The sequence below is a fragment of the Jaculus jaculus genome, chromosome 2 (genome assembly GCF_020740685.1).
Source record: "Jaculus jaculus isolate mJacJac1 chromosome 2, mJacJac1.mat.Y.cur, whole genome shotgun sequence".
NCBI classification, from domain to species: Eukaryota; Metazoa; Chordata; class Mammalia; order Rodentia; family Dipodidae; genus Jaculus; species Jaculus jaculus.
In genome coordinates this window covers 90,934,503-91,006,591 of record NC_059103.1, presented here as the reverse complement: position 1 = coordinate 91,006,591, position 72,089 = coordinate 90,934,503, and the positions used below count along the sequence as shown (strand labels likewise).

Genomic DNA, 72,089 nt, shown 5'->3' with positions numbered 1-72,089 from the left:
AATAACTCTGCATCTCCTGTGGCATTGATAGTCATAAGCCAAACACACACATGTGCACACACAGACATGCACACAGACATACACTCAATGAGAACCCAAAAATATGTGCCTATACTGTGTTTGAGAGGCACTGAACTGAAATGGAACACTTTATCATAAGGAGTTTTGCTGCATGAATACTATAAAAAATGAAAAGAAAAAGAAAAGAAAGCAGCCTCTGAAGATAAAGCTTTTGTGGTTCAAAACCTCAACAAACTGGCATAGATGCTGCATAGATTTTTCCATTTACTTAAAGCATTCTGGGTTCCAAAGAGAGAATGTAACCATAAAACAGGCTGTGCCCCTAAATTCTATTTTCACCAGTTCTATGAGTCATCAGTTGGGAAAACCCATGCTTCAAAGGAATGTTTAGATTAAGATGCCAGCACTTTCACATTAAGTAAAATGTTTAATATATTAAACTTAGTGTCCTTGCACTGTCTGGGAGAGGACATTTATCTTTGTGCCTAGTGTCCTTGGCTTAGACATGATTCTTATATCCTACATTAAAATCTCTAGAACATATGAAGCAGGCAGAACTATGTCAGGACTCAAATAACACGCATCAAAACATAAGGTTATCACCACAGCTTTCACATATGGACATTCAAAAGAAGTGAGGTATTCTTTCCTAAAAAGAAGAATTGACTTTAAGATAAAGTAGATCTGAATTCAAGAACAAGCATATTTCTGCGATGGTGTTCTCTTTTTGAGGGTGAGGTCAGGCCATCTGACTATGGAGACGAGAATTCTATAGCTGTTACTCAGCCTTGTGCTTAGGGATCCCTGAAAGCTACATCCTCCCATCAAAATGTAGCTTACATGGTAGAGTGCTTGCTTAGCATGCATGAAGCCCTGGGTTCGGTAATATGATGGTTTGAATTAGATATCTCCCATAAACTCATTGTTTTGGATGCTTGGTCCCCAGGTGATAGTAATTTGGCAGGTGGAGACTTTCTAGAGGAGGTGTGTTGTTAGGGACAGGCTTAACATTTTATAGCTCAGCCCCCTCCTACCCGAAATCAGCTCACCCTCCTGCTACTGTTTTCCATCTGCTATGGCAGAGGCAATGTCCAACCTCTACTCTTACCATTCCTCTCCCTGCCATCATAAAGCTTTCCTTTGAGATTATAAGCCAAAACAAAAACTTTCCACCCATCAGCTGCTTTAGGTTAGGTGCTTTACCCAGCAATGAGAAGGTAACTACCACAAAAAAATTGATACTATGAGTGGGTTGGTGCTGCTTGAAATTTGAGTATGAAGCATCTTGAATTTGGTTTATGGGAAGAATGTGGAAGCATTTGAAATCTTGGCCTATGAGATGCCTTGCAATGCTATAAACAGTGTGTTAGACTATTCTGGTCACAGCTGAAAGACCCAGATGCAAAAAGAAACATGTAGACTTGGCTTATGAGAGAAAGAAAGCTTTTTCTGGACTGGGATCGAGAGTTTTTGTGTGAAGCTAGCTGTAGTCTTCCTGTGTACTGAGAACTTGAGCAGGCTTGAATTTAGAAGAAATGGGCTTCTCTGAGCAAATGGATATGGCACAAAAAGAATGAAAGGTTGGGGCTAAAGACAACATCTTGATTAAGCTGTAATTGTTTGAGAGATTACCACCATTGAGACTGGGCTAGCTATTCTGCACTAGGACAGCAGGAAGAATGTTGAGTCTTTGGAAAGTAGGGGTTGAGGATGCTCAAGTTTCCTGTTCTTCAAAGTCAGATTTATTCCCCCTGGATTAATAAATTTGGCAACCTACCTGGTACTATGGGAGTATAACAAATGCAGGAAAGAAAGAGCTATTGGATGTGCAACAAAGTTTTGTTGGAGTTGACCACTGGGCAATGTGAAGCAGGGTTGGTAGAATCCCTATGTGGAGACTCAACAGAACCATGTTGATGAACCATCAGTTGCAGTGAAGACACCAGGATTATTGAGATGCCTGGACTGTGGCATGGTTTCTAAGGAAAGCTGCCAGCTCAGGATGAATTGTTCACTGCCCTGTGAACAATCTAGCTGGAGGGACAAAATTATACCCCAGGGGCCTAGTTGTTTTAGGTGGAATGGACTTGGTGTAGGATTTGATGTCTTCCTTGTTTGATTTAGATTTTACATTGGATCAATCTTTTGTTGCTATTCTCAATGTTATCTTTTGCAATGTGAATGTTTACCCTGTGCCATTATGTGTTTTGTGGTTCTATAGACTCACAGTTAAGAGATGCTGGACTACGAGGATATTGGAACAACATTGTGATTGATAAAAAGCAAAACAGAATGCATTGCACTATAAGAGATCATCAGCTTATGGGGTCCAGGGGCATAATTTGGTGGTTTGAATCAGATGTTCACTATAAACTCACTTGTTTTGAATACTTGGTCCCCAGCTGATGACAATTTGGAAGGTGGAGCTTGCTGGAGGAGGTGTGGTGTTGAAGGCCGGCTTTAGGGTGTTATAGCCACTCCTGCTTCTTAGTTGAGTTCACTGTCCTGCTGCTGTTTTCCAACTGCCATGGCAGAAGCGAAGTCCAGCCTCTGCTGATGCCATGCTTTCCTCTGTCATCATGAATCTTCCCCTCAAGACTGCAAGCCAAAATAAAAATTTTCCTCCCATCAGCTCCTTTTGATTGGGTTCTTTGTCCCAACAATGAGAAGGTAACTACTACAGAGCCCCAGCATCATATAACCCCATGTGTGCTGGTGTATACCTGTAAACCCAAAACTCAGGAGGTGGAGGCAAGAGGATCAGAAAAAGTTCAAAGCCATTTTTGACTACATATCAAGTTCTATTCTAGGCTGCATGAGGCTCTGTGTCAAAAGAAAAAAAAAAGTGCTTCCACATATGTGAGTCAAAAAAATCTCTCTTCTGCTTGAGCTGGGTGGAGCTGTTGCTGACTCTCCATGTTAGTAATAAATAAAATTTATTGCTATTGCAGTTATCTAACATCAGCAACACACTGCAAAAATTACCAAACAATATTAAACATGCTTAGCATCACAGTTCTTGCCAAATATGAACTTCTTTAAACTAAGCTATGATGCCAGGTGTAGTGGTGCACGCCTTTAATCTCAGCCCTCAGGAGGCAGAGATAGAAGGATTGCTGTGAGTTCGAGGCCACCCTGAGACTACATAGTGAATTCCAGGAGAGCCTGAGCTAGAGTGAAACCCTACTTCGAAAAACCATGAAAAAAAAAAGGCTATGAATCTGAGAGACATTTTCATTTCCCAGGAAGGAGGGTGAGGTAAGTGGGGTGGAAGTGTGGTGATGGTCTGCTGATCTTCTTAAAGTGCTTTTCCTTATACCTTGTCCATATCCTTTCAGAGTACTGTGTGCAAAAATTTTGCTACATTACACAAAGTGTGAGAAGGTAGAATAATGTATAATAAAAAAAAAAGATTAACCAGGTTTCTGAATACTTATCAAACTAGAATTGTAACAGCAGTAAAAATGAATGACCAGGGCTGGAGAGATGGCTTAGTGGTTAAGGCATTTGCCTGTAAAGCCTAAAGACCCTGGTTTAATTCTCCAGGACCCATATAAGCCAGATGCACAACGGGGGTGTGTGCATGTATCTGGAGTTCATTTGCAGTGGCTGGAGGCCCTGGCATACCCATTCTCTCTCCCTCCCTCCCTCTTTCTCTCTCTCTCTCGCTCACTCGCTCAAATAAATAAATAAGACTGACCATCAACTTCACAGAATCACAAACATGGCTCTGAAAAACAGAGTCTTGACTGGTTCTGTACTTACCTTTTTATTACATGGACAAGGCACATGACCAAAAGCACCTGATAGGAGGGAAATATTTTGCTACTTAAACTTTTTTAAATTTATTTGTGTGAGAGAGAAAAAGAAGTTACAGTGAGAAAGAATGGGCACATCAGGGCATCCAGTGCTGCAAACTAACACCAGACATATGTGCTACCTTGTGCATCTGGCTTACATGGGTACTGGGTAGTCAAACCTGAGTCCTTAGGTTTTTCAGCCAAGTGCCTTAACCGCTAAGCCATCTCTCCAGCCTTGGAGGAAAGGTTTTATTTTGGCTTTCAGTCTTGAGGAGAAGCTTCGTGATGGTAGGGGAAGGCATGGAGAGAGCAGGAGTTGGACATCATCTCTTCCATATCAAGTGCACAACAGCAGCAGGAGACGGAGCCATGTTCTGGCAAGGGGGATCTTACTAGAACATGCATATGTCCACTCCTAGTAACACACCTCCTCCAGCAAAGCTCTGCCTCCTAAACTGCAGCCATCTGATAACCAGACATTCAGAGCACATCAGTTTATGGAGGAAATCTAATGCAACCCACTACAACTGGCAACACAGCATCTGAAAACTACAAAACATCAACATTTAACAAGGTAACATTTTTATATATAGTTAAACTATAGTGAAAATAAAGTAATGATAACACCAATATTCAGAATTCGGTTCATCTTGGTAGAACAAGAGAAGTGTGAAAACAGATGTTTTCACAAGCACAGTTAATGTTGATTACTTATACTGAGTTGGCTGAGTAAATGACAGTATTAGCTTCCATTACTGCCATAACAAATCAACACATAGTAGCTTAATATGACATTAATATACTATTTTACAGTTCTGAAGTTGAGAAGTCTGAAATGGATTATATGAGGCAAAAGTCAAAATGCAACTGAGCTGGTAGCCTATGGAATCTCTAGGGGAGAATCTATTCTTCACCTTTTCCAGCATCTAGAATGTTTTGGGCCATGGTATTCCAATCTCTGCTAACTGGTCATCCCTCTTTTTCTGACTTGCTACCTCTCTTTAAAAAAATACTTTTGTGATTACATCAAGTTCACACAGATAATCCATTTCAAGATTTTTTTTGTGGGGGGAGGTGTTGAGGTAGGGTCTCACTCTAACCCAGGTTGACCTGGAATTCACTATGTAATCTCAGGATGTCCTTGAGCTCATGGTGATCCTCCTACCTCTGCCTCCCAAGAGCTGGGATTAAAGACATGCACCACCATGCCCAGCTCCATTTCAAGATTTTTAATTTCATCATGTGCACAATGTCTGTCCCACTCTGTAAGGTCATTGGAATCAAGACATATATATCCTTGGGATGGGTCAGAATTCATTTTAACATAAATGGTGCTTGTTTTAGTCTATGTTTCTTATTTATATGCTACATATATTCATAATACATTCTATGCTATGCCACCCAACACCCCTGCAAGCTTAGGGTACTCAATACCCTGACTGCTTTTCCTAGGTAAGATCCTCTTTAGGAATTGCCTTTAGCCAAAGAATCACCTTGCTGAAGAGGATGCTCCTTCCCCAGGAGTTGTATTTATCTAATTGGTGTGGTGGTTTAAGTCACATGTCCCCCATAAACTCATGTGTACTAAATATTTTGTCCCCAGCTCTTTGCAATTTGGGAAGTGGAGGCTTGCTGGAGGAGATATGTTGTTGAAGGTGGGCTTAGGGATATTATAGGCAGCTCTCCCTTGCCAGAGTTCAGCTGACTTTTCCTATTGTGGCAGAGGTGATATCCAGTCTCTGCTCATGCCATGCTTTCCCCTACTATCATGAAGCTTCCCTATAAGCCAAAATAAAAACATTTCTCCCATAAATTGTTTTTTGCTGGGTGCTTAATCCCAGCAACCTGAAGGTAACTATGACAGAAAATCAGTACCAGGAGTGAAGTCATTTGCTGCTAAAAACTTGAGTATATGGCTTTTTGCATCTTAGAACTGATTTTGGAAGGAATACAGAAAGATTTAAAACCTTGTACTAAGAGACACCTTGAAGTGCTACAAGTAGAGCTTAATGGACCATTCTCTTGAAAGTTGAAAGATCTAAATGGGCAAAGAGCTATGGACTGTGTAGGCTTGGCTTATGAGGGGAAGAGAGAGCTTTGTCTGGCTGGGGAAAAGGCAGTTTGTGTGAGAGGCTAGCTGTGTTCTTCCTGTGTCTTGAAAACATGGGCAGGGTTAAATTTAAAAGAAATGGACTGGTGTGAGCAGAAGGATATGGCACAGAAAGAAATTAAAGTGTTGGGCTACAGACAATGGAACAATTCAATTGCAATTATTTGAGAGATTACCACCATTAAAACTGGGCCAGCTATTTTGCATTGGGACAGCAGGAAAAATGCTGTCTCTTTAGAAAGTAGAGGCACTGAATGTTGAAGTTTTCCACCTCTTCAAAGTCGCCTTTATGACCAGTAGGTTATCAAATTTGGTAACCTACCTGGATCTATGAGATTATAACAAATTAAAGAAAGAGAAGGTAATTGGATTTGTAATGCAGTTTGCTTTTTGGAAATGGACACTGGACTGTGTGAGGCAGGGTTGTTGGAGTCCCTGTGTCAGGGTTCTGTGGAGTCATGAGGATGAACTATTGCCTGTAGAGAGGACACTTGGATTATTGAGATGTCTGTATTGTGGGATTATGTCAAGGAGAGTTGCTGATTTGGGATGGATTATTCCCTGGGCTATAAGCACCTGAGTTGGAGGGACAAAATTAGAACCTCAGAGACTTCATTTTAGGTCTTAAGTGGACATGGAACTGCAAGACTTGATGTTTATCCCATTTGTTTCAGATATTGAATTGATTTAATCTTCCTGGTAATGCCATCTTGCCGGAGGAGGTGTCACTATGGTGGGGGGGGGGTATGCTTGCCGCATAACCATGAGAGACTGAGCCCACATGAGCTCAATTCCTACAGAGCCCCTATTAAAAACTGCATGTAGGGCTGAAAAGATGAATCAATCATTAAAGGCACCTACTTGCAAAGCCTGCTGGCCTGGGTTCAACTCCCCAACAGTTGTTAAAGCTGGATGCAGAGTAGTGCATGCATTTGTGATTCCAGTGCCTACAACAATGAGAGCCAGAGCCAGGAGACTCCAAAGCTCATGGGCCAGCTTATTCTCACATTTCTTTGAATTCTGGCACCCACAAAGACACACACACACACATACACGCACACACAGATAATTAATAAAATTTGAAAAAAATTCAAATGTGACCATGCATGTTTGTAAATCCACTCTGGGGATGTTGGCAGGGATAGAGAATAACTGGGGCTTGCTGAAAGGGAAAAAGAAAAGGCAAAAACAAACAAACAACAGCAACAACAACAAAATATCACCTCAAGTTGAGAGAGAGAAAAAGAGACCTTATCTCAAGGAAGTATGTGGGTATGTGGATGAACAATAGAGAAGGGCACCCGAAGCTCTTTGGCTTACACACACACTCACACAGTGCATACACAGTTGCACTCACACTTGCACATATTACACATAACACATAACATCACATATACTCTATGCACACACATGCATGCGCATAAAAAATATATTTTCTCTTGTATTCATCCTGTCATTTTTTTTGTTTTGTTTTTAACTTTTCTTTTATTGACAACTTCCATAATTGTAAAACTATCCCATAATTCCCTCCCTTCTCCATGACTGTCATATTTTAAACTGCATAAATTTGAGATATAGTAATTGAATGTATCTCTTTATCAATTACTCCATTTAAAATAGCAATATTGTTTTGTAGACCATGAATGCATGCATTTCTATCATACTCTATTTTAAAATGGTAACTTTTATGTCTGTCACTGGAAGTAGTAAGAAAAATATCCATATTATACCCAATTACCTTCTATCCCACAAAGATGAAATTTTTTTTTATGCCAAAGGAAAGTATGTAATGTGATCTTGTGAGCATAGATTCCTTGCAATCACAAAACCAGGTGATTTGGAGAACACCCCTGAGCTGCCACAGGTCACTAAACTGGAGAGAAGGCCTTTGTGCAATGCACACTAATTCATCAGCAAGTGTAAGCCGTGCAGGCTGTGACATACATTGTGCTTGATCTTGAAATCCAGGCCTGGCCTGAAAACCCAACTCAATTTTGGATCTTTCTCATCATCCTGAACTAAAAATAACCAACACAAAGTTAAAATCCAACCAAACAAGACACTGAAAAAGAACAGGAGATAGAAAATAGCTAGGCAACTGAAGGTAACAGGACCCCAAAAGTGAGCATTTTTTTTCTTTGTCTAGAAGTGAGAAATGTCCTTGAGCCTATAAAGGGATAAGGATGTTTTATTTTTCCTTACCTCTTTTTCCCTCAAGCCTGACAGGAGGATATGAATAAGACCACTAGATGCCAGAATATATGGCATACTATCTGGCCTTCCTTATCTCTTTTACCCCAAAGGAATTCTCTTGCCCTAAAAAGCCCCAGAGTCACCAGGTGGGTTCTTCTCCCCATCTGCAGGGGCTGCCTCCTGTCCTACAGCATTTCTGTTTTCTTTCCTTCTCTTAAGCTTTATAAAAAGTTTTCTAAACTTCATCCTCTCTGGTCTATGCATTTTATTTCTCAAAGTCACAAGACAAGAACGAGGAGCCACTGACTCAGTAATTTTGTCCAGCACACTAGCTCCTAAGTTACAGCCCAACCAAGAACCAAGAAAGGTTCCATGACTCTCAAAGATGCCCCAAATTTCTGCCTCACCCCTTCCCAAGGTCAGGAAACCCATGACTTCAGGCTTGTCCCTTAGTTTCCCAAATTGAACCTGAGGATAGCTTGTTAGAACCATAAAGAAAATGGGATTTTAGCATCAATTGATCCCCAAATATTTTGTTACATATTGATTTTATCAACTTGGAGGGTGCCTCTTTTCTCTTTAGTTTTCTCATCTAACTTCCCTCATTAAAAAGGAAACATGAGATGCACAGTATGAAACTACTGTAAGATTCCACAGGGCTCTACTGACGTGTTTTTGTTCACAGTGAGTTGGTACTGGTAGTGGCCATGACAGTATTACCATCTTATCCATAATCATTAGTCAAGTAATTAGAAGAAAAAGCAGGCAATAGAGCAATGGCATAGAAAGCAAGGTGAGAAGAACAAGCTTTCATTCCATTCAATGACTAGCAATAGGAACTACACTAGATACCATGTTAATATTGGGATGGATTTCCATATATCTGGCTTCTAGGCAGCCATCTCATCTCACAAGAAATGCTAACTTGGCTTCTCTGATATACAGTTCAAAAACATGTCAGTCCTATATGGAATAATTAATCAAGCTATCTTCCCATTCTCATTATACTACACAACAAAAACTCAAAATCATAATTTTTTTCTCTCAAGATTTATTTCTGAAAATTACAGAAAAATTCTAGGTATGAGGTCATCTCTTCACTTCTTGCTAATGATCTGGATGAAGCCATTACTTAATGATATAGCAGACTATGCAACAGGAGGAAATAACAGGCTAGCTAGGAATAGTATAAATAATACAAGGCTACATGTTAGTGATCTGAATTCACATACTAGCTCTTGTTCTTCTCCAAGTCACAAATGCATGCATTATTCATTAGTTTGTTTATTCCACGAATATTTCTTGATCATATGCTAAGAACCAGGCACTAAATTGGAGCTGAGGCTTTAGTTGTCAGAAACAATGGACACAGTCCCTACCCTAAAGAAAGTAACTAATTCTAAAACCTGTTTTACTGTATTATTGTGAGAATCTAAACAAAAACATGGACTTGAAAGTTATTTTTGTTATCATGGACTAAAGGTAGACTCCTAAAAGGCTCAGTGCCCAACACTCTTACTTGGTTACTTGGTTTGTGAAGCATTTGGAAAGGAGTAGAGAACCTGTCTCCCATCTGTAGCCAGTCTTATTTTCTCTCTATTTCTGAGTGTTGTCCTTTTTCCTTTCCTAGTCATAGCTATTGTCCTGAATGTTATGTTGTCATTTAATTCTGTGCATGTATTTTAACTGTCAAAGGTACATCAGTCTGGTAAACATGAGATTTTTTTTCTAAGGTTCTCTTTAAGAACTCCTATCTGACTTGGGTGTCTTTTAGTTTTCATACATTGTATCTAGATACAGATTTGTTTCTGTTTTCTTGGGAAATTGTATTTTATGAATCAGAGGGTTCTTATCTCATCAAGTATTGTAGGTACTTCAGATATTATCTCCATGAATATTCTGCAACCCCATTCCTTCCTGCCTTTCTTTGTAGAACCACCAGCATACACGGCCACTCTTATCCCCAGTCTATTAAACTCTCATATTTTCATCTGCATGTACTAACCCCTGGCTAACTTCCTTGGGATTTTTTTTTTTTTTGGTTTATTTTTATTTATTTATTTGAAAGTGACAGAGAGAAAGAGGCAGAGAGAAAGAAAGAGAGAGAATGGGCACTCCAGGGCTTCCAGCCACTGCAAATGAACTCCAGATGTGTGTGCCTCCTTGTGCATCTGGCTAACGTGAGTCCTGGGGAATTGAGCCTCGAACTGGGGTCCTTAGCCTTCACAGGCAAGCGCTTAACCACTAAGCCATATCTCCAGCCCTTCCTTGGGATTAAAAAACAATTTTTTTGTTATTATTTTTACTTACTTATTTGAGAGCAACAGACAGAAAGAGGCAGAGAGAGATAGAGAGAGAGAGAGACAATGGGCATGCCAGGGCCTCCAGCCACTGCAAATGAACTAAATTGCGCCTCCTTATGCATCAGGCTAACATGGTTGCTGGGGAATCAAGCCTTGAACCAGGGTCCTTAGGCTTCACAGGTAAGCGTTTAACTGCTAAGCCATCTCTCCAGCCCTTCCTTGGGATTTTTGATAGTACATAGTTTGTTGTTGTTTTTTTTTTACCTAAAAAATACATGTAAATAATTGTATTAAAGGGGCAGTTAATTGTTTTATTTTATTTATTTCTTTGCAAGCAGAGAGAGAGAGAAGAGAGACAGTCAGAGAGCAAATGGATGTGCCAAGGCCTCTAAACACTGCAAACAAACTCCAGATGCACATGTCCCTTGTGCATATGTCTTAACATGGGTCCTGGGGAATCAAACTTGGATCCTTTGGCTTCACAGGCAAATGCCTTAACTACTAAGCCATTTCTCCAACCCAGGGCAGTTAATTTTTAAAAGAAATATTTTATTTATTTGAGAGGGAGAAAGGGAAACAGAGAGAGAGAGAGAGAGAGAGAGAGAGAGAGAGAGAGAGAGAGAGAGAGGGAATGGGCATGCCAGGGAATCCACTGCAAACAAACTCCAGACACATGTGCAACCTCTCTGGCCCAGGGGCAGTTCACTTAATCTTTTATAGAATAAGGCTTTTTCTCAATTAACAAAGGAGTGGTTACTTATATTCTTCTTGTATTCATGTTAAAGAAACAAGTCATCTCTCTTTTAGCTTCAATTCATTGGCAATTAGCCTGGCTCTCCATACATTAACTCTGTGTCTTTGAGGTTGTTTTGTTTTGTAGTTTGTGAATTTTGTTTTGTTTTCAGATGAGAGAAAGTTGTGTTATAGCTTCAGATGTTTTTGACTCATTCTTTGGATCAACTTTGTCAGGTCCAAGAATCCAAGGGCTGTGAGAATATGGGGTAATATGAATTTCCTGTTTCCCAGCCTGCTCTCCACACACGCTTTCCTCCAGTCTTTGTGTGTAGCTGGTACATATGGAAGGTGAGTGCATGGATAGTTTTTCAAATCTGGAGCTTATTATTCTGATTATCTAATGCATTATCAGAGGTGAAGCCACATTCTTGACTTTGCCAGATAAAAGAATCTTAGAATGAGTCAGTATGAAAGAGAGTTGCAATTTACTAAGAGATTTTAACACAGATCTAAATATCATAGTTAAGAGAAAGGTGTGTATGGGGGGATTGTGAGAAGAAATGCTTAAACATTTTTATAGTAGCTATATATAATTTTGGTGGCTTCTGAAGTTACATTGAGTTGCTGAAGACCTTAAATCATAGGTGGTTTCTGAGGTGCTGACAAGGTAAAACCGTGGGTGACTAGAGTTGCGTGAGGGAACTAAGACTTTTTTTTTTTTAACTATTAGCAAAGTTTACAGTCTTGTTTGTGAGAAAAGATTAAGGCAATGCTTGATGGTCACACATGCTCAGGCCTTAAACATTGTTCATTGTTCACTTTAACTTATTTGAAAATATCTATATAAAACAAAATATTGTCTCTTTGTAGCCAACCTTCACAGCTAATGGTCATTGTACTGGAATTCAGCTGGCAAAAGGCTTCAAACTTGAGTGAGAGGTTCCTTCCCTCTACCATGTCTCATCCACAGTGCGAGTTGATGTCTATGGTAATCTGAGGCAGTGTAGAAGGAAGGTATGCCCACCCAGAATAAACTGGTTTTGCATTCCAGAAAACTTCAAGGACATCACTGCTTACAAAGCACTTTACATGCTAATTGCTTGGACCATTTCTCATTTTCTGAGCCAGGTAAATATAAATTCAGCTTCTTAAGTAGAAAGAAGTCAGGCTTTTTTTTTTTTTTTTTTTAATTAATTAATTTATTTATTTGAGAGTGACAGACACAGAGAGAAAGACAGATAGAGGGAGAGAGAGAGAGAATGGGCGCGCCAGGGCTTCCAGCCTCTGCAAACGAACTCCAGACGCTTGTGCCCCCTTGTGCATCTGGCTAACGTGGGACCTGGGGAACCAAGCCTCGAACTGGGGTCCTTAGGCTTCACAGGCAAGTGGTTAACCACTAAGCCATCTCTCCCAGGCTTTTTTTTTTTTAAAGCACATCACTATTAACAAACTCTCTTTCTGCCTACCATTGCAGTGGGTGACTTCTGATGCACTCTCCAATCATTTCCTTATGGTTGAGTGAAATCTTCCAAATGTTCAGCATTAGCCTGTCCTGAGTCTCAGCTCCTCCCCTTATGTTGGTTGGCCCAAGGCTGTCTCGTCTTCAGGAAGATGGTGAAACCTATAGCAATTATTTCCCAGACTTCTTTTCTTTAATGTTTGAAATTAGAACTGGACTGTGCAGACTGCCTTTCTTTAATAGATGGCTGTGTGTGAGGATCGTCTCATTCAGGATATTGCAGGGACTTTAGAAGAGTGGAAGTGACATCCCTTTCCACTGTTCTGTCCATACAGTGGCAAGTGGAGCAGAAAGAATTCTCACACACTTCCCACAGTGCTGAGTATCCCCAGCCTTCTGAGTGGGTTCTGAGTAAGCACCTTCTGTCTTCACCTTTCCCTGCAATCACAGTGACCACAGTGGCAGGTACCATGTTTCTACAGCATCCATATGCTTTGGCAGAAATTAATGTCTTCCTTGAAGGGCCCTCCCCTGAATTTCTAAATTCGTTCTGTGTTGTGTTCACTTTTCCTAGGTTTCAGGGGTGGAAGACTCCCTGCAATAGCCACATCTGCATGACTTTTGTTTCCTTATAGTGTTAACCACCACTGACCCACTTTACTTGTTAAATTTTCCCCGTTCCAATTACACGTGTAGCTTCTGACTTGGCATGACAGATTTGGGACAAATTCTGTATGCAGTGCATGCCAATTACATAGGGGCTACTGTGAATTCCTCTTTTTGTAAAATGTAAATGTTTGGTGAGCAAGAAGCAAATCACCTAGTGCGTGGATAATACTGAGCAACTGAGACAGCCCTATCGCACACACAAACACCAGAAAAATGAGTCGCTAATGATTGAGGTAAGTAATTATCCCCTTCTATATTTAAGCACATCCTTCTGGACTGACTTTCTTTGAAAATAGTACAGTTCATATAACTAACTACACAAATATAAAGTAAAAGACTATCATAAGAAATAAAGCAAAGTTTAAGTAGCTAGAACAGTGTGTGCAGTAATATAAAAAGTCGTCAGCATTATTTGAGATTCTTTGGGACTTTTTTTGAGGAGTGTTTATATTTAAAGTATGAATTTAAGTTATTATATTGTCCAAAGTGTTTCTTACTTTTCTGGACATCTTTCATTCATGCCAGTGTTGGGTGTTCAGGAGTTAAACCTAGATCCAGTCCTTTTCAATTCTACTATGTATCAGGAAATAAATATGTACAAACCAATCAGGCAATGCTGGGCCAGTTTAACTCTGCACTGGGTTATTGATCTTTCACATGGTATTATTTGAGGCTAATTAAACAATATTTTAGGAATGACAATAGTGCCAGATTCTTAGGTTGAGACTGTTTTGAGTTCTCAGGACAAGACATGGTAATTGGTAGCAGGCAAGGCATCTCCGTAACTCAGTCCTCCAGATAGAGGCAGATCATGAGACAAACGAGACCTGGGACTTAGGGAATATTTTTCTGTATCCAGGCCACATTGTCTTAAAGCCTGATTTCAAATGATAGTGTGAGTGGGCTTGAGGGTAAGCCTAAGAGATAGAATGTTTGAAAAGGAATAATTTCTTCACAGGATACCAGAGATAAAATTACAAAACAAAGTATCACTTACTGATGAAACTCCTCCAGTCTATGAGATAGTAGTAAAAAGTAACATTTATACTTGTGGTATATAAGTATATATAATTCATTTTAATTAGTACACTAGGAACTTGATAGATGCTTTATCCTCAATAACAAAGGCAAAATTTGTTATCTTGTCTCAATTTTATACTAGTCATATCTAGTACTAAGTGTAAGTTTTGGTAATCAAAACTGTGGAGTGAATGGAAGGGAAGAGCTATGTCCTTGTGCAGTAATAAAAAAATATAGACTTCTTCCCAAGAACTGCCTATCTACCAGGACATGATAGCCTAACTATCTCAAATGACAGAGTAGTAATGGCTAATAAGGCATTCTGAGTTGAGGAAAAGAAAACAACTCACATTTGGAAACACATGATTAGAAGACAGTTGGAGGTATACAACATCTTGACTGCAGAACAAATGTGAAAAGGAAAAAACCTGACTTCCTCATAGAAAACTAGAGCATTCTGAAGGGAGTAGGGAAGAAGATAGGTCACCTACCTGAAAGTAGGGATAAGTCTTTGTAGCATGTTGACATTAAAGGACCTTCACTACAGAGAATCTACGTGTGTCTTTTTGATAAATAAAATATTCTGTTTGGTCAACTGTCTCATAAATGAACTAATTGTTTTGAACTCTACATATATTAGAAGATCTTTGATTATGGGCTTTGCTGAAATTTATATTTCTGCTCAGATTTAAGGGTTGGGGAAGCAATACAATATCTTGGTAGGAACCCAAGTCTCATGTCAGGAGACTAGATTTTCTTCATGTGATACATTTAGTCCACTGTATGACCTTGGGCAAATTATTTAATAGCTCTAGGAACACTTTCTCATCTGTAAAACACAGGAGTTTGTCTACTTCACTCACACACAAAAACAACTTTTAATTATGGGTTTCCTTCTTGCCAATTCTTAACCAATCACAGATCATTACTTACCTGTTTACAAAATTTCAAAACTACAATGCAATAAAGATTGATGTCAAATTTGGTAACCAAATACAGGATGATAAATTCCTATAACCCCTTATTCTAGCAACTTAATATTTTCCTCAAAACAAAATGTTTGGACTGGATAGAAGGCTTAGCAGTTACAGTACTTGCCTATGAAGCCTAAGGACCCAGGTTCAATTCCCCAGTACTCATGTAAGCTAGATGCACAAGGTGGCACATACATCTGGAATTTGTAGTGGCTAGAGGCCTTGGTGTGTCCATTCTCTCTCTCTCTCTCTCTCTCTCTCACTTTCTCTCTCTTTCTAATAAATAAATAAAATGAAACATTTTTCAAGAGCAAAATGTTAAGTAACCCTCCTCAATTTACTTTCTTCCTCATGTAAATGCATCATGCTCTAAATGTCTCCATTTATTACCACACTTCAATTGAATTGGTTATTAAATAATCTTTTCTGATGATGGGACATATCAAAATATTTGTTATCATATAATCATTGCAGAAAAACAAGAAAATAGAAGTATAACAAAAATTCTCCCCAAATTCACAATCTTGACATAATTACTATTAATGTTTTGATATTTATCATCCAGCCTGTTTTCCCTAGAATATACATAAGAAAGAATGTATCTGCCTCCCTGAAGATGTATAGATAGTTAGTAGCTGCTGGAGAAGGAACAGATTTTTTTCTTCAGTGACATAGCCACTGGCAAGTTGCCCACATTCCTATAAATAGACCCTCATTATGCAATCCTAATTAAACTCACTGGGTCACAATAAACAAACCAAAACTAGACAAAAAAGTAGATTAGCTCATTGGAAAGAGGGAGGGTATTAGTAGGAGTGGGACAGGCAAGGGTTTAATGGGGTTGAGTATGATTAAAATTTTATATTACATTATATACATACACACACATACATGCCATAAGAAAAATGGCAATGGTACCATAAAATTCTGCATCCTAAAAGGCAGACCAAATGGTTGAACCTTCACCGGGCCCTTAGAGAGAACACCTGAGCCACAAGACACTGGATATGGTATGATGAAGACTGACCTTAATCTTCTACAGCTTCTCTCCCTCTCTCTTTCAGTCTCTCTTATCTCTAACTCTTTTATAGCAGTTATCACTGAAGCAGACCAAGTCTTTTCAATTTGCAATAATTGTGGTGTCACTTGCAGTTTTGAGAAATGATCTAGAGAGCTCACCATATGTACTTTGAGCTAGTTTGTCTCAATAGTAATATCTTGCCAAGTAACAGTTCAGTATCACAACCAGGATATTCATACTGATATTGATATAGCCAAGATATAGGCTCTCCATCACACAAATCCACTCCTCATTACCTTGCCCCAAACAACTTAATTTTGAACTGAACTGTCGCCAACAATCTTCATTTCTAGCATTTTTGTCTTCTCTAGAATGTCATTTAAGTAGAATTACACAATATGTAAGCCTTGTCAATTGGCTTTTTTCAATATTTATTTATTTAAGAAAGAGAGAGAGAGGAGCAGATATAGAGAAAGAAAGAGAGAGAATGGACACACCAGGGCCTCTAACCACTGGAAATGAACTCCAGAGGCATGTGCTATCCTGTGTATCTGACTTATGTGGGTACTGGGAAATCGAACCTGGGTCCTTAGGCTTCGCAGGCAAGCACCTTAACTGCTGAGCCATCCCTCTGGCCCTAACTGGCTTTTTTTAAAAAAAAAAAAACCTGCATTTTAATTTATTTATTTGCAAGCAGAGAAAGAGACAGACACAGAGAATGGGCATACCAGGGCCTCTAGCCACCGCAAACAAACTCCAGATACATGTACCTCCACGGTTGTTTTTTTGTTTGTTTTGTTTTGGTTTGGTTTGGTTTTTCGAGGTAGGGTCTTATTCTAGCTCAGGCTGACCTGGAGCTCATTATGTAGCCTCAGGGTGGCCTTAAACTCACAGTAATCCTCCTACCTCTGCCTCCCTAGTGCTGGGATTAAAGGCATGTGCCACTAAACCTGAATACATGTACCTCTTTTGTACATCTGGCTTTATGTGGGCACTAGGGAATCCAACTAGAGGTGTTAGGTTTTGCAGGCAAGCACCTTAACTGCTGAGCCATCTCTCCAGCTCTCAATTTGCTTTTTAAATCTGCATAATTTCCTGCAGATTCATTCAAGATGTGTTCATCAACAGTGTGTTCCTTTTTGTTGAAGGGCAATATTCCAAAGGATTGCATACACCAGTTTCCTTAAAAACTTAGTTTAAATTTAAAGACTGTTTATTAATATTGATTTCAGGGACTGGGGGAAGAGAAGGAAAATACAGTTACTATTTACAAAATCAGTTATTTTACCAACATTCACCAAAAGCAGAACATTGTACGAATATTATCTGCATTTGATTACAAAAAGTTGGCAAAGACCCAAATAAGTTATAATAAGTAAAATAAGTAGATACAAGGTATTGAAATCTCTGGTCTCAGTCTAGATCGCAAGAATCAATAAAGTAGTTGAAAGGGTATTATATCTTTAACAATTTTTTCTAAAATGTAACAATTTTACTAAAATACAAACAGGTTAAAACTGGAAAGGTCTGGTTAGTCAGTAAAGGTTCTCTTGTTCTGAGCTAGGTATTCACAGAGGAGGTTAATATTCAATTTTAAGACCACCTGGTGACAGAAACCTAATTTTTCTCATTTCAACTGTAACTTAATTAAATTGTTTTTATTTATTTGTTTCAGAGAGAGAAATAGAGAGAGAGGAAGAGAGAATGCGCATGCCAGGGCCTTCAGCCGCTGCAAACGAACTCCTGATGCATGGGCAACCATGTGCACCTGGCTTACATGTGTCCTGGGGAATCGAACCTGGGTCCTTTGGCTTTGCAGGCAAGCGTCTTAACTGCTAAGCCATCTCTCTAGCCCCATTTTAACTGTTTTATTCGTTTTTTTTAAACCTAATATATATATCTGGGTTATAAATAATAATAGGTTATAGTTATACTCTTTGTTTTATCCCCTCACTCCTGCTAGTTACCCTCGAGGCCCTCCTAAATGGAGTTATGGTACTCACTGTGGGGTCATGAAGGCCTCAGTCAGTTCTTGTGGGGTAAGAGGAGACCTGCCTCAGGGTATTCCCACTCCCACTCTATGGTTCTTACAATCATTATACCCGGGCTCTTTTGCAATGAAGAAACCTAACTTTGAAATAGCACTAATTTTCCCAGTCATCTTTGCCACTTCGGGGATTTGAACTGACAAGGATGATGCCTTTCCAGTCCTTTTGCCAATTCCTTTGGATGCCAACTTCTCCACCGGAATTATTTGAACCTTATTTTTTCTAATTTTTTTTAAAGTTTTATTTTCTTTCCCTTTCTTTTCTTTTTTTAAAGACAGGATCTCATATAGCTCGGGTTGGCCTAGAACTCACTCTATGCCCTTAACTTCAAATCTTGCCACCACCTCCCAAGAGCTGAGATTACAAGCGTGAGCCATCAAGTCTGCTTTATGCGGGCGCCCAGGAATTGAACGCATGCTTTTGCATCGTAAGCGCACTACCATTTGAAGCTACAGTCCAAAAGGCCCGAACTTTTCACTTAAGGAAAACAAGATCTAACTAGTAGTACACCATCGTTTAGAGATTACCAGTGGAAGAAAAAAAAATCTTGACGTGCTCAAATTTCAACTACTGACTCCATCTCCCCGAAAGGTGCAGCCCTTGCTGCGTTAAGTTGCATGCTTACTACTGGAAGACACCTGACCTGGGGCTCCAGGTGAGCCGCTCACAAGGTTTTGGCACAAAGTTCAAAGGCTGAGCTTTGACCATGACTCCGGGGCGCAATCGAGACCAAGACTCCCGGAAACGGCGAAGAGCGAAGGGAATTTTCCAACCATTGAGCACCGACCAAGGAGAAAGACAGCTACACCAACGCTAACGGAAGTGACGTAAAGTCAACGTGGAGAGGCGGGCCGTAAGTGGAAACCCGTCCAATGGGAACTCAGGAGCGTCCGGGGGGCGTGGCGGCGTCGGCGTGGGGCTCGGGCCTGGGCGCGCCTGGGGGTGTGGCCTGCGTGCGGCTCCTGGGGGTGGTCACCGAGCTTGGCCCGCGGCGGCGGCGGCGAGCAGGCCATGCGGACGGCGCGGCAGCCCGAAGCCCGCAGCCCGGCGCTCCTTCGCTCAGCGGCGATCCTGAGGCCGCGCCAGTAACGGCTTGCCTCTTTGTTCCGGGGTCTCCTCTGGCGGCCTCGGGCCGTGCTCGGTCCCCGAACCTTCCTTCGGCTCGCGCCGCGCGGATGCGGATGCTGCTGCCGGGCCTGGGCTTGCGCTTGGGGCTGGAGGAGGAGCGGCGGCGGGTCGGCATGCGATGGGGAACTGCTGCTGGACGCAGTGCTTCGGGCTGCTCCGCAAGGAAGCGGGCCGGCTGCAGCGAGCAGGAGGCGGCGGAGGGTAAGTCAGCCGGGAGAGGGCCGACCCGGCGGCTCCTTCCTGCCCGGACTCCGCGTAGCAGGCTTCCAGGGCGGAGATCATCGCGGAGGCCCTGCCCCGGGGATCGGGCTCCGGGCCTCCTCGCGCGGGGTGGTGCTCCTGCCGCTCCCAGCGAGGATGCTGTCGGGAGGCATCTGTTCCCCAGGAAGCTCGGGGTCCCTCGCGCTCCTGGGCGCAACCTGGACACACCCTGCTCGGAGTTCGGGTTTAATGCTAACGCTAGAATAGCTATGTTTGAACCTCTCGTAAAAGGTGGAAAATCTGTCTCCAAAGTTGATGCTTCAGAAGTATTTTAAGTGGAAGTCCCCTAGATGTTGGCGTGAGACAAGGTTCCCTGTACTCATGAACTCTGATGGGCGAAAAGTTAGTTGCCTGTTTTCAGACTTATTTTTGGCATTCAGGATTTTGGTGCTAATGACAAGAGGGGCGGTATATTATCATGCGACCCCCATCCCGCTTTCATATTTTGGAATCTGAGATTTGGAATTGCTGCTCACATGCTCTGTAACATAAGGTCAAAGTATTTCTGAACCTCACTTAAGTATAACTGGGGAATGCTAAGATTTTTCTGTTCACAGTGTCCACAGAATAGTTTTATGACTACTTCGTTTTTTCATTTTTACTTCCCAGAGTTCTGAACAAATAGATTTAGCATTGATTTTGTTGTTAGTGTTTCTCAGCCTCTTTGTGCAAAAAGGATACCTATTTTGTAGTTTCTTAATCATATTGCTAAGTTTTGGGCCAACAGCATTAGATAACAAGCATAAACAAACTGAAAAGTTGCGAATCTTTGAGTAATGGCGATCTCATAAAATACCAGTCGCTTATTCATTAGGCATTGTGGCACCTCTGAGACAAAGTACCTAAGGCTTTATACTATGTGTCCTTAGAATGGAAATGTCAGCACTTAGAAGATGTCTGCGTGGTTTAGGAGTTTGATTTACCAGATTACAAGCTGTTAGTTACAGAGAGGTATGACAGCTATTTGATGCTGCCATCCAGAATCATGTGTAATTTACTTCTGATTTTTGTGTGGATTCACCCATATCTGTAAAATACTTAAGTAGACTTGCCTAAGAGCTAGATGCACACAATCTTTGGTCATTTTCCTGGAAGGTATTAAATTCCAACTCTTATAAAAGGATAGGGAAAGTCTTAAATTGTGTTTGACTTTGTACCACATCATCTGGATTCTGTGGATTGTTTTTTGTTTTGTTGTATTTTCGCAATTATTTTACAAAGTGTATTTTTATTATATTATTACATTTGTAGATTGTACTCCTTGGGCACAAGTTTGGCAGCATAGAGAACTATCAGGAGGAAATTACTGAATCAATGTGTACGTTGTCTTTAGCTATGTCATAGAAAACAATGATACTTAGGTGTTTGTTTTTGTCAGACACCTGGAGTAAGAGTCTTTTGGTTGTGAATGCTGGCAAATAAAACCAAATGATCAATATCAGTCCTGTAAATCCATAAACTTGGGTTCTTTTTCTTGAATCTTTTGCTTTAACTTACTGCTTTGTATTGGTAATACTGTTTCTTAGCAGCTTCCCGTAAACATGTAGATACAGGTGCCTATAGTTAATCCACACAGTAATGTTAAAATACCTCTCAACTATTTTGTATATAATAGTTTTGGTTTTCTTTTATGCCTAGATCTGCATAACTAACTAGTAGTTCTTGTAAGGTTGAAAAAGTTGGGTAATAACAAAACCTTTGATTTTATTTGTCATGGTAGTTAAAAAAATAGTAAAAAATAGGGCATCCTGGCCTTTGTTGAGCTCATTTAGCCTGGGCTCCATGGGGGTGCTTTGTGATTCAAGGCCTGATTTCTTACCCTTGCTTATTTCCCAGGAGTACATCAAAATCAGATCACTTTAAATTGTACACTTTCAACACTAGAATTATCAAATATGCTAGAGCATTCACTAGTATTTCTATTATAGCATACCTATTGACTGGTCAAGCTATCAGTATCAGCATTAAGGCAAGTTGGAAACCTTACAGCTGTGGCAAAATTTTGAAGTTCTTCACTGTGAACTTCAGTCTGTCACACATTCTGGAGGGCTCCATCTGCTGGCCATTTCTTCTGCTTCTTTGAACAACCCTAGAAATTTTTTGTATAAACTTTTAGTGGGCTCCTTTCTAAGTTTCATTATTATTTTTTATTCTTTTGAGACAGAGTCTCACATAGCCAAGGCTAACCTTGAACTCACTGTGCCAGCAAGGATAACCTTAAACTTCTTACCTTCCTTTGGCTACCTCGCAAGTGGAAGAATTATAGGCTTGTGCCTCTACATCTAATTTATGTGGTGTTGGAAATAGAACCCAGGGTTTCTTACATGCTAGACAAACAGCCTACCATCCCCAGCCCTAAGTTTTATTTGTTCTTAGTTTTAAAAAGACCTAGTTCTGTTTTGATGTGTTGTGTTTCAATTTCCATCTTCACAGTGGTTCCAGTTAAAATGTACTATATAGTATCTAGAAAGGTGTGGTTGTTTTGTGTCCTCTGTACTGAATAGTTTGCCTCTTGGGTTCCAACAGCAGAGTTGCTTCTCAGCAATAGTTTTCAATGATTTGTTTTTCCTTTCCCAGTGAAAATTATTTTAATAACATCTGCCAGCATCCAGTTACTTCCTGTATGCCAGCAGTATTCTAAATACCATATGTTGTCTGTGACCATACCACCATGAACGTGTCTGATCTTGTCTAAATACTGTACGTCATCCCACTTACTGCTCCCCACACACCCATGAACCAGTAAGTGCTATTACAGGCACTTACAAATTCTAAGAATCAGAAGTGCTTCTAGTTTGGGCTTTTAAAAATGGATTTTTGGCATGTTTGTATATATTTGTATTTCATGTATATATATAAATGAAAAAAATATATATATGAATATATGTCCACATGACACATCTTAGAGATGGGGCCCAAGCTAAGGCAGGACACTCATTTATATTTCATATGCACTTGTACACTTAATATGAAGGTCATTTTATATAGCACTTTTATTGTATCTGTCATTTTGCTTTGTTTTGTTTTGAGATGGTCATACTGTGTTGCCCATGCTGGCCTTGAAATCTCCTGCATTTTGATTATGTCCTGTCACATGAAGTCAGGTGAGGAATTCCCCAGTTGTTGCTACCTTTCACAAAGATTCAGAATTTACAGCATTTTGGATTTTGAACTTTTAAATTAATGTCAGTCAACTTATAAATGTTTGATGGAATGAAAACTGAAGTTTGGAAAGTTAATTATTGCCCAAGATAACAGAGCGGGGGTGGGGATGGGGGGGTAGGGGGTTTGCAGTCAAGGATTCTCCGAATTCTAAGCCCTTATCCTTCACCAGTAATAGGTCATGGGTCATTATTTTGTAAATGTGTGGTTGGAGTCTGTCTTTCTCAGAATTGTCTTAGACTTTGTAGGGAGAAGATCTTCTGAAGATTCAACAACTTGATTCTGTATTTTGTGTGATGCTGTATAGTCTCCTTTCCTGGAACTGTACTTATCCCTGCAGCATTGCTTTTCTCCTCTATTCCTTTCTATTTTTACTCATTCTGGCCATCACGTATGGAGTTTTCTGGTGCCCTTTCTTTATTTAAATCCCTTCACATGTATACCTCCTATCCCAAAGAAACCCCACCACTTTCAGGTGTCTTCCTTCACACATCTCTTGTCAGACCATTGAAAAGATACTCTTGCTTATATTCAATCTCTCATTCATACTGAACCCATTTTGTACTTCTGTCTTAAACAGTGTGTTACCTAGTTCCTGTTACCTAGTTAATAGCCTCCCAATTGTTATTCTGTCTGTATCATCTCTCTTTCTGTTTGTGTACTGGCATGGAGGTGGGCTTCCTAAAACTCACACTGGCTCATACCATTCCCTTGATCATGGACTTCTTTCTGCTTACTATTTCCCTCTGGTAGCCTGTAGAATTATATGGCATTCAAATGTGCAACATAATATCTATTTGTATTATAATTGATAAATTACAAGCTGATAGTAGTGTCAACATTTTTTTTCCGAAGTAGTCAATTTCTTATCTTCTTACCTCCGACTCCCTGGTTCTGAGTTTACAGGCTTGTGCTGCCATGTCCAGTTTAGACAAGATCTCTATCAGCTGAGCTACATCTCCAACCTGATGTGTGGCTCTGTTGTTGGGTTTTTTGTTTTGTTTTGTTTTTCTGAGTCAGGGCCCCATGTAGCCCAGACTGGCCCCAAACTTGATATGTCACTCTGGCTGCCCTTAATTTCTGATCCTCTTGTCTCCATTTCCTATGTGGTGGGATATAGGTGTGATCCACAATACCTGGCTCCCCAATATCTTTTTAGTTTTTAATTTAATTTTTTTTTTTGAAGAATATCTTGTTTTAATGATTTTCAGAGAGGGAAATAAGCAAGCAGAGAGAGAATGAATGAATGAGGGTGTTCCAGGCCTCCCACCTTTGCAAATGAACTTGCATGTACCATCTTGTGCATCTGACTTACGTGGATGCTGGGGACTCAAACTTGGGTCCTTAGTCTTCACTGGCAAGCACCTTACCACTAAGCCATCTCTCCAGTCCCCTACTGTGGAAGCTTGAATATATGGCCCCATGAACTCAGGTGTATTATTAAAATGAGTTTACAGCTTCAATTCCTAGCAGGCAGACTCCTTCTACAGGGGGATGTCACTGGTGGTATTTCAGAGAGGTTTGAGCTCTGGCAGGGTTCCTGCTTGTTGCTTTTTTGGTGCTTTCTGGCTTCTGGTGGTGTGTGTCTGCTTAGATTAATGAATGGGAGCCAGCTTCTTCTGCCATTGATGGAACTTACTCTGGATCTGTAAGCCTGAAATAAAGACGTTCCTCTTATAAAACTGTATTTGGTTGGATGTTCGTCCCAGCAACATGAAAACTGACTACAACACCTACCCTCTATCTCCTCCCAAGTTCATTCATCTCATTGAGTACTTGCTTCCCAGTTAAATTCCTAGCACCAAGTAGGTGTTTTATAAATGCTTGCTGAATACAGTTTCTCTAGTATGTAATCTTATTTTCACTCTCCACTTGCTTTTGGTCCCTTCTGCTCCCTGGACCACCTCTTCCTCTATTTGGGGGCCAGGCTAAATTTTCCTTAAGGTGATTTATTTTTGGTGCCTGTGATAGTTAAGGTGTTGTCAACTTGATCTGTTTAGTAATCCACAGGCTGCTTCTAGGAAGGATCAACTAAAGGAGGAGGTCTTTCTCCCAGGTTGAGCCCTTCCCCCAGAGTGGGCGGTCCCGCTCAGAGAGGGACTTGATATAAGGAAGCTCTGGGTAGAAGAGTTCCCTTTTTTCCTTCCTTCCTTCCACTTGGCTGCCGGAGCTGCTCCCTACCTTCTAGCGTGGATTGAAGACCAGTGCGGACTAAAGACCAACATCAACTGAAGACCCACGTGGATCGAAACCCAGTGGCTCCTCAGGAAGCCTCCAGGCTTTCCGGCTCCTCAGGAGGCCTCCAGGTTTTCCAGCACCATCTGCAGTGCCGGTCGGGACTGCTGAGGCATCTGGCCACGTGGACTGAGCAGCTACCAGGTTCGGTGATTCTCAGGTCTGCAACTGCTATTGGACTACTGTAAGCTAATCCAATAAATTCCCTTTATAAAATAATTCATTCTAGTAATTCTGTTCCTCTAGAGAACCCTGACTAATACAGATTTTGGTACCAGGAGTGGTTCTAGAGAAACAGAATTGTAAGGATGGTCTGGGACTTGGAAGGAGCACAGTTGGAAAATTGGTGAAAAGGACATTTGGGGAAGGTGTATGTGGATAGACCTCTCTGAATGGGCAAAGGATATAAGGATACTTGTGTCCCATGTCAGTGCTCATCAGAAGGTGACCTCACTGGAGGATGACTTTAATAATCAAGTAGACAAGCTGACCCGTTCTGTGGATAGTGGTCAACCTCCTTCCTCAGCCACCTCTGTCATTGCCCAGTGGGCCCATGAACAAAGTGGCCATGGTGGCAGAGATGCAGGCTATGCATGGGCCCAACAACATGGACTTCCACTAACTAAGGCTGACCTGGCTACGGCTACTGCTGAGTGCCAAATTTGCCAACAGCAGAGGCCGACTCTGAGCCCCCGATATGGTAGTATTCCTCGGGGTGACCAGCCAGCAACCTGGTGGCAGGTTGACTACATTGGACCTCTTCCATCATGGAAAGGGCAGCGTTTCGTCCTTACTGGAATAGACACTTATTCTGGGTATGCATTTGCCTTTCCTGCACGTAGCGCTTCTGCCAAAACTACCATCCATGGGCTTACAGAATGCCTTATCCACCGTCACGGCATTCCACACAGCATTGCTTCTGACCAAGGAACTCACTTCACCGCCAAGGAAGTACGGCAGTGGGCTCATGATCATGGAATTCACTGGTCTTACCATGTGCCCCACCATCCTGAAGCAGCTGGCTTGATAGAACGGTGGAACGGCCTTTTGAAGAAACAGCTACAGCGCCAACTGGGTGGCAACAGCTTGGAGGGCTGGGGGAGTGTCCTCCAGCAGGCTGTATATGCTCTGAATCAGCGTCCTATATATGGTACTGTTTCTCCTATAGCCCGGATTCACGGGTCCAGGAATCAAGGGGTGGAAATGGGAATGGTCCCACTTGCCATCACCCCAAGTGACCCATTAGCTAGATTTTTGCTTCCTGTTCCCGCAACCTTACGCTCTGCTGGACTACAAGTCTTGGTCCCAGAGGGGGGAGTGCTTTTGCCAGGAGACACAAAGAACATTCTATTGAACTGGAAGCTAAGACTTCCCCCTGGTCACTTTGGGCTCCTAATGCCCTTGAGTGAACAGGCTGAGAAAGGAGTTACAGTGATTGCAGGGGTGATTGATCCAGATTACCAGGGGGAAATTGGGCTGCTCCTCCACAATGGCGGTAAGGAAGAGTATGCCTGGAGTGCAGGAGATCCTTTAGGGCGTCTGTTAGTGTTACCATGTCCTGTTGTCAAAGTCAATGGACGACTGCAACAACCCAATAGAAGTAGTGTGATAAATGGCCCAGATCCTTCAGGAATGAAGGTATGGGTTACCCCTCCAGGTAAAGAACCAAGACCTGCTGAGGTGCTTGCTGAAGGTGGAGGGAATACAGAATGGGTAGTAGAAGAAGGCAGTTACAAATATCAGCTAAGGCCACGTGATCAGTTACAGAAACGAGGACTGTGATTGCAATGTTTCTGTCCTGCCTTGATAACAGAGTGTTATATCTACACCAATATTAAGATTGTATCATTAGCTAAACTGTTGAATTTATATTAGACCCATTGTATTAGAGACTAAGCTTGTGTTGGGGGGAAGATTTTGCGGTTCCGGTTGTACGTGTGATAGTTATGCGATGTTAGGCGGAATTATGAGCTTGTTACTGTTTTCATTTGGAAATTAAGTATGATGTAAGGAGACATGATTTGATGCCAAGTTGACAAGGGGTGGACTTGTGATAGTTAAGGTGTTGTCAACTTGATCTGTTTAGTAATCCACAGGCTGCTTCTAGGAAGGATCAACTAAAGGAGGAGGTCTTTCTCCCAGGTTGAGCCCTTCCCCCAGAGTGGGCGGTCCCGCTCAGAGAGGGACTTGATATAAGGAAGCTCTGGGTAGAAGAGTTCCCTTTTTTCCTTCCTTCCTTCCACTTGGCTGCCGGAGCTGCTCCCTACCTTCTAGCGTGGATTGAAGACCAGTGCGGACTAAAGACCAACATCAACTGAAGACCCACGTGGATCGAAACCCAGCGGCTCCTCAGGAAGCCTCCAGGCTTTCCGGCTCCTCAGGAGGCCTCCAGGTTTTTGATTCAGGTGTCCCCCATAAACTTAGGTGTTGCGAATGCTAGCTCCCCAGCTGATGGATATTTGGGAATTAATGCCTCCTGGAGGGAGTGTATTGTTGGGGGCGGGCTTATGGGCTTTATAGCCAGTTTCCCCATGCCAGTGTTTGGCACACCCTCCTGTTGCTGTGTTCCACCTTATGTTGGCCAGGGAGTGATGTCCACCCTCTGCTCATGCCATCGTTTTCCCCTGCCATCATGAAGCTTCCCCTCGAGCCTGTAAGCCAAAATAAATCTCTTTTTCCCAGAAGTAGCTCTGGTTGGGGAGGAATGTGGGAGGATTTGAAACCTTGGCCTAAGAGATGCCTTGCAGTGCTGTAAGTACAGCTTGATGGACTATTCTGGTCTGAGCTGAAAGACCTGAAGGCAGTAAGAACTATGGACTGTGAGGTTTGGTTTATGAGGGTGAGAAAGAGCTGTGCCTGGACTGGGCTAGCAGTTTGTGTGAGAAGCTTGCTCTTGTGCCCATGTCCTGAGAAGTTGTGCAGGGTTGCTTAGCGTAGAAATGAACTGGTGTGTGCAGAGGGATATGGCACAGAAAGAAAAATCTTTGGGTAAACTGCTGCCCGTTCAGCTGCAACTGAGAGATAACAACCTTTGAGACTGGGCTAGCTGACCTGCGCTAGGGCAACAAGAAGAATGTCAACTCTTTTGAAGGGGTCTGAGTGCTCAAGGAGTGTCCTGTTCTTCAAAGTCTGCTTTATTCCCCCCTGGATTAACAAATTGGCACCCTACCTGGTATCGTGGAGTATAAGAAATGCTGGAAAGAGGGTCATTGAGTTTGCAACACGGTCTTGTGTTTTGGAAATGGCCATGGGCAGTGTGAAGTGGGTTTGCTGGTTGCCTGCATAGAGACCCCATGGGGCCATGAGGATGAACCGTGGCTTGCAGTGGAGACCCAGTGGAGATGCCGGGACCATGAGATGGCTGCCAAGGAGCTGCCAGCCCCGATGAAGTTTTCCAGGACTGTGAGTAGCCTAGCTGGAGGGGCGGAATTGGAATGCCAGAGACTTGTTGCTGGTTAGAATTATCAGACTTGAAGATTTGTCACTGGCTAGAGGTGCTGGACTTGAAGCTACAGAGTTTGATGTTTGCCCTGGTTGTTTTAAATCGTGTATTGGTTGAATGTTTCTTTGCTATGCCCAATGCCATCTATTGCAGTGTGAATATTTATTCTGTGCCATTCTGGGTTTTTTGAGGTTATATTTTGGTATTATGGCTCAGTTAAAAGATCTTGAACTATGGGGATGTATGAACATCATTGAGAATGGAATTAATGCCTCCTGGAGGGAGTGTATTGTTGGGGCGGGCTTATGGGCTTTATAGCCAGTTTCCCCATGCCAGTGTTTGGCACACCCTCCTGTTGCTGTGTTCCACCTTATGTTGGCCAGGGAGTGATGTCCACCCTCTGCTCATGCCATCGTTTTCCCCTGCCATCATGAAGCTTCCCCTCGAGCCTGTAAGCCAAAATAAATCTCTTTTTCCCAGAAGTAGCTCTTGGTTGGGTGATTTCTAACAGCAATGCGAACCGGACTGCAACAGTGCCCTTTATCTAAACTGTCCTCTCAAGCACACTAGTTTTAATTTACCTCTGAAGCTACCCTATTAATCTCTTGTGTAGATGGAATAATTTTTATTTACCTTTGTATTTCAAACACACAGCTATGCCTGTCATTCAGTAGCCTTAGAAGTAATAAAAAAAATAGAAAATTCTGCCACACATGCATAAATAAGTATGTGTCAGAAGATGAAGGATTTCAAATGCCTGCACCCATAAAAAGAGTAGGTCCCCTTTGTTACTAGTTTCCTCTAAATCACTCCTTTCTTAAAAGGCAATTGCTATTTTCTTTTACATTGCTGTTTTCTGTCTGCCATATTCAGAACAATTTGTCTCATTTTCTAAGGCAAAACATTAACTTTCTAAATACTCATTCCTCTGAAGTTTATTTTCACTAGGAAGGGACTATTAATCAGGAAATATTTTTACTTTACTTTTTACAATTATATTAGGATCTTCCATAGAAACAGAACCAATAGCAGATGCCTGTCGAAGATAACTGTATATCCACCAGTTGCTGTACCTCTGTCAAGATAGAATATGAGAATGGAAGAGCAGGGAAAATGATTATAGAATAGAAGTAACCTAAGAATTTTATCTTGAGTGTTTAGTAAATCCATATTCAAGATGGGGGGGGGGGAAAGGATGGTCTTGGGGGATAGCATAGCTGGTAAAGAGCAAACATAAGGTCCTGTGTGCAATCTCCAGCACCACATTATAATGCCAGGTGTGGCCCATGTCTGTAATCCCAGTGCTGTGAGGAGATGGGCGATCCTTAGGGCTTACTGGCCAGCCAATCTAGTCTTAATTGCTGAGCTCCAGGCCAATGAGAGAAAGTGGATGTTGTTCCTGAGAGACCTCTGGCCTCCACACACATGCACACCCACCTGTAGCACACATGAACACACACAGGCCTATTTTTTAAAAAGATAGAAAATGAGAATTCTTATAGGGTATTTGTTTGGGTGATGATAAATGCTAAGGCTTACTGTCTGCTGCTTCCAGCTGGAGAACCAGGAAAGCAGTGGTGGAAGTCCCAAAACATGGGCAGAAGATACCACTCTCTCATGAGTCAGGCAGGAAGGTGAAGAGGGAATTGAGCCTTGGTCCACTTGTTCATCCCCTTAGTGGGTGGATGAGGCCCATCCACAGTTCAGGTGGCTTTACTCATGTATACCAGTTCACATGCTCACTCTCTAGGAAATAAATGATCCAGAAGTAAGGCTTTATTTTTGAGACAGGGTCTCATAGCTTAGGCTGGCCTTAAACTTGTTCTCCTGCTTCCCCAGTGCTGGGACCATTGTAGGCATGTGCCATGACACCTTACCAGAAATCTGAGTGATTCTGTCAAGATGGTAAACATAGAATTAACTATTATAGGGGCTGGAAGGATGGCTTAGTGATTATGGTGCTTGCCTGGAAAACCCAAAGACCCAGCCAGGTTCAGTTCCCCAGGACCCAACGTTAGACAGATGAACAAGGGAACACACGCATCTGGAGTTTGTTTGCAGTGGCTGGAGGCCCTGGCGTGACCATATTCTCTCTCCCCTTCCCTCCCTTTCCCTCTTTCTCTGTCAAATAAATAAATAAATAAATTTTTTTTTTAATTAACCATTATATGTAACCTGTGTCAGTGTTGTCTCTGAAGAATCTGCTGGTTTTTATTCCTTCAGAATGGTTAAACCTCCACTGGAAGTATTTAAAGCCATTTGAAAACAATGTGTCCATCATCATTATAACAGTTTTTGCCAGGCACATGATTTATAACCTCTCCTCTCATCTTTTGTTCAGAGGGTAAAAACAGTCTTGGGAAGCTTTTAATTTTTAATAGGCTTTGGAACAGTTTGCCCTGGTTATTCATCATTTATATGATTGCTTATGCCCTCTATGCAGCACAACATAAAACCATGAAAAGTAATGTTGTCAGTATTACTTTTAACTATACAATTTTACTCTAATAAAAGATTAGCTTAATAGCTACCTTGATAACACTAACAAGGAAATATGTATGCAAGAATGTCTACTTCTGTTTCATATTATTTTCAAAATCTTTACAATGTCTTTATATGCCACAATCATTTCAGTCCCATCTAAAAAGTTTAATAGCTTTATGTCCCAGGCACTAACAATAGCTTGTCTTTTGTACTGCTTTAATACAATGAACGTGATTTTGAGTGTACTTTTGTATCCAATTGTAGTAGAATGAATATATAGAAACCTGTTTCTTTTAGAAGTAGCTCTCAGGAACTAAGGGCTGTGTATAAATGAATGTCCATGGGTAGCTGAGCTCTAGACCAAGAACAAGGACAAGTGTTTTCTGTTTATATCATTGCTTTTGAAGCACTCCCACCCACACTGCCATCCCTTTAATGAAATGGTCATTTTTTTTGTCCTTTTTTTTTTTTTTTTTTGCCTCTCCCTCTGTGGTAATTTGAATAAGTGGATGATCTACAGTATATTCAGGATTTTTAAGGTTTTTTTTTTCTTTATTAGCTATGTACATACTGAGTGTGTAAACTACCATGGTTAGCCTCCTCCCTGTCCTACCCTCTCTGCAGGGACACTCCTTGTTGGGGATTGTGGGTTATACATTGTGGGGGCAGCCATCAGTTATGGGAAAGAGACAATATCTCTCTGAATAATGTTCCAATTTGTGGCTCTAACAATCTTTCCACCCTCTCTTCTGCCAATTTTCCTGAGCCATTTTAGGTCTACTTCAGTAATGAGGTCTTAAGAGCCTCTGTGTCTCTGGATCTCTGGTTTGGTAGGAGTTGAGTGTTCTCTGTGTCTATGTCCTTCACATTGTGCTGGTACCAGGTTCACCAAGAAAGCAGCACTCTTGCTCATTTCCCTAATTCCTCTATAGTTTAGCTGGGGCCCTGGTGAGGTGCCATGGGCTGATTATCTCCTCAGGTTCTGCATCCATCTGAAAAAGAGGAGCAGATTCTCCAATGGAGAGTGAAGTTAGCTCTGGATAAGTGGGATAACCATTATTATTTTAGAGAGAACTTTATAGGTTTAGGCCCTCTTGTAGCCCAAGATGGGTAGGAGCTTGATATTGGAGAGCGGGCTCATTTTTTGGATATGGTTCCAACTTGTTTCCCAGTTTCAGCTATGGGTTCCATTCCACTGAGTGGATCCATTAGCCAATTTAAGAGCAGTTGGCTACCCATGATGGCTGTGTGCCACTATTGTATTTGGGTGAGCATCACGTCAGGTTGTTTGCTGCTGAGTAGCTTAGACCATGAGTTGCTTGGACAGATGTTGGCCATTTTCCCCCAGGCACTCATGTAACACCTTCTGGCACTGGACAAACTGTCTGAGGACTGACTTTCTTCCAGATTCTAGCCAGGTCTCCATATTCTGTACCAACAGCATATGGTGTCTTCATCATTAGAGTTTTACCACTAACCTTTGGTGGGTAATCAGGTGCTCTGATAGAAATCGGTGTCTTTTAGTAAACCTTGTAGGGCTCTCTGATCAACAGCTCATTGTGGATATTAACTGCATCCTGGTACTGGGACTTATAGGCCAGTGCCAAGGGAAAACAAGGCAGAAAAAGATAGGTAATGTACAAGAGAAAGAGAAGAGAGAGAGAAATAGGAGAAGATTAAGGTTAGTCTTCATCATACCCTCTCCAGGGCCCTTTGCTTCAGGTGTTCCCTCTAAGGACTTGATAAAGGTTAGTCTGTCTTTCAGGATATAGGATTGTATAGTACCAGTTCCATTTGAGTCCAGTTTTGTGTACCCCCCCCTTTACCCTCCCCTCTCACCCCATCCTTCCTATTGTCCAGTCCTTGAGATGCTTATTAAGTATGTAAGCATCTCAGGCAGATTCAAGTTAGGAGCCACAGATGAGTGAGACCATGTGATGATTGTCTTTTTGTGATTGGGTGAGTTCTCTGAGAATGATCTGTTCCAAGTTCGACATTTTTCTTCAAATTTCATTGTGTCATTTTTCCTTACTGCTGTGTAGAATTCCATAATACAGATATACTATATCTTGGTTGTCCATTCATCTAATGATGGACATCTGGGTTGATTCCAGTTCTTAGCTGTTATGAACTGAGCAGCTATATAAACATGGTTGAGTAAATCTCTCTGAACTGAGGCCTGGAGTTTTTAGGGCAGATTCCCAGTAAGGGAATAACTGAGTCTCTTGGTAATTCTTTAGTCAACCTTTTTAGGATTCTCCATTTTACCTTCCATAGTGGTTGTATCGTCTTACATTCATACTGCCAGTGAATGAGGGTTTCTATTTCTCCACATCCTCACCAGAACTTGTTTTCATTTGATTTTTTTAATGTTTGCTATCCTTACTGGGGTAAGGTGAAATCTCATAGTAGTTTTAATTTGCATTTACCTGATGGTTAGGGATGTTGAACATTTTCTTAAGTGTGTGTTTGCCATTTGTATTTCTTGCTCTGAGAACTCCCTATTCAGTTCTCTGCCCCATTTTGTGAGTGGGTTGCTTTACTTTTTATTGTTTAGGTTTTTGAGCTCTTTGTATATTCTAGAAATTAGGCCTCTGTCAGTTGTATAGCTGGCAAAAATTTTCTCCTATTATGTGGGTAATCTATTGACTCTGTTTATTGTATGTATGTGAAAAAACGTGTCAGCTTCATGAGATCCCAGTGGTTGAGTGATTGTTTTATTTCCTAAGCTACTGGAATTTTGTTCAGGCAGCCTTTTCCCATTCTGATATCATGGAAAGTTCCTCCTATTTTTTCTTCCAGTACTAGCAGAGTTTCTGGTCTTATGTTAGGCTCTTTGATCCATTTGGCCTTGATTTTTGTTCATGGTGAGATGTGTGGATCTAGTTTCATTTTCTGCATATGGTTATCCAGTTTGTCCAGCACACTTTGTTAAAGATGCTGCCTTTTTTTCCAGTCTACAGTTAAGACCTCAGTCAAATATCAAGTAGCTATAGTTACTTCACCCAAAGTCCAGGTCCTCGATTCTGTTCCATTCGTCTATAATCATGTTTTTATGCCATTACCATGTTTTTGTTATTATGGCTTTGTAATATAGCTTTAAATTAGGTATGGTGATGCCTCCAGAGGTATTTCTTTTGCTGAGGATGTGCTTGGATATCTGAGTCTTTATGACATTCTATATGAATTTTGAGATCATTTTTTCTGTCTGTGAAGAAAAATGTTAGGATTTCTATTAGTATTTCATTAAATCTGTGTATTGCTTTCATTAGGATTGCCATTTTCACAATGTTCTGCCTATCCAAGAGCATGGGAGGTCTTTCCATTTTCTCAAATCCTCAATTTCTTTCTTGAGTGTTTTTATGTTTTCATTATATCAGTCTTTCACAACCTTGGTTAATGTTATTCAAGGTATTTTATCATTTTTGTTGCTATTGAAAATGGGGCATTGTCGCTAATTTCTTTCTCTATGTCTTTGTCCTTTGCATATAGAAAGGCTACTGATTTTTGTGTGTTGATTTTGTATCCTGCTACTTTGCTGAAGGAATTAAGAACCTTTAAGAGTTTTGAGATGGAGGTTCTTGGGTCATTTATGTATAGAATCATGTCATCTGTGAATAGGGATAATTTAACTTCATCCTTTCCAATTTGTATCCCTTTTATTTTGTTCTCCTGTCTTGTTGCTGGACCTAGGACTTCCAATACTGTGTTGAAGAGCAGAGGTGAGAGTAGATACCCCTGTCTTGTTCCTGATCTCAATGGGAATTCCTTCAGTCTCTTCCCATTGAGTATTTGGGTTTTAGGAGCTTTATATATAGCCTTTATTATGTTGAGATATAAACTGTCCATGCCTGTTCTCCCCAATGTTTTGATCATGTGCTTTTGTGTTTTAAGTTATTTATGTGGTGTATCACATTGACAGATTTCTGTATGCTGAACCAACCCTGCGTTCCTGGGATAAGGGTGGATAATAGTTTTGATATGTTGTTGAATTTGGTTTGCAAGGATTTTGTTCAGGATCTCTGCATCTAAGTTCATCAGAGAAATAGGTCTGTAGTTTTCTTGTGGCATCTCTACTCTGGTTTTGGTATTAAGGTGATACTAGCTTTGTAAAAGGAGTTAGGGAGCTTTCCCTGTTCTCCAGTTGTGTGGCACAGCTTCAGAAAAATTGGTTTTAGTTCTTCTATAAAGGTTTGATAGGATTCAGCTAAGAAACCATTAAGTTCTGGACTCTTCTTTTTTGGGGAGATTTTGATTACCTTTTCAATCTTGATGGGTGTGATAGGTTTGTTTGGTAGATTAATCTGCTCTGAGATTAGTTTTGGTAGGTGGTATGTATCCAGGAATTCATCTGTTTCTTCCATATTATCCACTTCTGTGGAATAGAGGTTTTTGAAGTAAGTCCCTATGATTCTCCCAATTTCACTTATATCTGTTGTGATCTCTCCTTTTTCATTTCTAATTTTGTTAATTTGTAATGTTTCTCTTTTTTGCTTGATCAAATTGGCCAGGGGTTTATCAATATTGTTTATTTTTTCAAAGAAGCAGCTGTATGTTTCATCAATTTTCTTAATTGTTTTCTTAGTTTCATTAATTTCTGCTCTTATCTTAATAATTTCTTTCCATCTGGAGTTTCTTTGGGTTGGATTCTTCTTTTTTTCCAGTGTCTTTAGGTGGATGGTTATGTTATTGATTTGTATTTAGTCCTATGCGTTTTCCCATAAGGACTGCTTTTATTGTGTACCATAAGTTTTGGTATGATGTGTTCTCATTGTCATTCAATTCTAGAAATTTGCAGTTTCATTTTTTATTTCATCCACTACCCATTTATTGGTTAAAAATGTGTTGTTCAGTTTACAGGAGCTCGTGGGATTCCTGGTGCATCTTTTGCTATTAATTTCTAGCAATACAACACTGTGATCTGATATCATGTAGGAAATTATGTCAATCTTCCTAAATATATGGAGGAAGGCTTTATGACCCAGTACATGATCTATTTTAGAAAACGTTCCATGGGCTACTGAAAACAATGTGTAATCTGTGGATTTAGGGTAAAATGTTCTGTAGATGTCTGTTAGGTCTAATTGATCTGTGGTTTTGTTGATCTCTCTCACTTCCCTGTTAATTTTCTGCTTGGATGATCTATCTGTTGCTGATAGTGGAGTATTGAAGTCCTCGATTATTATGGTGTAGGTGGTTATTTCTGTTTTCTTGGCAAGTAGGTTTTGTTTTATGAATTGTGGTGCACCTGTGTTTGGTGCATAAAGATTGATGATTATGATATCCTCTTGTTGTATTGTTCCCTTGATAAGTAAGAAGTGGCCTTCTTTGTCTTTTTTGATTACTTTTGGCTTGAAGTCTGTTTTATCTCATATTATTATAGCTACACCTGCTTGTTTCTTACTTCCGTTTGCTTGGAATATATTCAGGATCTTACTAAAGTTTGTAATTTAGATATGCAGCCACCTGGCTGGAGGAGGTATCACTGTGGGTGGATTCTAGGGTCCAGCCCTAAGGAGTGGGGTGGATTGGAATTTCAGCGTAAAGATATGCAAAGTATGGAGGCTTTGAATGGAGTTTCAGAAGTGTGCTTGCTTGTAGTGGCTTGAGGCTTTTCTCTCCTTTCTGCCTGGGCCTGTGGAAGCGGGCCAGCTCTTCTGCCATTATGGAACTTCCCTTAGATCTGTCAGCTTCAAATAAATTTCCTTCCTCCCATTACTGTATCTGGTTTGGAAGTTCATCTTTGCTGCCTGAAGCTGTTTTTGTCCATGGTATTTTTCACCTCCCCCTTCTTCCAGGGTATGTGATGAGTTCATGAGAATGAAATACACATAGGATGTGATCCTAACCATTTCTTTACAGCTCAGCACTGCTGTATGACTACAGAGCAGTTCTAGTTTCTTAGCTCACTTGGTCTCTTCTTTATGCCTGGAAGTCTTCTGTCTTAAATCTATCACATTGATTGCTCTCTTGGACCCACTTTGGCTCTTGTTTCTTTCACGTTACCTGACAATATTTCCCATGATCTCATGTTCAGTCCATCCCCCAAACTAGGTGCTTGCTTCTAATATCTACTTACCCACTTCTCTCACTGGCACCACCCTTACCAAGCCATCATCATCATTGTCCTAGCCTCAGCTTTGATTGCATACATTATTCATCAGTCCACTCTAGATATATTTATTCCCACTCAGTTCCTTAGACTCTTGTGGTTCTTGGCTTTTGCAGTAGCAGCTTCTTAGGCCAGTTTCTTTTCCCCTGCTGTATGTCAGGAAAGAAGTATGTTCACATTCCTCTGTAATTACTTTAAATTTAAACACAGTAAATATTCCTTTTATCTGTTCAATATGTTAATCTTTGATCTAGAATAGTGATATTTTTCCAGGCAGTTTCACTTTAGGCCAGGCTGACCTCACTTTGTAGCCCAGCTCACCTTAGACTCATAGCCATCCACCTACCTCAGCCTCCCAAGTGCTGAGATTAACAGTGTGCATCACCACATGTAGCCTAGAATAGTGGTTCTTAATGAGTATTCATCAAAAATTCTCATTTTATACCAGATGCTTTAATTTGTTCACTCATTTCTATTCCTATATAGCATTTTCTTATGACTGACCATTGTTTATCCATTTTGTTGGTTGACATTTCATTATTTCCAGGGTGGTTCTGTTTGTTTTGGATTAGATTTTTGTTTTGCTATACCACTTGCACTAACATTCTGATAATGTTCCTTTCCATGGGTACATGAGATTGCACAGCATGGAATTGTAGGTTCAAAACTTATGCACAGCCTTAAATGGACTAGAAAACTTTTTCATACTATGCCAGCTCACATTTTTCCCAACAAGAAACTTTATCATTCCACTCCATAACATTTGATACTGTCAGGCATTGTTTTCCTAACTATTAGTGTGAAATTCTGGCTGGCACTTTGATGAAAATTTTATTTTGGTCCTGTATCCCTTCCACAAATAGATAATGCTTATATGTCAATGTTAGCAATGAAAAACAAAAGAAATTATGAATGAGTCAATAATAGACATAACAAACTAGAACAACTTAAAAACCTGCAAAACAGATGAAGGGCTCTGTCATATCCTTGAATGGAAAGACTTACTGTGTTAAGATCAGAAATTCAGTGCCATTCTAATTAAAAGCGTAATAATAGGATTTTTTTCTGGATCTTGACTAGCCAGTTCTACCAATTTTGAAAAAGGTAGCTTACCTTATCACTTAAGAAGCTTAAATAATCAAAACCTTGAGGTATTGGCACAAAGATAGATAAGTAGGTAAGCAGAATAGAAGTATTTATTTAGGCTCTGGCTCGACCAGAGGGTGAAACATCAGTAATCTTCATTTTAACAAGGTGAGTGTTTGATGCCAGGGTATGAGAATGACTGAAAGATCTGTTACTGGATTTGTTTTATGAATTGTGTCTATTTCAAACAAATCCTTCCCCCATTTCCCACCTCAGTTACCAGAGGTATACAGCAATTCCCTATTGGCATTAAAAACACTATTAATCAATTTTTGCTAATAGGTGGGAGACAGGTACCTTCCACTTAACTTGAAATTTAGTAGCTCCAGCATTGTTGTGATGTTGTAAATAAAATTAATTTGAAATTTAGTAGCTTCAGTCACATGTTACAAATATGACAGGCAGAGAAAAATGGCTGTTAGCTTCCTGTTTTCATTTGTAAGCAATTGTTGTGCATGATAAGAACATTTTAAATTGTTCCATACTATATTTATGTTAATTTGGGAGAATTTTGCACAATCTGACCCATTTATACTGTGATTAAAAGGATTAAGCTAGGGCTGGAGAGATGACTTAGTGGCTAAGGCACTTGCCTGCAAAAGTCAAAGGATCCAGGTTCAGTTCCACAGGACCCCCTGTAAGCCAGACACACATGGTGGCACAGGCATCTAGAGTTGGTTTGCAATGGCGAGAAGCCTTGGTACATTCATTCATTCTCTCTCTCTTTTCCTTTCTCTTTTTCTTTGTCAATTAAATAAAAATATTTTTTTAAAAAAGGATTAAACCAAAATTTTTAAAATCTTGTCAGTTATTTACCTCCTGATATTTGGTAAAACAGTTTGTGTGACTAATACAGTCGTTTTATAAACAGTCAGTGTTTTTTGTTTTTGTTTTTCCCCCTGTGAGTGCACGGAAGTGTCAGGTGAGCAGTTTCATAGAAACAGAGCAAAACTTGATCCATCTTCACATACCACACGTGGAACTGGAGCCTGTACAGTGGAGGGGCAGTTGGAGGAGGATCTGAAAATGTGGCTCATCTATGCTTTACCATAGATATATGCTGAAAATAACTTAGTTATTGGAATATTATTTTTAGGGATTTTTTTGAGCTGTGTTCAAGATCCAATTTGTATTTGACACTTTATAGCCTTCCAACTTCAGATTGACCTCGTTTCAAGTGGTTGATAGCCACACACACAAGACTGTGTTCTGGCCTCCATATACTTGCACAACATACACAGGCAGAAAATCTTCCTTCTTCCCTCCCTCCCTCTCTTTCTTCCCTCCCTTTTTTTTTTTTTTTTTTAAGTTTTAAAATCTAAGAGTAAGTTGGAGAGATGACTTAGTGGATAAATGACACACTTAAAAGCCTGAGTTCCTGAATCTATCACCAGGCCTCACATAAAAAGCCGGGAGCTATGACAGGCATGTACGGCAAAACAACATGGAAGAATTTCCTGAATGCTCATGGCGAGTGCAGCAGAGAACAATAGCAGAGTAGGAAAAAACCTGCCTATAATGGAGAAAGATGAGGACTGACCCAAGAGTTGTTCTGTGACCGCCACACATATGCTGTGGCACATGTGCACCTCCCCACACACATCACGCACACACCATTGTTTTTCCTTAAAGTGATTTCATATGACAAAAGAACTGGAACTGAAGATTTTTGAGTTTATTTTTTATTTCTAAAACACTAAGAGGTAACTTAGTTCTCTGTCCTGCAGAAATAGGCAGTAGTTCTGAGTTTTCAGTAGTAATGAAAAGTGAGGTCCTTGAAAACCCTAAGTGCATATAAATATTTACTTAGTGTTGGGAGTGTATTATAGGAGGGGAAAATGCTACAGCCAACTTGGAATGGGAAAAGATATGAGTTTCCTGGGTTTGAAGCAAGCAGAACAAAACAAAACAAAACTTGTGACCTGTAATTTATATATAGCTCTATAATACTCACTCTGAGCAGCTCCATTTTTATAGTTGAGGAAATCTCCTTGATTTCTTCCTAACATACACACTGCCTCTGAAGCATTAGCAAATTCTGTCAGCCTTGGCTTAAAAGTTTCTCATTGCTGTCACTATTGCCACTGTGATCCAAGCCACATCATTTCTGACTAGTTGGCTATAGTAATTTTCTTCTTAACCTCTTGAACCATCAGGTCATCTGATTAAAATCCTGTAAAGTTTCTAGTAGAGCTAAGAGTCTCAAAAATAAAAATATAAATACCCACATAGGGCTGGAGAGATGGCTTAGTGGTTAAAGCACCTGCCTGCAAACCCAAACAACCCAGGTTTGATTCCCCAGGACCCACGTAATCCAGATGCACAAAGTGGCAAATGTGTCTAGAGTTTGCAGCTGCTGGAAGCCCTGGCATGCCCATTCTCTTGCATATCTGCCTCTTTCTGTTTCTCTATTTCTTTCACAAACAAATAAAAGTAAAGTATTACAAAACATAGGATTGGGAAAAACCATAATTTCATACCCTCTGATTTTTTTTTAAAAAACCCTTCTATTTTTTATTTGAGAGCAAGAGAGAAAGATGGAGAGAGAGAGATAAAGAGAGAGAGAGAGAGAATGGGCGTACCAGTGCTTCAGCTACTGCAAATGAACTCCAAACTCATGCACCCCTTGTGCATCCGGCTTATGTGGATCCTGGAGAATTGAACTGGGGTCTTTGACTTCACAAGCAAGTGCCTTAACCAGTAAGCCAGCTCTCCAGCGGCCTTCAGATTATTAGAACATTGGTAAAAGGTTGACGTGGCACTTTGGTGATTGGTGGGTTAGGTTCTGGGTGATTGCCAGGCTCCTCACTCCTTACTCTAAAACAAAACTGAGGTGGAAAGTGATAAAAGCTAGGGTAGGGCTGGAGTGCTGGCTTAGCAGTTAAGGCACTTGCCTACAAAGCCAAAGGACCCAGGTTTGATTCCCGATGACTCATGTAAGCCAGATGCACAATGTGGCACATGTGTCTGGAGTTTGTTTGCAGCAGCTGGCAGTCCTGGTGCATCCATTCTTTCTTTCTCTCTCTCTCTCTTTCTGTCTCTCAAATAAATATTTTTAAAGACCTTTTAAAATATAAATAAAAAATAAATAAATAAAAGCCAGGGCAGCTTATTGTAGGAAACACTAAATGAGGTATATTCCAGATTTGCTGGGCTGTGAAGCATCATCCAACAGTGTGAAAGATTTTATTCTTCATTCTGTTATTAAGCAGTAGTGCACTCTGAAATGTACATTTAAAAAGTTGGCTTTTGGGCTGGAGAGATGGCGTAGTGGTTAAGGCCTGTAAAGCCTAAGGACCCAGGTTCAATTCCCCAGGAGCCATATTAGCCAGATGCATAAGGGGGACATGTGCATCTGGAGTTCATTTACAGTGGCTAGAGGCTCTGGCACATCCATTCTCTCTGTGTGTCTGCCTCTCTCTCTTAAATAAATAGTTTAAAAGTAAGATAAAAAGCTGGTTTTCTTGTTTCTAGTGTATCATATGGAAAATAGACAAATGTAGAAAAACTTTGGCTTTTAAAAATATGGCTTAAGTGTTGGCAAAATATCAGTGACCAAATTTAGTACTAACTGCACTTGTCTCAGGATATTATGCAGATGCCAGCATGTTTGAATAAATAAAAATGGTATCATTCATTTAAAATATACTACAATATTTCTCTACTTGTTTCTAGAAAAATCGTAGAGTCAACCTTCTCTTTAAAAAAAAAAGTGCTGCCTGAGTTTACCAAGATGAAAATTTACTTTAATCTTTAATATAGCCCTATTATCATAGGAGTCAATATGTGTCCTTTATGAGTAAGGTTTTAATCTAATCTGTCTTAAAAAGCAAAGCTTGAAGGCTGGAGAGATGGTTTAGCACTTAAGTGTTTGCCCGTGAAGCCTAAGGACCCTCGGTTTGAGTCTCAGTTCCCCAGAACCCACATAAGCTAGTTGCACAAGGTGGTGCATGCAACTGGAGTTTGTTTGCAATGGCTGGAGGCCTGGTGCGCCCATTCTCTATCTCTCTCTGTCTCTTTCTGTGTAGATCTCAAATAAATAAATTAAAATTTTTAAAAAGTAAAGCTTGAATATTGTTATGAATTTATTCTGCTTTTCTGTTTATCTTCCATTTTAATCCTTTGTTGCTGTGTGTTAATATGCTTGCTGTTATATCTGATAGTTTTGTGTTTGTTAGCCTGGGCTTTGGTTGTAAGGATAGATCTCAGATCACTATCTTAGCCAAAAGGTAAACTGTATTACAAGACTACTAATTTCTCAAGCAGTAACCAAGCTCTTTGCCAAGCACTTTCAGTGCTATCAGAGCCTGGTGTCAGTTGATTTTGTTCCTCTCATTGCAAATAAGTAGAAAGCATAATCCCAGCAGCCCCCTCTCTCAGGAGGATATTTATTGTCTGTCTGTTTAACTTCTGAACAACTCTGGCTGAATCCATCAAATGACAGGTGACTGTGGTTTAATTTGCTCCATTAGTAAGTCAGTCATGCAAGAGCACTTCTCACTGTAGCTAATTGTAGATAAAGGAGACACATGTTTGGCCTGTGCTAAAGTGAAATTATATCTGAGTAAGATTTTCACAGAGCACAGGATTCAGAGAGACGACGGTTCAGTGGTCAAAGGCACTTGCTTACAAAGCCTGAGGTGTGGGTTCGATTCCCCAGTACCTGTGTAAAGCCAGATGCACGAAATGGCATATGCATCTGGAGTTTGTTTACAGTGACAAGAGACCCTGGTGTGCCCATTTTTTTTCTCTCTCTGCTTACAAATAAATTAACAATGTATATGTTAAAAACAAACATATAATACAGTGCTGGAGTTACTGCCCTTGGTTTTGCAAGTGTTCTGCTTAGCTTTAGACATTACTTCTTGCTGATTGTTTATATTGAGTGCTTTGTATAACTAAAGCTTACTTCATTACAACACTCAGTAAACGTAAAACGGAGTAAGTTAGTCAGAGGCTGATTTCTTAATTGAGTAAGAGTGATGGTTACAGGTAGGAAAGCAGTATAGAGTGGGAGTCCTAGTGCCAGGACATTGCTGTTGGATCACTCAGCTCATGTCTGAGTTGTTTGAAAAATGAGAGAGGACACTGGAGGGCTTAACTGATCAGAGAAATAAGAATGTTGTGTTTCTAGCCAGGCATGGTGGCGCACGCCTTTAATCCCAGCACTTGGGAGGCAGAGGTAGGAGGATCGCCATGAGTTCGAGGCCACCCTGAGACTACATAGTGAATTCCAGGTCAGCCTGGGCTAGAGTGAAATCCTACATTGAAAAAAAAAAAAAAGGAAGAAGAATGTTATGTTTCTACTGGATAGATCCCTTGAGATATATTTAGTGACAGTACTGAATCCTTTCCTTTTTGCCAGTGAACGCAGAGGGTGGTAGAAGGGGAAGGCTGACTCCTCACCCCTAAAAAAGTCAACTGAATTACAATAGTATTAGATAGCTTTTGGTTGTTGTGACCAAAATATCTGATACACACAATTTAAGAAACTTAAGAAAGGTCTTGGCTCAGTGTCAGAAGGTTCAAGCCATCGTGGCCTGGAAGATGCGCAGAGTAGTTCACACTGTGTCAGGATAGGAAACAGAAATGGGAATACAGGGTCCTTCTATTGGCCTCCTTTTTCCTTTTTTATTTCATCCAGGGTCGTAGCTCATGGAATGGTGCCCTTCATATTCACAACTTCTCTCTCAGTTACTCCTGGAAATGCCCTCGCCCACAGTCAGTGGTGTGGTTTACCAGTCTTCTAGGGGATCCTAAATCAGTCAACTTGACAGTGCAGATTAACCATTGCAGCAGATCTTACCTTAAAAATGACAATTTTCATTTCCTTGCTGTTTTTATGCTTTAGTCTCAACAACAGGGCATTCTTTTTCATTAAACCTTTTAGCCTCTTCATGTACACGTACATAACATAGCATCCAGACCATCCTAACCCAGAGGTCTCTCCATTTCTTAATCCATTTCTTAAAGAGGTATTTTTTTCTTTGACCCAATAAAACTGACAGGTTTGGAACCCTGAGAGTAAATATGGATCCGTGTTGGGGACTTCCTTTTCTTTTTTAAATTTCAGCAACTAACTGTAGTGGGAAACTGATGATGAGTGAGTCTTAAAATTTCCTGGCACCTTCAGCAGTAGAGGAGTTGGAATTGACCCTGTTCTAGCCCAGCATTGATATTGCACTAGAACGCAGACATGCTGTTAGAGCAGACATGACAGAGGAGGTGCTTCAGGAGTGGGGAGAAAGATTAAAAGTCAATTGTTCCTTTTTAGAAATGGGAGGAACTGTATATTAAAGCATTAGGTTGTTTCTTAGGAAATATTTTCATGCTGTTATGTTAATTCAGTTAGAGAGATGTAGTTTTTAAAGTTGCTTTCTGTTTTCCTTCCCAGATCCAAGTATTTTAGAACATGCTCAAGAGGTGAGCACTTAACTATAGAGGTAAGTAATTGTGAATTTGATGGCATTCAAAATGCTTTGAGAAGAGCAGGGGCGGGGGGAACTACTTGAAAAGATTATGGGGAAGAGTTCAGACTCTTGTTTACTATGGACTCTTCACATGTCAGTATGGCTCATTTGTGGGAGAGGGAGGGAAGAATAGGTAGGACTCACCCATGCTAGATACTACGCCATATCCTTGACCCTCTTTTTTTACTTTGTATTTTGATACAAGGTCTTACTGAGTTGCATAGGTTGGCCTTGAACTCATTCTGTAGCCCAGGCTGACTTTGAACTTTGTATCATCCTGCCTCAGTTTCCAGAATTGTTGGGATTACAGACCTGCATCAACTGAGGCAGGAGTTCCTTGGCCAGGGGATTGACTTGCCCTGTAGAGGCAGCATACTGATGAACAACTCTGAAGTAGAATCAATTGTAAAGTAATCGAAGCTGCCATTTCCTCTCCAAGCTGCTTATTCCATACACACTTAGGGACTGCACCACACTCAGTTTTTGCCACAACTCCTGTAAATAGTAATGGCCTCTCTAGTTTGTAGGTGAAGTCAAGGCTTAGGCCCTGGAGAAGCTGAACTATAATACCCAGCCTAGGGCCTGGGGAGATGGCTGGCTCAGTGGTTAAAAGTGCTTGCCAACAGAGGCTGCCAAGGCTGAGTTTAATTCTCTGGCACCCACGTGAAGCTGGATGTGAAGTGACACACACATCTGTGATGGCAGAAGTGCCTATAACCATGCGAGGCAGAACCAAGAGATCTGAGCCTGTGAACCAACTTGTCCGATGTTCCTTTCCAATCTAGCATTGATTTGCAGCATCAAGAGACCCTGTCTCAAAGAAGGTGGAGCACAGACCCTGAAAAGTCCCCTGACTGCCACATGTGCACTGTAATGCATGCCTTCTGCCATACAACTTAAAATATATATATATCCAATCTAAAAGGGGCAGAAAATTAATTCCAGTCCAAAGCTACTAGGCTGCAAAGCTTAAACACTACTTCTCTGAATTCCCCTGTTACATGAGAAGGTATGAAGAAAGAATTTTTTGTTTAAAAGTCACAAACCAGGAATAAGATTATGAATTTTCAGCAGCTTTGTTACCCTTAAACTCTTCCATTTTCTTAAGCTTTTTTCTTTAAGTGGTTACCTGTCAAGATATTTTAAAAACACAATGACTTTAATAAGGTAATATAATAATGTTTTCCATAAGCCATTTGGAAGATTAACATTTATCACAGTATATTATAAACATTATTCACATTCCTGTCTTTAGAAGGACATTGTGATGAACTAACAGCTAGATTTTTAGTAAATTAACTATGGATGACTGAACAAATAAATACCAACTTTAAAGAAATTCTTATTTGAGTATCTGTATACTTCCTGATTCTTAAGTCATTTTCTTGTTTATGTCATTAGTTAATTCTGTACTCAAAATGGAAATGTCTGGTAATGTGGGTTTAAGATAATGGTGAAATTTTAGTATATAACAGTTTCTGCTTTATGTAAACTATTGCTGTGATTTTCCTTTTTTCATATACTCATAAATATAAATCATATATGTATGCTGGCATTTTTTATGGAGTAGAATATATCAAATATGGTGACATATAGAAGGTACTTTACTTTAGTTCATTATTAATACAAAAATGTATTATTTTAAGGTTACAAAAGTGATCATTTCATTTCATATTGAGTACATAGATAACTTTCCTAACACTTGCTGTCTTCTTTTTTTTTTTTCAGTTTGAGAATCTAGTAGAAAGCGATGAAGTAAGTACTGAACTCAAATCTGCCCTGCTTGTGAATCATCCCTTAGGTTTTTTTTTTTTTATTTTGATTGATTTTAGTGTAATTTCTTTACCCTTCTGTCCCTCACATATCATTTCCAACTTTTATTAATTTACCTTAGTAATAATTCCAAAGTTTCTAGTGGTATAATGCTATACACATGCTTTTTATAGCATTCAAAGAACTTCAGAGAAGAGTACTTCTGATCTCTTTACCTTACACAAGTAAAATGCTCCAGCAATCTAGCACCTATTGTTTTTGTGGATTGCTAAGGGTAGAATTTATGCATGTTCATTCACTAATCAGTTCCTGGCTTTAGCCATTACCTTCCATCAGATATTCTTAATACTGATTTTCTCTATCTCATTTTATCTAAAGCCAAGTCAATTTTAAAATGAATCCTGAATATACAAATATTAAACTTGAGCATCAGTAAAATGAGCTGCATACACAGGCATAATTAGAAAGGTGTAGTTTGTGTGCTAACTTCCAACCTTAAAGTAATTGTGTGAGTTTGTACACCTTATTTAACCTCCCTGGAGCCTCCCTTCGTGTCTCTAGAGCTTATTAGATGGAAAACCTGAGCCGGGTGTGGTGGCACACACCTTTAATCCCAGTACTCGGGAGGCAGAGGTAGGAGGATAACTGAGAGTTTGAGGCCACCCTGAGACTACATAGTGAATTCCAGGTCAGCCTGGGCTACTGTGAAACTCCACCTCGAAAATCCAAAAAGAAAAAAAAGAAACCATGGCGAGCTATAACTTTTTTTAGTCATTCTCTTTTGTTCTAAGATAAAAATGCATCCAACATTTTTTTAAAGTATTTATTTGAAAGAGAAGGTGGGGTGGGGAAAGAATGGGTATTCCAGGGCCTCTTGCTGCTACAAAGGAATTTGTACATCAGGCCATACATGGTCCTGGGGAATCAAACCCAGGCCGGCAAGCTTTTAAGCAAGCACCTTTAACCACTGAGCCATTTCCCCAACTATTTTTTTTCGATTAAAAAAAATATTTTAGCTTAGCATTTCCCATGATGTGTATTGAACATTACCTTAGTGTAGATGGCGTACTAAAGGTTCTGAGAACTAGTAAACTATTTCAAACTTGCTCACATTAGCATTTCTCAAATTAATTTGGTCTAAGCTGGAGATATGACTTAGTGTCTAGTATGCAACAAGGCCCTGAGTTCAGTCACCAACACTGCTAAAAAGAAAGCAAAAGGAAAAAAAAATACATTTTAGTTTGAATTAAGTCCTTTCTAACAATAATGCATGTATACCATCTGGCAGGATATAATTAGGAAACAGTCTTAGCCTTTTTTCCCAGCAAAATACCACACATAGTTTCATAGGACCATTTCCTCCCTTCCAAAGGTCACTTTCATCTCTAGGCCTTTGTGCTGACAAGCAAGCATTCCTTCAGCCTCATGGTTTTCTCAGTAGGAAACTGCTTTCCAAAAGAACTGTGGGTTCATATATTTTCTTAGGTAGATTGCATTTGGTTGGTTAAGATTTATTGTTTGTTTCTTATTTTTGCTCAGCAGTATTTTCCTCTCACTTAATATTCTATGCTTGACTTAGTTGAATGCCAACCTGTTTTTAATCTGGTCTATTTAGAATTTTATTCATATTATTAAATTCATCATGTATTTTAGCTGTCATGTATGCCTAGTTTAAATGTATAAAAAATATCCATTAGCCCAAATTAGTCTTTAAATAATTATGGTTTACTTTAGAGAAAAAAATATAAAATAAAATTCCATTATCTTGTAAAAGAAAACAAAAGCACTCAATTATTATTGCTTGTACTTAGTTCTCATAAAGTCTGCATGAATAGTCCCAGCATTGTCATGGCCTTTTCAATTTACAACAAGTTTTATGTGTGTTTTAAGTCAGGGTTTCACCAGTCAGGAGCTGTTTTAGGCAGTGAAACCATAGCAAAAGCAGCAGTACATTAATACAGGCTACTGTTGAGTGTGAGGCCTGGGATGGACCAGTGATACCTTGTTCTATCTCAGCTAGCAATGTGTCTTTATTTTTTCTGCTCTGGGCAAGTTTTTAACTGAAGTTGAGAGTGTGTTGATTTGGGGGCTTCAAATGTATAGTGGTAGGTATATAAACTTAAAAGTTTAGAATCTGAATAAAGAATCAACTACAGGACTGGAGGGATGGCTTAGGGGTTAAGACACTTGCATGGAAGCCAAAGGACCCAGGTTCAATTCCCTACATGTAAGCCAGATACACAAGGTGGCACATGTGTCTGGAGTTCATTTTCAGTGGCTAGAGGCCCTAGTGTGCCCATTCTCTCCCTCTCTCTCTCTCTCTCTCTCTCTGTTTTTTCCTTCCTCCCTCTTTTTCTCTCAAGCAAATGAATATTTTTAAAAATTTTTAAAAAAAGAATTAACTACAAATGTTGAGGACATAGAAAATAAGTTGTCTGGTACTTCCTAACTATGGAAGTTCATTTGTTATGTAACAAAACTTCCCAGCAAATGGTTGTTATACAATTCAGCTAAATATTAAATTGAATTTTTCCTATGAAAAAATATAAGATATTAAAGCTTTTTGTTTAATACTTTTAATAATAAAATTTGCTTGTTGTGACAAATGGATTAGAAAATTATATTGGCTTGCTTTAAATAGAATTTAGTTAATGAAATTCTTTTAATTGTGAAACTAATTTTTGTGCAGGGGGAGAGCCCGGGAAGCAGTCATAGGTAAGGCCTTTAAGATACAACAAAAAGCATATATATGTGAACTCTGAGAAGCTCATCGAGTATGCAGGTTTTATTATTTGCTTGCTGTAAGACATTGAAATACACATGTTTCAGAACCATAATTAATTTTCTTTCTTTGAAATTGAGGCAATAATACATTTCTCAAATGGCGTTTTGAACATTTGAAAATTTGGTACGTATCAGTGTCTTAGTGATTTTTTTTTTTATCCTAAGTGTAGTAGACAGCCTCACACTGCTGAGATGAACTTCCAAACCAGGTACAATTTATGGAATGGCATTTATTTGAAGGTTACAGGTTCAGGGAAAGTTCCATAATGGCAGATGAAGCAGGCCTTCTTTCACAGAGCCAAGTAGAGAAAAAACCCACTAGCAACCACAACCAGCACATGCAGACACACTTCTGGAACACAGGCAGAACTCTGGCACTTTGCACATCTTAGGTGGCAATTCAGATCTGCCCACAGTGACACCTCTTCCAGCCAAGTGATTGCAGATCAAAATGACAAACTTTAATAAACTCCTGTATCTATTGGGATCTAATGTATCTTATCTGTTGTATCAAACTACCACTGTAAGTTAAGTATTTTTTTTTTTTAATTTTTATTAACATTTTCCATGATTATAAAATATATCCCATGGTAATTCCCTCCCTCCCCACCCCCACACTTTCCCGTTTGAAATTCCATTCTCAATCATATTACCTCCCCATTACAATCATTGTAATTACATATATACAATATCAACCTATTAAGTATCCTCCTCCCTTCCTTTCTCCACCCTTTATGTCTCCTTTTCAACTTACTGGCCTCTGCTACTAAGTATTTTCATTCTCACACAGAAGCCCAGTCATCTGTAGCTAGGATCCCCATATGAGGGAGAACATGTGGCGCTTGGCTTTCTGGGCCTGGGTTACCTGACTTAGTATAATACTTTCCAGGTCCATCCATTTTTCTGCAAATTTCATAACTTCATTTTTCTTTACCGCTGAGTAGAACTCCATTGTATAAATGTACCACATCTTCATTATCCACTCATCTGTTGAGGGACATCTAGGCTGGTTCCATTTCCCAGCTATTATAAATTGAGCAGCAATAAACATGGTTGAGCATGTACTTCTAAGGAAATGAGATGAATCCTTTGGATATATGCCTAGGAGTGCTATAGCTGGGTCATATGGTAGATCAATCTCTAGCTGCTTTAGGAACCTCCACACTGTTTTCCACAATGGCTGGACCAGATTGCATTCCCACCAGCAGTGCAGAAGGGTTCCTTTTTTTCCACATCCCCGCCAACATTTATGATCATTTGTTTTCATGATGGTGGCCAATCTGACAGGAGTGAGATGGAATCTCAATGTAGTTTTAATCTGCATTTCCCTGATGACTAGTGACGTAGAACATTTTTTTAGGTGCTTATATGCCATTCGTATTTCTTCCTTTGAGAACTCTCTATTTAGCTCCTTAGCCCATTTTTTGATTGGCCTGTTTGATTCCTTATTAGTTATCTTTTTGAGTTCTTTGTATATCCTAGATATTAATCCTTAAGTTAAGTATTTTTAAATTTTCCTAAAGACACTTAATACTGACATACTTTCAAGTATTCCATTTTACCCTCTTTCTTCCTTAAACTTGTCCTACTGATTGTTTTACAACCATAAAGGTAGCTAGAATCTTGATACTCTAGTCTTTTTATAGAATGCTGTAGTTACATGTATGACTTGAGAAACAAGGATCTGTTTAACTCAAAAGAAAGTTCACAATGTGAAGAAAATATGTTAATTTTGTTTCATATTTTGGATGTGTTCTTTTAGTTTAGTAGACATTCTTTAGGCAGTTGTCATGTGCTAACCACTGTGCTAGTTTTATTTAAGAGAAACTATTTCTCCAAAAGAACAAGAATGGGGAATATACTTTAGTTGTCAAGTATTTTCCTCATGTGTACAAGGTCTTTTGTTCAGTCTCTAGCACTGCAAAGGGGGAAAAAAGACATAATTTCTAGAAAAAGAACATCCTCTGGAAGTTTAAGCCTAGAAATGACATTTCACTATAAAACAGGGAAAGTAACTGATAAAACAGCAGCTAGAAAACATGCTAGAAAATCCAGAAAAGGCCCTGTGACCAAAACTGAGTGTGAGGAGGTATGTTCGGACAGACTTCTTTAAGGAGATGATACCCTAGTTGATCCCAGAAGACCTAGTTAGTGTTATACAGGCAGAGGAGAATGTTCCAGATAGTGAAAGCTGCATGTGCAAAGTGAGATAATTACTAGAAAAGGAACATAAGAAAACTACGTGGAATGAAAGAAATGTTCTATCATATGATTAGAGTGGAGGTTACATACAGATATCAGTTGTTGAAAACCTTATGAAGTGGTCAGTTAAAATTTGGGTTGGTTTTGTTTTGCTTCACTTGGCTTTGTTTGGGAAGTATGTGAGTGTATGTAAAGTCTGTGTGCATGTATAGGGAGGCCAGAGAACAACCGTGGGTGCTGTTTCTGAAGATGCTGTGTGCCTTTTTTGAAACAGGGTCCCTATAGACCTGGAACTAACAGGCTATACAGGCTGGCCAGCTAGTGCCAAGGGTCTACCTGTCTCCACCTCCCCAGGGCTGAAATTACAAGTGCATGCCACCATGCCTGGCTTTGGTAATATCAGTTTTGGGGATCAGAACTCTAGTTCTCCTGCTTGAAAGACAAGCGCTTGACTTTATGAGCTTTATCCCCACCCCCTGTTGTATTTTACGGCAGGATATTTCTGTATAACCCAGGCTGTCACCTCAAATTTGCTATGTAACTGGGCCTGCAGTTGAACTTGTGATCATACCGAGTGCTGGTATTACAAACCTGCTTCACTGTGCTCAGACTTAAAAGTCTGTATTTTATTTTTAATTATACCTCAAAATAAAATCTGAGGCAAAAGTTAAGCTAGAAAAACACAAGAAGCAGGAAAACATGCATGACTAGCTAGCCATGGTAGTGAAGTGTGGCTGCCAGAGCTGGGGAAGTACCTGGCTGGTAGAGCACCTCCTGGGCTAAGGGAAGGCCAACAGCCAGTCAATCTCCTGTGGGGTGAGGGAGGTCGTATACCTTGGCTAGGATTCATAGAGTATGGAGAAGAGTAAAAAGAAGAATAAAAACGACCAAGAAGTGTTAGGTACGGAGAAGAACCAGACAAAAGAGAATGGCAGACAGACTGTGTGAAGGGAGGGCCCCACTGCCTCCTAGGAAAGCCATTGATGACTGTTGCCACCTACTAGATTGATGCCCGCAGGGGACTGTGGCACATTTGTGAGTGAACAGAGGCAAGGGCACAGAAGCAGAGGATGCTCAGGAGTGAGAGCTAGGAGCTAGACTACCTGCTCACTTGGACTCGCTCTTAGCTGTATCCATCTTATTTCCCTTACATGTAATCTCTACCTTACACAGTTGCTGGAAGGAGTAGACACTGGAGCACTGGAAAGAGAAAGGGGAAAGATAGCATAGGCTGAGAGAGTTGTAGATCCAGGAAATGAAAGTAGAGGGGAATTACCTTTTTTTTTTTTTTTTTTTTTTCTTTTTCGAGGTAGGGTCTCACTCTGGCTCAGGCTGACCTGGAATTCGCCATGGAGTCTCAGGGTGGCCTTGAACTCTCAGTGATCCTCCTACCTCTGCCTCCCAGAGTGCTGGGATTAAAGGCATGCGCCACCACACCTGGCTGAGGGGAATTACCTTTAAAGAAAGAAGAGCCTTGGGGCTGGGCGTGGAGACGCATGCCTTTAATCCCAGTGCTAGGGAGGCAGAGGGAGAAGGATCACCACCCTGAGACTACATAGTGAATTCCAGATCAGCCTGAGCTAGAGTGGAACCCTAACTTGTGGGGCGGGGTGTGTGGGGGGGAAACAGGACACAAAAACATAAGAAAGAAGAGCCTGAATTTTAAAAAATGAGGGATGGGGGGGCGCATGTTAAGATTTGAAGTCATTAGCATAGGCCATGGGAAGAAGTTGACCTGTGTGAGTTAAAGGACTGTTGCTGGGCGCTGAGGGCCAACTTGGTGTTGGATTTTTTTTCTAGCAACCCTTGCAGAAAGGGCCCAATCATGACAGTGACACAGGTCAACTGAGTACACTGAGTGCATGTAGTGTAATGGGAAGGTGAGTGTGTGGTGAGGAAGTAAATTTGCTCGAAGTCCCCACTGGTTCTAAGTGAAATGAGGCCAAATTGATTGAGGTAAAAATTGATTTACAGTGCACAGGCCTGAGATCAGAGTCAGTATACTGAAGTTTTTATTGTGTGATAAATATTCTAGAATATAGTCACATATTAAAAAATGATTTTTTGTTCTTAACAATTGAAATGTAGAATTAAGTTGCTATAGTAGATTTTTATAGTAAAATTTTAGAATTCACTGGATTTATGAATTTATTTGGATTCAGATTCAGCAAAAGGTTATTTTTTTTTTCTTCTCTTTTTCCCTTTTTCCTTCCTCTCTATTTTTTTCTAGGCCACTTACTGAAGAAGAAATTCTTGACTTACAAGAGAGGCATTATGATTCTATTGCTGAAAAGCAGAAAGATCTTGATAGGAAAATCCAAAAAGAGGTAAGTAGTCTTTTATGTTGCTTAACTGTGGTACCTTAAGGTCTCGTTATAAGAGAGATTGGTCATTAATATGTTGTCTTATGATAAATTTCTTAGTTTGATTTTATTTTAAGAGATAATTTGATCAAGTAATAAAGATAGAACATTCTTTTAAAAATAATTTTTCAATTCACAAAAGGGAATGTTAGCAGAATCATGTGTCCTTGTGTGTTTAGAGTAAACTTCTAAGCATATTACTTGGTTTTACCATAAGTGTTTTAAGTTTTTGTTTGTCTTAGGTTTATTTGTTCTCCATGAAACAAGTCATAAATGCTGTGCTTAAGTATTTTTATGGAAATGACCTATAATTATAGTTTTATATTCACTAAACTAAATGGAATGAGTAATATTCTATTCTGCTTTTAAAAATAGGGTTTTTTTTTAAGCTATAATGGTGATACATACCTGTAATCTCAGTAGTTGGGAGGTGCAGGCAATTTGAAGCTCACCTTGAATATATAGCAAGTTCACAACCATCCTAAGCTATGTAGTGAGATCCTGTCTCAAAAGAAAAATCACCTTGTATCCATACAGCTTCACAGTAGAACTTTCTAGCATGTACATGGTTTGGGTTCAATCTGTAGCACTACAAGAATAAATAAAAAGACTAAAACTGTTTAGCACTAATTGATGACATGCTGTATTAACCTCAAGGAAAGAATTAGTTGATACTTGATGTTTTAACTTGGAACTGGTATGTAGCACCTGTCATTAAGGTAGTATTATGCTATTATGAGTGGTAAGAACCTAAATTTGAAAGTAATTTTTGAATAATAGTGAATTCTAGGAAAGCTTATTAGTTCACTTTGGTAGAGAGCAGTGTGATCAGCTTTAGTTTTAAGGATTTTTTGATGTGAGAGGACCAAAACCATTGAACTAGTCAAGGTGGTAGGTATTGGAAAGATGGTTGAAAACCAAGAACATTGCATTTTCCAGAGAAAGAAATAGTTTATATTTTTTCAAATTCAATACTGCAGCTTCATAACTCAATTTCTGAGGAATTTTGTACTGTCATTCATACCACCTGGGTTATTTTATAAAAGATATTGACATGAGCAGTTACAAAAATCAATTCAGATAAACTTTGTAAATATCAATTATTTTACCAATTTATTTTGATTTTATAAACAGAATCATTTTGTTCGTAGAGCAGTTAGACAGGTTCTGGTTTCTGTTAATCCTTATCGTTTTGTTCATGCACAGTTAGCCTTACAAGAAGAGAAGTTAAGACTAGAAGAAGAAGCTTTATACGCTGCACAGCGTGAAGCAGCCAGGGCAGCAAAGCAGCGAAAGCTCTTGGAGGTGAGGGGAAAAGACCCCAACACACACTAGGGCTACTTTTCTCCTTATATTCTCTGGCAGATCTGAGTTGGGACTTTCCCCCCTAGAATCAGTGTCTTCATGTTTAGCAACAAATGTATTGATGCGTATATTCACAGGAACTTTGAAGGCAAACAAGTCTGTCTTTAGCCTCTAGAAGTAACATGAAGTCCCATACATGATGCTGAGTGCTGTTTAGATTTATATTGGCAGAAGCTAATTCTTATTTATCCTAAAGATGAATCTTCATGTTCAAAATACAGAAATATTTGGAGATATGTACATTTGGAGGGAAAATATTTCATTTGAATAGTTTTACAAAGCATTTGTAGTACATTCTCATGAAGATTTTTTAAGCAGTTCCTTAAATTGCAAGAATTTATAGTTCTTCATGTCATATCAGCTGTATTTTTGGATTTTGCCCCATTAGGATATTGTTTAATTCTCACCTTTCCTCTTGTGTCTTTGGGACATTGAGAGTTGGGTCACGAGAAGTGTTTGCACATTATTGAGGAAGGCAGCAGATCTACTGCATCTTCTCATCACATGTGGGATGTTGCATTACCACAACTCCTGACAACTTCAGGAACTGACAGTTGTGGAGCCCTGGCTAAATGTTAGAAACTATAGCTGCTAAGTAAGTGAGTAACCAAGTGATTTCCTGTGTGCAAACCTTACAGCAGTCTTAGGGGGAAATTAATGATCTTAATCCCCTGCTGTACAGATGAGGAGGCTGAGGGTTACAGGTTAGGTAACTCAGTCCTGGAGCAGAGCTTAGCCGGTAGCTTGCTTACTGTTGTCCTTCACAGTTGCCTGTATAGATTCATTACTTACTATAGGGTTAAGTGGTACTGAGTGTTGAGTATGTCACTTGTGTGGGAACTGAAAAATCATGTCTATCATGTATGTGATTTCTATATAAACTATCTTCCTAACTCTTAGGGTGGAGGATTCTAGCAGATTGTAACATATGGGCTAGTGCCCTTTTCTTAGTATATTCTAAATAGTCAGACGTTTTTCAACAGTAACTTTCTTTTTCTATAAAACTAAAGATTTTTTTATCTTCATAAATTCTTTACATAATAATAAATTCTCAACTGTCTGTCTTTGGGAGACTAAAATCATTCCATGTGTAGCATGCATCAGTCTTGGCAATCTAGATTTTCTTGAGTTTTTGCTTTCCTGACCTAGCATTTGCTATAGGACTATATAACCTATATACCATACACTGGCACAGAAATACCTGATATTTACCAATTTTCACTTGGTTCTCATAGTAACACCAAGTGCCCTAAGGAGTGAAATAGCCATCTGTAATATACAAGTGACCGAGGGCATGCCAGGGACACACAGCTGGAAACTACGAAAGCCACACCTACCATAGGTGTTCTAAATTTTCTTGAGATCAGAATAATCATTTGCCTTTATAATAGCAATTCAATCAAGCCTTATGATTCCTTTGTACATGTTCCCTGCTAAATAGAACTTCAGGATCTGTTCTAATGATTCCTTTCCTGCACTCTTCTTCTAGCTTCTAGGAAATACTTGGGTGGAATAAGAATGTTGAGGCCACCAGTACATTATTGTCTTTTCTACAGCATTGTGAATATTCTAAGCACTTGGGAATTTTTACACTGATAAATTGAGAAAAATTCTGCCCATAAATAAGAATATAGAAGTGAATAATGATGAAGGAAAAAGACTTGAGTGGATAACTTTAACTTTTTGTTTTTAGAGTCTAGAAAATAAAGGCTCTCAGCATTGCATGAGTATTCTTAAACTGTAACTGTATCGCAGAATGATGTTGTATCACATTATGTTTCCAAAGCAAGAAAGGCAGAGAGCTGTGCAGAGATCGCATCTTGGCGGTGGAGACTACCAAAGGTAAGACCTGCATTTTCTCCTTTGTTTGTGATAGAAAGTATCAGTTCCAGAGAAAGCATTTACGTCAGGATGTTTGTAAACGAATTCGCATTCATGTACTCCCCAAATTATTACTGCTCCAGGGCTTGTAGGTATATAAAGCTCCGTAGTAAAGCACAGGTTTGCATGCTCAAGGCTCTGGGTTCATCCCCTAGCAACGCTCCCCCAAAGTATTTGGGTTTTTCTTAATTCTCTTAGGCACTTACTTGGAAGAAAATAGAGCATTAAGCAGGAGAGTAATCATTGATTTAGGTTGATTGAATGCATTTTCAAGAGGAATCACATTTTCCATGTAGGAAGGGATATAATATGGAATATCCTTGAATAACTTGATTATAACCTTAACTGATGTTTCCTTGTACTCTTTTTTCCTTAAACATTTTGGAAGATGGGCTGGAGAGATGCTCAGTGGTTAAAGGTGCTTGTTTGCAAAGCCTAATAGCCTGGGTTCAGTTCCCCAGTACCTACAAACTGGCACATGTGTCTGGAGTTCATGTGCACTGGAGGAGTCTCTGTTGCACCCATTCATTTAATCAGTCAGTCTCTCTGTGTGTGTGTATGTCTGTGTCTGTGTCAGTCTATGCTTATGAACATAAATCAATGAAATTTTTTTTTTAATTTTGGAAGAGACATTTCACTGTCATATTTTCACAATTAGCACTGCTGATTCAAAGAAGGTTGTCCATGCGTCATTATTATATACTGTGAAGTTGGATGTTCAGGGAGCTTTCAAGATTTGGCTTCAAAATTAGCCAAAGTTTGTTTTCAGTTTGAGGCTAACATTAGGAAAATTAAGGCCTATTTAGGAAAATTAAGGCCTATTTTCATTAAAATATTCTTATTCTGTAGCAATTATGGGACATACCATTTTCTAGGAACTCCCTTTTGCTCCTTCTTAGTCAAGAGCTTTGCCTTCATTCCTTCTCCTAAACTTTATCTAGGGACTCTGCCCATTTTCCAGTATCCCTGCTCCTGCCCAGTTGGGCAGGAACCTGTACTCTTTCCATCTCTCAAGTGGGAAAATTTGGGAAATAGGCCTTCAAACCAGAAATGCCGTCAGTAATTTGAGCATTCATTCTGTTGCATCTATCACAAGTATACCTTTAAAATTCACTTTTATTACAGTTCAGGACCAGAAGAGGACTTTGAATCTTGTTTAAGAAACATAAAGTCACAGTACGAAGTTTTTCGAAGTAGCCGTAAGTCTTTAGATATTCTGTCTACATATTCAGTTTACATTTTGTCACATTATGCATTGCCAGGATAAATCAGTTTCCTACTTCTCAATAATACAGTATTATTTTTCCTTTTAAAAAGAGTTGGATTAGCCGGGTGTGGTGGTACACGCCTTTAATCCCAGCCTTCAGCATTTGGGAGGCAGAGGTAGGAGGATCTTTGTGAGTTCAAGGCCACTCTGAGACTACATAGTGAACTCCAAGTCAGCCTGGGCTAGAATGAGACTCTGCGTTGAAAAACAAAACAAGAAAGAGTTGGATGGAGCAAAGGAAATCTCAGCTTATTTATTCTCTTTTCTCAGACTATTTTCATTTCTATTCTGATCCATTCCTTCCTTTCCCCAGAAAAGAAAAAGAACATAGAAGGAAGTAATACAGAAGTGTGCTTATTTCACTTGTCATGAGTTGATTTTTAAGATTAAAATGATTCAAGTTTTAAGTCAAAATTTTTACATGTATTTGGACTCCTTTGAGAATATAGGATAGCTTCCCTGTAGTTTGTTTTATTTTTCAGCTTCCTTTATTTGAATATTGTAAACATTACCTAGATAGAGTTCATCATCTTTCAGATGCTTATAATTTGTTTAAAGGTGCTACATGACATGCTTAGGGTAGCCAAAAATTAAAAAAAAAAATTAAAAAAAAGTCCTTATACTGCTCCTAAAGGAAACTTGTCAATGTAATTATTTTAGTAATTTCTTTTAAGTTTGGAGGAATAGTAGTAAGACTTAGGCAGATAGTTGTCACAAAAGAACACGTTCATTGTGGTAAGGGGACAGGTGACATTTCATTTTATGTGGTGTGTTCTAGGACTCTCATCAGATGCCACAGTATTGACACCAAATACAGAAAGCAGCTGTGACCTGATGACCAAAACCAAGTCAACTAGCGGGAATGACGACAGCACATCATTAGATCTGGAGTGGGAAGATGAAGAAGGTATTGTGTAATGCTGCTTTTTCTGGAAAGTGCAGTTTGTTCTTGGCTAATTTGCATCAATTTTCTGCCTTAGACTTAACTTTCTTTAACTTGATGAATGTCAGCCTGTAAAAAGTCAATACAAAATTTTCTTGACCTATTTTTATTTATTGATGAACGGTTTATTTTTAAATGTTTGTTGAGATTTAGAAAACAAATGTTAATTTCTTTAAGGTTTTTGTAATAAACCTTACAAACTCAGTCTCTTCATATGAGAAATTACTGCCCCCTGCAGGCAGTCTAAAGCCAAGTAATTTCTGTGTTTTAAATTAATTAATTAAAAAATACTCTGTTTTCTGCTTTTTAAAAATTTATTTAAGCCAGGCATGGTGGCACACACCTTTAATCCCAGCACTCGGGAGGCAGAGGTAGGAGGATCGCCATGAGTTCAAGGCCACCCTGAGGCTACAGAGTTAATTCCAGGTCAGCCTGGACCAGAGTGAGACCCTACCTTGAGAAACCAAAAAAATAAAAAAATAAAAAATTTATTTAAGAGAGATAGAGAAAGAGGCATTGCAAACAAACTCCAGAAGCATGTGCCACCTTGCACATCTGGCTTATGTAGGTCCTGGGGAATCAAACCTGGGTCCTTAGGTTTTGGAGGCAAGTGCCTTAACTGCTAAGCCATTTTTCCAAGCCTAATTTGTTTTTTAATTTTTTTGGTTTATTTTTATTTATTTATTTGAGAGTGACAGACAGAGAAAGAGGCAGAGAGAGACTGAGAGAATGGGCACGCCAGGGCTTCCAGCCACTGCAGATGAATTCCAGATGTGTGCACCCCCTTGTGCATCTGGCTAACATGGGTCCTGGGGAATCGGGCCTCGAACCGGGGTTCTTAGGCTTCATAGGCAAACGCTTAACCGCTAAGCCATCTCTCCAGCCCCCCCTAATTTATTTTTTAAAGCATAAAGAGTTATGTTATCAATTGGCAATTTTAGTTTCCTGTGGTAGAACAGAAGCATTTGTGCTGCTAGAATCTTATTTAAAATTAAAAATCTTTTAATGAGTAACTTAGTCATTTACAGTGTGTGCTAATCATATGTGTAGGTAAAAGTCTTTGTTGGTCATTATTCAAGTTGCTAGAAGTACTGTTAGAGTAGGCAGAGGGTTCCATAAGAAACATACTTTTAGGTTAAATTATGATCCATCTTCCTTTAGACATAAATCCGCAGAAATTTCCACAAAGTACTGTTCCAATCTAGCCCACCTTGCCAGAAGTAGGTATTTACCTGCCACACGTGGGGTCCTGGGCTTCTGAGCTTAAACTTTTGGACAAGACATGTGCACAAAGAGATGCATAGAGTTCAGTCCATACTTTGATGTGAGCCACTATCTATTTGAGCTATGCTGGGTTGAGTCTTTTTGATTTTTCATGATTGTCAGACAACAGTGATAGGGACAAAATAATATAATTTTTTAAAAATTTTTTATTTTATTTTATTTATTTATTTGAGAGCGACAGACACAGATAGAAAGACAGAGAGAGGGAGAGAGAGAGAATGGGCGCGCCAGGGCTTCCAGCCTCTGCAAACGAACTCCAGACGCCTGCGCCCCCTTGTGCATCTGGCTAACGTGGGACCTGGGGAACTGAGCCTCGAACCGGGGTCCTTAGGCTTCACAGGCAAGCGCTTAACCGCTAAGCCATCTCTCCAGCCCTGATTTTTTTTTTTAATGTGGGAACATATTCTTTAAGGGTAGAAAATGAAGTCATTGAATATGTCTATACTCTATTAAAATCCCTTTGACATTCCTGGAGTTTAGCTCTGTTATCATTGTTGATTCTGGACTTAGAAATTTGTAATTTTTGTCTTCCTTCCCTTCTTTCTGCTAATAAAATATTTTTTTTTTACTTTAAAATTTTGATACTTTCATTTTACAACCAATTTATGCCTGTGTAAAAATAGATATAGAACTATATTCTCTAGAAATGTCTGTACTTGGTTGTGGTGGAGAGTCAGAATGCCACATGAACAAAGACTTTGGAGCTAGGCAGAATGAATTGAGTTTCAGTCAAGCTAAGATAATAGCTCCATGGTATTGACTTACCTAACATGTTGGAGGCCTGGCTTCCAATCTCAGTGCCCCCCCCAAAAAAAAAATTACCACTTCATAGCCATTTGACCCTGTGCAAATCATTTATCTTCTGCCCCAGTTTGCTTTATTCTAAAATGAGGTGGATGATAGTACTACACCGTGTAGAGTAATTAAAGATTAAATCAGTTAAAATATTTCAAGTGCATGCAGTATTAGCAGGAATCTAGCTAGTATTGGAAAAGTATGTTGTTACCATTATCATTGGAATGATTGCCACTCTATGGGAAAGGATATTAGCAGCTGGTGGGAAAGGACCTTGGCAAGGATATTGATTCAGCTTTGTGAGACTAATAGTAATTGAAAACCTTCATCCATCTGTTTGATTTATGACTTTTCAAAAAATTTATCAGTTCATCAGTATTGCCTCAGAACTGCTCTTTGGTGTGGGTATTTGTTTTTATCGAAGGCATATGTCAAGATTAGACCCCAAGTTTTCCCCTTCAGTAAGCCTCTATAAGATTGACTCTTAAGAGTGAAACAACAATAACATTTGTATTGTTAAACTGTCAAGTCTTCTAATATAGCTTCTTATCCTTACTCAAGAGTCTTTGAAACCCTTTTCAAATCACAGGAATGAATAGGATGCTTCCAATGAGAGAACGTTCTAAAACAGAAGAAGACATTCTCCGGGCAGCACTTCGGTACAGTGGCAAGAAGACAGGCAGTAACCCCACGTCAGCCTCTGATGACTCCAACGGTCTGGAGTGGGAGAATGATTTCGTTAGTGCAGAGATGGATGACAATGGCAACTCGGAGTACTCTGGGTTTGTGAACCCCGTGTTAGAACTCTCCGATGCTGGCGTGACGCAGCCCGACACAGGTCACCAGATCCGATAGGATGACTGTGTCACCCTGTTCATCAGTTATGACCAAATGTCAGAAATCCACTGGAATGTATAAATGGTATGCTGGCCTTTTTGTAAAGGGCAGTAATAAACCATGTTGTAAATGCTTATTTTATTAGAAAGGAGTAGGGGTGATAGGATAGATCTGAATTGCTTCAGAATTAAGTGCAATTTTATCATCTGCCTTCTGCTTTTCATGACCGATTTAATGATCCCATCATATTATCCATTGACACTTTATAGCATTCCTGTTTATGCTGGTCAGTTTTCACATCTTAAATCTTTAATAATTTTGCTTGGAATGCTTTACTAAGCCTATTTTGTTATGTAACTAAAAGTAATTTTTGTTATTCTCAGCAGATGTGAAGGGGCATGAGAAGGATGGTCACATTCATTCAGAGTAGTGTCCCCTTGTCTGGCATGCTTTACTCTGATGGCTTCTTTGAATTGTGGTGTCTAATATCAAGCACAATTAATTTGAGATAGCCCTAAGAAACGCTGAAGTATGTTTCTTTCTTTCTTTTATCTGTGTCTGCTGTGTGATTTGGTATGATAATGTTGACCTGGTTTGAACAAAGATAATCCAATAAATATAAGCTTCCAGAGTTTGGACCTTGTAAGTTGGAAATAATTAAAAATAATATTTAAAATGCATATATTTAAGTTTTTTACTTCATTTTACATTCTGGTATATTGACTTTAAGTTGATATCTTAAGTTTTTTAAATTCTATATTTGCAGTGAATGGTCTTTGAAAGATTTTACACAGAACATACTCTGTGAATGATTTTTTTAAAAAACAAGAAGGTAATTACGGGTATTTAAAGTAAACAAATTTTTTTTGGTATGAAAAGTACATTGATTTTCTTACACTTTATTTTGCCTTGTAGTACGAGGTACTGATGCAATGGAAGTAAGCTTACAAATGTATAACCCTACATTTTGTTACAGACAACTTTATTTTTCTGTCAGTTGACCAGTCAGTATAAAAGGCCAGGGATAGAAAACATTCCCTGTGTACATTCCTTAATTTTTCTGAGGATTGAGTATAATTCTAGAAAGCAAATTGAATCTTGCTGTATTGGGGTTTTCCTTCTTCCTCCCTCCCCCCAACAATGACAGTGCATGTTCTCAAAAATATAGAAAGGTCCAGATATAAATAGTAACTTAAAGTTCTTGCTGTATTTAAAAAATCATGTGGCCCTTTCCATATTTGAACTGCTAGACAATGACATCTATAGATTTTGTCATTTTTTAATCTCATGGAAATTAATATACTTTATTATGTAAATATACTTAGGTAATGCTATTATTTATATCTGTCTTATCCTAATTTACATTGTACTGTGTCATTGGAAATATTTTGAAGGTACTCTATATTCACATTGCTTGTGTTAATGCTTTTTAAAGTTTATATACATCAGATGTATATTTTTGGTTTGGCATAAGCTATTGTTGTAATTTTTCTTGGCTTTTTGTTCATAAAGAATTTTCTGAAGGAATGGTAACTTCTCAAGGATTGTGAATAAACATGTTTTTACATTTAAAGATAAATTATTGAGTATTACTGTTTTTCCTCCATAAAGATGGAAATATTTATGAGTCCTGACTTGTTACTATGTTAGGATTGATATAAAGACCAAAAGGAGTAAATTAGAAAAGAAGGTTGGAACTAAATATAAGAATATTAATTTTGTACTTTATAAGATACTAGAAATATTTATTCTAAAACATTAAAGAATCTGATGGTATGCGTGAGGGACCCAACAGCATAAAAAGTCCCAGCTCTTTTCTTCCTATTCTGCTGAGAGACAATAGTAGATGAACATCAACCTAAAACCGCAAATCAGTTATAAAATACACAAGGTGGTAGGTCAGGTTAACCATGGTTGTGTGAGTACTTGTCAATAGTGCTTGAGAATATACTTGATCTGAGTTGTAATTGCTGAGTAGGTAAGAAAGCCTGGTAAAGCATGTTATAAGCAAAGATAACAGCAAGGACAAGGTTCCTGAAGCAGGACAAGACTTGGTATGTTCAGAGAGTAGAAACAATTTTGAAGCATTTTGAGGGAAGAGGAGGGAAGTGTTGTAGAAGACAAGGCTTGAAGGGGAAGTAGGGGCTGACTTCATGAAAAGCTTCTGTAGGCCGTGGTTCAGACCGAATTTTATTTGATGCATAATAGAATGTCTATGGCAGGGGTTTTTATTTTTATTTTTATTTTTTGCAAGCTTCGGGTGTATAATGATTGGATGTGCATTTTCACAAGATTTCTCTAGCTGATAGAGAATGGGTGGTAAGAGGACAAGAGCAGATGTATAGTACTCCCGCTGTGACATGGTGTGCCTTATGTTGGAGCTGCAGAAATTCAGAACAGATTTAAAGGTGTAGCACCACTAGGGTTTTCAGTAGTGTGAATATGCAGATAAATGATGGGGTCAAATCAGATAGCTTGCTCAATGCACATAGTTTACATAAGGCAGGACTCACACTGACACAGATCTCTGTAGAAAGCTCTGTGATCCCTCCTGAACCAGGCAAAGTGGGCAGTCTTTAGAGGAGCTGCTAGTGGGCCATTTATCATCTGCCTCCCTTTCTGCCAGAAAGCTGCTAGGAGGGAATTTCTCATCCAGCTTCACAGTTCTAGTGAGGTGTGGCTCAACACCTCATTCCACCCAGGTACAGATGCGGACTATCAAACTGCTCAGCCATCACTGACAGAGCCTCAATAGCAGCACTACCCTGTGCTGTATTTAATGTAGTCTGTAGTGTAGTCTTCTTTGTTCAGTGCCCTCTTAGGGGACACCCCTGAGAACCAAGGGTACATACAGGGAACAAATTCCATGCTGCTGTTGCTTTGCTCTTTGTGTAAGTAATAAGCTTGGGTTCTCCCAGGCTCCCTTCTGGCCAAACCTATAGATATATGATGGCCAGGCTAGCAGCTTCTGCCGAACCTTACTGTGACTTCCTGCTTCTTACTCAGGGTAATGGGATTAGTAAGTTGGGGAAAGTGGTAGAAATGAAAATTTTTGTTGGAAAGTTAAGTCAGGTGTTTATGAGCTATTTTTAGTGAAAACGTCAGGTTAAGGGCTATTTTTCTGCAGGTTAGGGAAGGGATGTTGTCACAAGTTTAGGAGTTACTAAATATATACATTTTTTTTTAATTAAACATGGCAGATTTTACTTAAGAGTTACCTAGGGAGTTAACAAAATCTGATGGCAGCATATGTTGGGCTGTTTACAGTAAGTGAACCATCATTTACAATAAAATACAACCTCTTATGTAGGCTTTGCCATTTCTTTGTGTTCAGTCTAACAGTCCTCTGCTGTACCAGCTGAGCTTTCAAAGGGTGTACAAGCTATCGAAGGGTGCATCCATTTCTTTGTGAAACATCTAAAGATAGTGAATTTTCATCTGCTTGGCAGTATTTATAATTTTTTTAATTGACTTTTGAAATACGATTTTTTTTCCCAAGCAAATACTTTTAACTGCTAAGCCATCTCTCCAGCCCCAAATGTGACTTTCAGGTGGGCCATATGATGGCTAATTCATGGTTATCAATTTGACAGGATTTAAAACCACCATGGAAACAAATCTACGATCCTGTCAGGGGTTGTCTAAAGTAGATTGGTTGAGGGATGGGGAGATGGCTCAGCAGTGGAAGGCACACTTGCTTGCAAAGCTTGCTGGCCCAGGTTCAAGTCCCCAATAACTACTTAAAGCCAGATATACAAAGTGATGCATGCATGGAGTTTGCAGCAGCAAAAGGCCCTCATGTACCCATTTTCATTTTTCTTTTCTCTCTCTCTCTCTTTCCCTTTCTGCCTCCCTTCCTCCCCCCCCAGTCTCCTTGAAAATAAACAAATACAAGATTTTAAAGTAGACTGGTTGAGGTGGGAGGACCCATCCTAACTGGGTAGCACCATGCCACGGGCTGGGTTCCTTGACTGTGTGAAAGGAGAAAGCTAGCTGGGCACCAGCATTCTTCCCTCTTTCCTCTCTGCTGGTGTGATGCTGTGCCTGGCTTCCTGCTTCCACCATTGTTTCCCCACCATGATGGACTCTACTCTCTGGAACTGTATGCAGAATTAAACCCTTTGCTTCCTGACATTGCTCTTGTAGGGTGCTTTGTCCCAACAATAAGAAAGTAATGATGTGGGCCATTATGAATTAGCATGACAGCAAAAAAAAATACATAAAACTAGTTTTCACATACCAGTTGAATGAAGTCAGAAATATTAGATACTAGGTCTTGTTGACTTCAGTAATGAAATTATCTCATACATTTTTTTTTCTACTTGGAAGTACTGGTAGAATTTATGTATACCAACTTCTCTGCTTTAAAGTCTTGGTCTGTATTTGAGAACATTCTCTTGTGTGTTGAGATAATTTGTTTTAATCTACTCTAATCCTTCAAGGAACAACCAATCCTAAGAATAGACGTAATATGAATTGAGAAAGCTGATTGGGTTGAGATCACATGCCAGCCTTCCATGGAAGAACCTTCCTGTGTAAAACGATTGCCATCAGTAATTTATTTTATTTTATTTTTTTAAGTTTTTTGGTTCATTTTTTATTTATTTATTTGAGAGCGACAGACATAGAGAAAAAGACACATAGAGGGAAAGAGAGAGAATGGGAGCGCCAGGGCTTCCAGCCATTACAAACGAACTCCAGACGCGTGCGCCCCCTTGTACATCTGGCTAACGTGAGACCTGGGAAACCGAGCCTCGAACTGGGGTCCTTAGTCTTCACAGGCAAGCGCTTAACCGCTAAGCCATCTCTCCAGCCCAGTAATTTAGATTGGTATCTTTGTGAATTCAATGTTTTCATAACTTTGATTTGTTGGCCAAGATATAAGCTGAATCAAGATGGTCTTACATGTACTTGAGAGAACAGGGGAAGACTGACTCCATTTGCTCTCATTTCTGATGTCTTGGATGGATCCAGTGTAGATAGATGACCAATTTCAGTTACAAAACCAGGCCTCATTCTAATCAATTCTACCATGTAATCACTCCAGGAAACATTGGGATCTGTGTGTGGCCAAAGACAAACATGAGAGGTTATCAATGAGCAATTGAGGCTACAGTTATGTTTAAAGTATTCTGGAATCTATTGTGAGACTGTAGCATTTTGGGAACTGAGTTGGGATGTCTAAATGATATAGAGAAAGACAGACACAGGCTAAATCCAGGTAATGAGTTTTGTGAGCTAAAATAACATTTTGGTTACTAGCTAGGTTCCCCCAGGGTAGCATTATAGGCAGAAAAGACTGTCTTTTCATGTCAGTCTTTAAGAGGTTGGGAGGTAGAGAAGCAGGTGGGGAGCAGAGAGTGGAGTCATTCATGGAAACTGCGGGGAAGGAATCACAAGCAGATGCTTCGGAGTATGGGCCAGTGAGTGAATTTGGTTTGGCAGTGTAAAGTCTGGTGTGTGATGTAAGACATGATGGAGGGTGGGATTAGGGGATGAAGAGAAAAGAAAGGGCAGTGTAGATCTGCTGTCAGCAGAGAAATGGTGCAGCTTGATGGGGATGTAGAATTGGGCGAGGGACTGTATGGAAGAGTCTAGAAATAGTTCAGATATTTCTAAAATGAGATAGTTTAGAAATATGCCCTTATTTCAGTAACTGGATCAACATATTCTAACAGGCTAGACTTCATTTTACTCTAGGAATATTAATGCTACAAATTATTTAAAGGAGACTTTCCTGACGTCTGACATAGCAATGCTCTCCACATTCCTACACCTGTATGTGGAAGCCATTCTTTGCTGACCCTTGTGCTTGACAGAACATCCTTGTGACTGTCAAAATCTTTAAAATGTATTTTTAGCAGATCACTAGCCTCCTCCAATCCATCACATAGCACCTGAAACTTGATTTATGATAACCCACCTCTCCGTGGTACCCTGAGTGTATTTGGTAAATGCCTAAATAACTGTTTGGTAACTGATAAAATCTTGGGTAGCTGGGAGGCTGGAGAGATGGCTTAACAGTTAAGGCATTTGCCTGCAAAGCCAAAGGATTTGGATTTGATTTTCTGGGACCCACGTAAGCCAGATGCACAAGGGGGCACATGCATCTGGAATTCGTTTGCAGTGTCTGGAGGCCCTGGGGCACCCATTACCCCCCCCCCAATACCTCTTTCTCTCTCTCTTTCAAATAAATAAATATATTTTTTAAAAACTTTGGTAACTGCTTCTGTGTTGCAACATGTCTTCTATGCAACTTGAACCCATCTCCCAGGTCATGGTCACTCATTTGGCTCAAGAATAAACTCTCGTTTCCTTGAAGGTGAGAGTTGTGATTATTGTCACCACTTCCTTAATTCTGAAGTCTCTATGTGACCATTAAATACTAGGACTTAACTGCCTAGTGCATGTATGTTGAGTTAAATGAGGGCTCTGCAGGCTGTAACTCAGTTGATCTTCACAGAGGCCCTATGGGGTGGCACTCTTTGACTCCTTAGTTTTCAGAAAAAGAAGAGTTAATGTCAGGTTACACCGGAAATGGAAGATTAAACCCAAGCTGTATGATTCATAGCCCACATTCAATACTATTCTTTCTGAAGAGCTAGGCCAGTATTGTTTGTAAGGGCTTTGAGGGTGTGGGGTTTGTTTTATTTTGCTTAGCTGAGGATTTAATATTTATTTTAAGACAGCCAGGTGATACTGTCAAAAAAAAAAAAAAAAAAGGCACACTTTGACCCAAGGTGTATGTTGCAGTCCAGATAGCATTGCTGGTAGAAATCACCCAAACAAGAGCAGCTTGTGGGGGAAAAAAAGAGAGAGAGAGATAGGTTTATTTTGGCTTACAGGCTCAAGGAGAAAACTCCATGATGGCGGGGAAAATGATGGCATGAGCTGAGGGTGGCCATCAACCCCTGGCCAACATAAGGTGCACAACAGCAACGGGAGAGTGTGCCAAACACTGGCAAGAGGAAACTGGCTATAATACCCATAAGCCTGCCCTCAACAATACACTGCCTCTAGGAGGCATTCCCAAAACTCCTTCAGCTGGGAACCTAGCATTCAGAATAGTTTATGGGGGACACCTGAATCAAACCACCACATTCCACCCCAAGCCCCCATAAACTGATGACCATACATGATGTAAAAGGCAATGTATTCACCCAACTTTAACAATCCCCATAGTTTTTATCAATTCCAATGATGTTCCTATATTCCCATAGTCCAAGATCTTTTAACTGAGCCATAATACCAAATATTCGTCAAAAAAAACCATAATGGCACAGAATAAATACACTGCAAAAGATGGCATTGGGCATAGCAAAGAAATATTCAAACAATACAAGATTGAAAACAACCAGGGCAAACACCAAACACTGTAGCTTCAAGTCCAGCAACTCTAGCAGTAACAAGTCTACAAGTTCAGCAATCCTAACCAACAAGTCTCTAGAGTTCCAATTCTGCCCCTCCAGTTAGGCTACTCAAAGTCCTGGAAAACTTCATCCAGGGCTGACACCTTTCCTTAGCAGCTGTCTCGTGGTCCTGGCATCTCCACTGGGTCTCCACTGCCATCCACGGTTCATCCACACTGCCCATGGCCATTTCCAAAACACAAGACCGTGTTGCAAACTCAATGACCCAGTCTTTCTTGCATTTCTTATACTCCATGATACCAGGTAGGGTGTCACTTTGTTAATCAGGAGGGGGGGAATAAAACAGACTTTGAAGAACAGGACACTCCTTGAGCACTCAGTTCTCTTCAAAAGAGTCTACATTCTTCCTGTTGCCTCAGTGCAGGTCAATGGCCCAATCTCAAAGCTTGTAATCTCTCAGTTGCATCTGAATGGACAGCAGTTCACCAAAAGATTTTTCTTTCTGTGTCATATCCCTCTGCTCACACCAGTTCATTTCTATGCAAAGCAACCCCACACAGCTTCTCAGGACACAGGCTTAACAGCAAGGTTTTCCCACAAACTGCCTCTAGAGCAGTCCAGGCAAAGCTCTTTCTCACCCTCATAAGCTAAACCTCACAGTCCATAGTTCTCATTGCATTCAGGTCTTTCAACTCTGACCAGAATAGTCCATCAGTCTGTACTTACAATACTACCAGGTGTCTCTTAGGCCAATATTTCAAATCCTTCCACATTCCTTTTGAAAATCAGCTCCAAAAGGTTAAAGCCACACAGTCAAGTGTCTAGCAGCAATCCCACTCCTCGGTACCACTTTACTTTTGCAGTCAGGTCTGCATTGCTGGTAGAAATCACCCAACCAAGAGCAGCTTGTGGGGGAAAAAAAAAGAGGTTTATTTTGCCTTACAGGCTTGAGTGAGAAGCTCCATGATGGCAGGGGAAATAATGGCATGAACAGAGGGTGGACATCACCCCCTGACCAACATAAGGTGGACAACAGGAAAAGGAGAATGTGCCAAACACTGTCAAAGGGCAACTGGCTATAACACCCATAAGCCTGTCCAAAACAATACACTGCCTCCAGGAGGCTTTAATTCCCAAATCTTCAGCTGGGAACCTAGCATGCAGAACACTTGAGTTTGTGGGGACACCTGAATCAAACCACCAGAGTGTCACACCTTTTCTTTTGACATCCAACCTGAGAACTCTTCTGCTTTCAGTGACCTTGGCTTTTGAGCAGCTTTCACTGAGACTAGCAGCAGTGTCCAACTCCTTGGTGGCCTTCCATCATCAAGAAAAATGAAACCAGCCACAGAGCTGCAAACACTGATTCACACTGCGGTCATCAAAGCTCCTGGCCCTAAGTGCTTTGCTTAAGAGATGAGGCATGGAACATAAATATTGTCATGTAGGTTCAATTCAGAATGATGAGTGGTAGGATTTGGGAACAACCCAGACCAACTGGAAACTCGGTGAACTCCAACCACACTCTTCATAGCGCTCATCCGTAGTCAACCACCTGCAGTGGAGACTTGACTGGTCATGGTCCATACGATGAACAGTAACCATACTAGTTAGACAAGTCACAGACATAAAGAAGTGAAAATGTCTTCCAAGATTATCAAAGTGTCACATTACCTGCACAAAAAAATCTTATATACATTACTGTGGCAGAAGTGGGGTCTGGCTGGACGTGTGCCGCTGACAGGCTTAGGGTTGTTATAACCTGCTCCCCCTTGCCACAGATTGGCCCCCTGCTACTATTTTCCACCTGCTATGACAAGAAGGTGGTGTCTAACCTCTGTTCATAGCATGCTTTACCCTGTCATCATGACACTTCTCCTTCGGACAGTGAGCCAAAATCTTTCATCAGCTGTTTTTGGTCTGCTATTTTGTCCCAGCAACAAGAAGGTAACTATAACAATTACTCATCAGCCACCTTTGACACAAGACTGCACTGTAAGCAGTTCTCACAAGCTTGGCAGTCTTTCTAGTTTGTAAGTCCACACCAGACAGAATGATACAATTCTATCAAATACAATGAAGATAACTGACAGGGTCAAGAAGTGATAGTAACCTTAGGTCAGAGAGAGTAACTGTGCCACTGTAACAAATTATTGCAGTTCAGTAATTTATAACAACAAAGATGTATCTATCATCTTCAAAGCTCTAGAGGTCAGAAGTTGTGGGGATGAACTATAAGAACAAACTGGGAATGAATTATGAGAATGAGGTATGGGAAATAAGGAAATATTTCTTATGGACCTTAAATAAAATAGCTTTTCTTTCCTTTTTGATTTTTTTCTTTGAGGTAGAATCTCACTCTAGCCAGACTGACCTAGAATTCATTCTGTTCTCAGCTGGCCTCAAGTCAAATGGGTCTCAATGGACGAAAA

General features: G+C 39.9%; 1 protein-coding gene across 2 annotated transcripts; it reads left to right on the top strand.

The window, feature by feature from the left end:
* Window positions 1-19,417: 19,417 nt before the first annotated feature.
* On the top strand, window positions 19,418-63,818 carry Ap1ar (adaptor related protein complex 1 associated regulatory protein). 2 transcript variants are annotated; one of them, XM_004658519.2, is made up of 10 exons: window positions 19,418-19,682; window positions 44,718-44,766; window positions 46,522-46,548; window positions 49,256-49,281; window positions 53,783-53,879; window positions 55,122-55,220; window positions 57,067-57,122; window positions 58,287-58,360; window positions 59,207-59,335; window positions 62,040-63,818. In XM_004658519.2, exons 1-10 carry the CDS (start codon window positions 19,600-19,602, stop codon window positions 62,303-62,305), a joined length of 906 nt encoding a protein of 301 aa, XP_004658576.2. In that variant the 5' UTR covers window positions 19,418-19,599; the 3' UTR covers window positions 62,306-63,818. The 2 variants fall into 2 exon arrangements, with proteins under 2 accessions (XP_004658576.2, XP_045000349.1); XM_045144414.1 differs by lacking the exon at window positions 55,122-55,220 and having other exon boundaries at window positions 19,423-19,682.
* The last annotated feature ends 8,271 nt before the right edge of the window (window positions 63,819-72,089 follow it).

Excerpts from the sequence above, each read along its gene's own strand:
- Ap1ar (XM_004658519.2), top strand. The coding sequence starts at position 19,600 with ATGGGGAACTGCTGCTGGACGCAGTGCTTCGGGCTGCTCCGCAAGGAA. Across the intron at positions 55,221-57,066 it reads AGCAGCGAAAGCTCTTGGAG|CAAGAAAGGCAGAGAGCTGT; the intron begins GTGAGGGGAAAA and ends ATGTTTCCAAAG. Across the intron at positions 58,361-59,206 it reads CGAAGTTTTTCGAAGTAGCC|GACTCTCATCAGATGCCACA; the intron begins GTAAGTCTTTAG and ends GGTGTGTTCTAG.